Genomic DNA, 72,089 nt, shown 5'->3' on the forward strand with positions numbered 1-72,089 from the left:
GTGGTCGATCGCCAAAGACTTTAGCGATCATAGTAGATCGCCACCCGACAAAAATGGCGGCATTTAAATGGCGAGCAGTTACAACACGTTTTCAGGGAGCGATTGTTGAACACGAATGCCGTTCATTTATCCTCCTTCACCAAGTGCTTGTCCTAGACACCTGTACTTTCAAAAAGGTGTATTACACTGCACAGATATTCCCGCTTTCCGTGATGATGGGCCGCAGACCCAAAAAAAATCTTTCTATTTCAGTATGGAGTGGTAACCACGCCTCCTCAAGCTCAGAGGAATGGGTCTTCCCTGTGTTAAACTGAAAGAGTCCATCTTGTTTGTATGTCTTAACATGTGCACAGGCGCCGTATTTCATTACCTATCGTTTATTTTTCTGTCTCCAACTGGTCAGACAGATTACTCCCAACAATGTTGGGCGTATTAGACCCACATTGTGACACAGCTGAGAATATTTTATAATTGTCAGTTGCTGAAACCCTTGAAAAGACGTACCTCACTACCGGAGACCTATTATCCCGTTGGAGTTAATCATCTTGCCTCTCCCCTGTAGAAATAGCTTCCCCGTCATCATGCTTGTAATCTGTTTGGTTTTGTCTTAGTCTCCGTATATTACCGACGGAGAATGCATCGTCATGGTATAGCGTTATTCATCGTTTCATATCGACTGGTGACCGTCTTTTTCGCATAAGCCTACGCTGCCTAGTTAATACACTCCTGGAAATTGAAATAAGAACACCGTGAATTCTTTGTCCCAGGAAGGGGAAACTTTATTGACACATTCCTGGGGTCAGATACATCACATGATCACACTGACAGAACCACAGGCACATAGACACAGGCAACAGAGCATGCACAATGTCGGCACTAGTACAGTGTATATCCACCTTTCGCAGCAATGCAGGCTGCTATTCTCCCATGGAGACGATCGTAGAGATTCTGGATGTAGTCCTGTGGAACGGCTTGCCATGCCATTTCCACCTGGCGCCTCAGTTGGACCAGCGTTCGTGCTGGACGTGCAGACCGCGTGAGACGACGCTTCATCCAGTCCCAAACATGCTCAATGGGGGACAGATCCGGAGATCTTGCTGGCCAGGGTAGTTGACTTACACCTTCTAGAGCACGTTGGGTGGCACGGGATACATGTGGACGTGCATTGTCCTGTTGCAACAGCAAGTTCCCTTGCCGGTCTAGGAATGGTAGAACGATGGGTTCGATGACGGTTTGGATGTACCGTGCACTATTCAGTGTCCCCTCGACGATCACCAGAGGTGTACGGCCAGTGTAGGAGATCGCTCGCCACACCATGATGCCGGGTGTTGGCCCTGTGTGCCTCGGTCGTATGCAGTCCTGATTGTGGCGCTCACCTGCACGGCGCCAAACACGCATACGACCATCATTGGCACCAAGGCAGAAGCGACTCTCATCACTGAAGACGACACGTCTCCATTTGTCCCTCCCTTCAAGCCTGTCGCGACGCCACTGGAAGCGGGCTGCACGATGTTGGGTCGTGAGCGGAAGACGGCCTAACGGTGTGCGGGACCGTAGCCCAGCTTCATGGAGACGGTTGCGAATGGTCCTCGCCGATACCCCAGAAGCAACAGTGTCCCTAATTTGCTGGGAAGTGGCGGTGCGGTCCCCTACGGCACTGCGTAGGATCCTACGGTCTTGGCGTGCATCCGTGCGTCGCTGCGGTACGGACCCAGGTCGACGGGCACGTGCACCTTCCGCCGACCACTGGCGACAACATCGATGTACTGTGGAGACCTCACACCCCACGTGTTCAGCAATTCGGCGGTACGTCCACCCGGCCTCCCGCATGCCCACTATACGCCCTCGCTCAAAGTCCGTCAACTGCACATACGGTTCACGTCCACGCTGTCGCGGCATGCTACCAGTGTTAAAGACTGCGATGGACCTCCGTATGCCACGGCAAACTGGCTGACACTGACGGCGGCGGTGCACAAATGCTGCGCACCTAGCGCCATTCGACGGCCAACACCGCGGTTCCTGGTGTGTCCGCTGTGCCGTGCGTGTGATCATTGCTTGTACAGCCCTCTCGCAGTGTCCGGAGCAAGTATGGTGGGTCTGACACACCGGTGTCAATGTGTTCTTTTTTCCATTTCCAGGAGTGTATGACGACTTTCGTCAAACTGATACGTTACTTCACAGGCAGCATGTATGTTTGTGGACGGATCATTGGAACTGTGTTTGTCTAAAGTTCGCTTTCTTTAACGACGGCCTGAATCTGATTTTTCAAATGACTTTCTTAGTCCTTCGGACGTACCGTTTTTCCTTCAGAGGGAAACGAATACGATGCATGTCAGTAGATTTTTGAACGAGGGAGAACGACATTGATTCCCGCGTCTCTCATCAGTATCTGGAGACTGTCCTTTGCAAGTGGCTGCAGATCCCACGTTATCAAGCGATTTTTGCAAATATGCTTTTTATTGTTTTTAATCGACAGGAAATTAGTTAAGCTCCCCAGTCTTCTCGGATTCCTCCGAATTTCTGGTAGCCAGTTAAGGGAAGCCGCATTTTGTTCAATTTTCTTCCTTATACACAAACAAATTAAAACTGTTACTCAGAATCCTTTCTCCGGCTTTGTTGTTCAAAATTTTTTCTCAATTTGCAGCTCATATTACGTGATGATTTTGACTACAATCGTCTGAATAACATGACTTCAAATGAATCTGAAACTACAGAAAAGGAGATAAGAAATAAAAAATTAAAAATATCTGTAGCGCACATGCCCTTGAACGACAAAGGTTCCGACTTTGAGTCTCCGTCTCAGCGTGTATAAAACTTTAGCGTCATCCTGTTCAATAAATTTTTGACAAGCATAAATGTAAAATAGCAACAAATATTACTAAAATGTAAAATTCTGGCTACGACAACACTAAACTGGAAATCTACTGAGCACTTTTAACGACGTTCTTATAGAACTTCTCCGCTTCTTTTGGTACAGTACAGTACTTCCTCAATTTAAGACACAATTCTTTTCCTTGTTCCTCACGTTCCTTTTTTCCAAGGTGATTGTATTCCTCACTTTCTGGCTCTGTTTCTTGGATTTCCACCCCTCAGCCTCTACAGGAGTTGGACTACAAGTGCTCGATATTAACAACAATTCATTCTTAATCTATTCATCAGCTATCATTCACTGAGCAGTTATTTTGAAAGTTATCTTAGATCGTAGCATTTTAGAGGATTGTGTTTGAAAACCGTTGCCTGCAAATGTTTAACTACTATATTCACAGTCTTTGTTGTTCCAGCGCTTTTTCAGTATTCAGTCGGTGAAAAAATATCTTTCTTCTCCCTGTAGTTTTCATCAACTCCAAACACTTTGTCACGGTGATACCTATGGCCACGAATCGTAAAGTAATTAATTTTTAGTCATCAGTCTTCTGACTGGTTGGATGTGGCCCGCCACGAATTCCCCTCCTGTGCCAACCTCTTCGTCTCAGAGTAGCACTTGCAACCTGCATCCTCGATTATTTGCTGGATGAATTTCAATCTCTGTCTTCCTCTACAAATCCATCCAGTAACATGGATTTCACTCCCTAGTGTCTTAATAGATGTTTTATTACCCTGTCCCTTCTCTTTGTCAGTGTTTTCCACATTTCCGTTTCTTCTCCGATTCTGCGCTGAACTTCCTCATTTCTCAACTAATCAGTCAATCTAATTTTCAACATTCGCTTGTAGCACCACATCTCAAATTCTTCTATTCTCTTCGGCCACGTTTTTACAAAGTCCATACAATGCTGTACCCCGACGTACTTTCTCAGAAATTTCTTGCTGAAATTCAGACCTATTTTTGATACCAGTAGACTTCTCTTGGAGAGAAATGCTGTTCTTGCTAGTCTAGCCTACTTTTGATATCCTCCTTGCTCCGTCCGTTATTGGTTACTTTGCTGCTTAGCCAGCAGTATTTCTTAACTCCATGTACTTCGTGACCATCAATGCTGATAAGTTTCCGCTGTTCTCATTTATGGTACTTCTCATTACTTGCGTTTTTCTTCCATTTAATCTCAATATATATTCTGAAGTCATTAGAATATTCATTCCATTCAGCATATCCTGTAATTCTTCTTCACTTACACTCAGGATAGCAATGTCATCAGCGAATCGTGTCATTGATATCCTTTCGCCTTGAATTCATTCACCCTCCTGGACCTTCCTTTTATTTCTATCATTGCTTCTACGATGTACCGATTGAATAGTAAGGGCGAAAGACTACAAATCTGTCTTAAAACATTTTTAATCCGAACACTTCGTTCTTGACCGTTCAGTCTTATTAGTCCCTCTTGAATTTTGTACATGCTATGCATTACCCGTATCTCCCTATAGCTTGGCACTAATTTTCTCAGAATTTCGATCATCATCTTGCACCATTTTACGCTGTCGAACGCCTTTAGTCGGTCGACAGATCCTAAGAACGTGACTTGGTATTTCTTTAGTCTTGCTTCGATTGTCAACCGCAACGTGACAATTGCCTCTCTGGTGCCTTTAACTTTCCTAAAGCCAAACTGATGATCATATAACACATACACCATTTTCTTTTCCATCTTCTGTATATTATTCTTGTCAGTAACATGGATACATAAGCTGTGAAGCTGGTAGTAAGACAATTCTCGCAGTTGTCAGTTCTTGCTGCCTTCGAAATTTCGTGGATGATATTTTTTTTGAAAGTTAGATAGTATACCGCCAGATTTATACATTCTCCACACGTACGTGAAGAGTCATTTTGTTGCCACTTCCCCCAATGATATTAAAAATTCTAATGGTATGTTATCTTTCCCTTCTACCTTATTTGATCTTAAGTCCTCCAAGGCTCTCGTAAATTTTGATTCTAGTACTGGATGTCCTAATTCTTCTAAATCGACTCCTGTTTCTACTTTTATCACATCAGACAAATGTTCCTCGTCTTATAGGCCTTCTGTGTACACTTTTCATCTGTCCGCTCTCTCCTCCGCAATTAGCAGTGGAACCCCCGTACCACTATTGCTTTTAATTTCTCCGACGATTGTTTTTACTTCCGTATATGTTGAGTCAGTCTTCCCTGGAATCATTTATTTTTCCATTTCTTCAATTTTTTTCATGTATCAATTTCGTCTTAGCTTCCCTGCACTTCCTACTTATTTCCTTCCTGAGCGATTTGTATTTCTGTATTCCTTACTTTCGCGGAACTATTTTGTACTACCTTCTTCGAACGATCTACTTAACTTTTTGTCTGTTGCCTGCGGCTTCTTCGCTGATACCTTTTTTGTACCTATGTTTCTCTTTCCAGCTTCTGTGATAACACTTTTTGTAGATGTCCATTCCTCTTCAACTTTACTGCCTACTGAGCTATTCCTTATTGCTCTATCTATAGCTTTAGAGAACTTCAGGCGTATCTCGTGATTCCTTGGTACTTACGTATCCTAATTCTTTGCGTATTGAATTTTCCTGACTAAGCTCTTAAATTTAAGCTTACTCTTCATCACTACCGCGTTGTCATCTGAGCTATATCTGCTCCTGTGTACGCCTTACAATCGAGTATCTGAATTCTGAATTCCTGTCTGGCCAAGGTGTAATCCAACTGAAAACTTCCCGTATCGCCGGTCCTTTTTTATGTATACCTCCTCCTCTTGTGGTTCTCGAACAGAGTATTCGCTAATACCGACTCGAATGTATTACAGAATTCAATTAGACATTCCCCTTTCTCATTTCTTGTCCCAATCCCATATTCTGTCACCATTTCTTGTGTTCCTTCGGCTACAACCTCATTCCAGCCGCCAGACTATTAGATTATCATCTCACTTTACGTGCTGCATTAACCTTTCAATATCATCATATATTTTCTCTCTCTCTTCATTCAAAGCTTGCGACGTCGGCGTGTATATCTGAAGTACAGTTGTCGGTGTTGGTTTACTATCGATTCTGATAAGAACATCACTATCACTGAGCTTCCTACAGTAACACATTCTCTTTCCGACCTTCCTATTCATAACAAATCCAACTCCCGTAATACCATTTGCTGCCACCGTTGATGTTTCCCCATACTCACCTGACCAGAAATTCTACGCTCTTTTCCATTTCACTTCACTGATCCGTAGTATATCTTGATTGAAGCTTTGCGTTTCTCTTTTCAGATTTTCCACCTTCCCTGAAACGTTCAAGCTTCTGACATTATACTGCCCCATTCGTAGAACGTTATCGTTTCGTCGGTTATTCTTGGTCATATATAAAGACTTATTAAAGTCTCTGCTCCCTTCCATGATGGTCATTAGCGTGAACTTAACGACTGTAGTTTTATGTTGACTAGTAGATGAGTCAGAAAAGAAATGAACTGCATCAGGACCGTCTTCTGGCTGTGACGCGTAAAGGCTTCTGAGAAAATTCGATAGAGGAGATGTTACTTGGATGTATTGTTTCGGTCTTGCTGTTTCAAGTCTAACATAAAAAGCAATCTCTTCTGTTTTCTGTGCTCGAGAATAAATCGTAATGCACAAACTGTATAGCCAAAACTGTCTTTCAATAGAATACTTTAACTCCGAAGAGCTTCTGTATTCGCTAATTCTGTTGTATGTGTAAAAGAACCTTGATCACACTTGGATTTTCCTCCTCCATTATTAAAGAGAACTGTTTTGGGTGAATTTTATTCAACTTGTGGTTTTTCATTAATTGATACTTTTTCTCCAGCACTTCTGCTTCTTGAGATTTTGTCTTTGGACATTCCTGATATGCTTTAAATATTGCGGCACATATAAACACTGTGCGACCATCTGTTTTTCTTAGGCTACATTTTGCCGAAACAGTATTCTTCCTAATTGCTTCTTGGTTTTCCTGGCATGGAGGGAGTAATAATCAGGAGTTCGTGTTGCATAAATCACTAATTTGTTTCTATGGTTCATGCTCGAGCGGATTTCTTTCTTTTTTTGGAGAGAACGCTTTCGCACGATCGCTAACAATGACATTGTGTTGTTGTGGTCTTCAGTCCAGAAACGTGTATGCTGCAGCTCTCCATGCTACTCTATCATGTGCATGTTTTTTCATCTCCGAGTAACTACTGCAACCTACATCCTTCTGAGTCTGCTTAGTGCAGTCATCTCTTGGTCTCCCTCTACGATTTTTACCCTCCACGCTGCCCTCTAATACTAAATTGGTGATCCCTTGATGTCCTACCAACCGATCCCTTCTTCTAGTCAAGTTGTGTCACAAATTGCTCCTTTCTCCAAGTCTATTCAGTAGCTCCTCGTTATTTATGTGATCTACCCACCTAATCTTGAACACTCTTCTGTAGCCCTGCATTTCGAAAGCTTCCGTTCTCTTCTTGTCTAAACTATTTATGGTCCACGTTTTACTTCCATAAATGGATGCACTCCCTAAAAATACTTCAGTAAATACTTCCTGAGAAAGACATTCTGCATTGTTATTCTCACTTAAGGACTCTTAAAATTAAAGCATAGTTTTCGTTTATTGACTTTTGTTTTAACTGGCTGAGAGCTGAAACCGATTTTTGCTAAAACTCGTAGTTTCCAACACCCTGTAGCAGTGAATAACGTTTCCAAAGGTCAGGTGCGGCAACAATCTAAAAATGGAACAACTAAACATCCATCAATTTTTGGAAAAAAAAATCTCCTCAATTACCTGTTCACTGAGGTCGTCCTTCAAATGGCATACTTTACATTAAGACTGAATGGTGTAATGATACGTCGGCGCATCCATCAGACAGTATTAATTTGTTGTGACCTTCCTTCAGATGTGTTGGTCTTCCCGCCGCGCGGTCTAAGGCGTCTTGTCACGGTCTGCGCGGCTCCCCCCTCCCTTCGGAGGTTCGAGTCCTCTCTGGGGCGTGGGTGTGGGTGTTTTCCGTAGCGTAAGTTAGTTTATGTTAGATTAAGTAGTGTGTAAGCGTAGGGACCGATGACCTAAGCAGTTTGGTCCCATGAGATTTCACCACAAAAAATTTTTTGGTGCTCTTTCCTTTTCCTAAACACATGTTACTTGATAGTGGAGTGAAAGTAGTGTTGAGACGACTTTGCAGTATAGCCTAGCAACGCGGTCATCAGAATTGTTTTCTGGACGTAACTCAAATAGAGCACTGGCTCTCATTGAAGTGCATTGAGGGTTTCACCGTGCAGCGACGGTCATGGATGACTCAGTTACCTGCATTATTTTCGTACGGAGGACCTTCCCAAAAATTTAGTAAAATATTCTTATGACGTCGTAAATTGCTTTGTGTGTGTTTTCTTTTTTATCTTATGATTATAAATCACTTTTCGAAGTGACTACCTTATTCACAAGGTAGCTAAATACAGGCGATCGTATAATCACTTAATATGTACCAGCGCTAGTGTACAACTGATCACTGAAGCGGTATCTGCAGGAGGTGCAGTGGTTACTTGTTTGTACTCAGGTACGTATGTGAATAAAGAGTAACTCAACTGAAAATCCATCGTATTGTTACGGGCGCTAGAACTATCACGGCTTCTGCTGATACGTAGCAGCTTTTTGCTGACTTGGGCGAGCAAAGTTCACTGCAGTGATGCCAAGTGTTCCCTAAGTGGTAGACAGTATACGTGTCTGTTGCATGACTTCGAGTCTTTTGGCGTTCAGAGCGTAATTACACAATTTATCTACATTGTGCAGCAAGCTGAGGATACGAGAAACCAATGACGTGTCTGACATATTGAGATACTTAATGTATCTACACATACAGGATGAAAATGACGCTATGCTTGTGAAACCTTCCCGTCTCCCCTATATCTCTTTTGTTACTCAACCTTCCCTTTTACAGTAACCTACGAAACCTTCCCTTAGGATTTCTATCTCTTGCTTAATAATAACACGTGGAATATTCCCTTTTAAATTAATTCTCTTTGTAAGTAATAATTAGTACAGTCTTCGCATGCAAATTTAAATGTCCTTATTGAAAGTGATTTGCTGATTATTTCGACGAAACATAGAATGCGTCGTCGTCGTGGCCCTCTCTCGTTCCCTGCAATAACCCAAAACTGTTCCTAACCTTTTTTACTGTTACTGGATCGCCATCTGACTTCTACATCGAACTGCGACATGAATATACTTACTCTGTTTTACTATACTCTATTAGCTGCTGGTGGGCTGTCATAATAAGTGTCTGTATTTATTACCAAAGCTGACATAATTCTTTAATTAATTTGCCTGAAGTTGCATAATTCATAGTTAAGCTTTTTGCTGACAACAATAAAATTTTGCAAAATTTAACGTTAATAATTCTTGGGATGGATTATAATCAGTAATACAATATTCCTGGCAAAAATTAATTATATTCTGAAAACAATTCTTCAAATATTTTCTGATGGTAATGTAATGATTTTACAAACGTTCAAATGGTACTTAGTTTTTACAATAATATTACATCTAGCATTGCGCAAACATACCTTCAGCAATCTTAAGTTTCCCAGAAAATAAATAAATAAAAAATGAAATAAATAAATAAATAAAAAATCAATAATACTAGTTCCTCTTATGATAATAGTTAGCTGATGTTTCTGTAGTCCCTTTTATAATCTCTTGTAAATCATAGCTGGTGGCTGGCAGGCACAATGCTCCTCTCAACCTCTCGCTTCAGACTTTATACCGACTCCCTTCACATCTCGCTTACTACTGACTTCCTGCGAAGGGTAAAGTGCGGTCTATCCCACAACAATGCTTTCTGGTGCACACAATCCCTACTACCATTACAAAATGTAACAATGTGCGGGTTTTTCCCGCTCTTTCCTTAAAATGTATCCATACGCGGTATCTCCCGCCTTTTTTAAAATTATATCAATGTGTGGTCTCTCCTGCTAACAATACTTTGGTGCAGACATTCCCTGCCACTAGAATTATTTCTAAAATGACAAATATTAATTATTCCTACTTGATCCTATTAATAAAATATAAACATGTTTCATAAATTGTGGTTTGACAATAGACAATAGATATATACACGTCTTACACCTGTTTTAGGCCAGAGTATTTCAGGTGTTCTTTTAATCGCGCAGGGAGACAAAATTGTTATAAGTAAGGGACAGCTCATCCAGGAAGGCAACATGTCACAAGACTAAGTAGAGTAAATCCAAACTTAAGTCATGGTATCTGAAACTGACACTGTTATTAGGTGCCTGCTGTTTCTGAAATACACTGCCAGAAAAAAAAAATGGTTGTCGTTTTAGATTTCTCCGATTAACTCAAGAATTATAGCTGCAACAGTGCATAAGCAGTATATGAAACGATTACATTTACAGATTAATAGCAGAAGCGGTTCTGACGTACCAGGTAACGACCCTTACTGAAACACCGATATTAGTATCACGTGTAGCCTCCGTGGGCAGGCGCTGACTTTGACACCCAGTCGATCGTACAGATGGCTAATACAGTCTTGTGATACATTATGCCACGTCTACTTGACCTGTTTCCGTAGTTGTGTAGGAGGTGTTCGATGACGAGTCTTGCAGAGCACGTTGACTGCTATGGACAGTGTGTGGGGGAGTGTTATCCTGTTGGACGAACATATCACCTTCCCGTTGAAATAACGGCAAAGGAACGGGTCTTACAACGTTTTGCTCTTACCGAGCGCTGGTTAGTCCCCTCCAGAAACATCTAAGGAGATCGAGGGCTGTAACCTATCACACCTCATGTCGTAAGGTTTAGGTGGGGCCAGTGTGCATCGGACGAATAAACTCTACGAGACAGCACTCACCAGCTCTACGTCGCCCGCACAAAACGACCGTCACTTGTGTGCAAACACGATCTGGTTCTGGCTGAAGACCACGGCGTGCCATTCCATCGTCAAAGAGATCCTCTAACGGCTTAAGTCAGGCAGAGCACGTTGATGCTGTAGCGTGAGTTGATGATAGGCTAGAGGTGTTCGTGCCTGTAGACTCACTGCTAATGACCAGTGTACAGCCGTTCGTGTAGACACCACTGGCGTCACAAACTCCGTATCTGTGCTGTGGTAGCTTAACGATCGGCTACTGCTGCCCTTACAATACGACGATCATGGGGGGCGTCTCTGCTCCATGGACTTCCAGAAACTCGTCTATGGGTGTGGAAATTCTGACACGTCTACTGATAATGGCATCGCTGCACAACTGACGCAACACGTGAAACCTCTGTGACAGTTCCACGAAAAGACCATTCCGCCATTAAAAAAGCCACAATTTGGCTCGTTCCATACTCGCTCGTTTTGTGTGTCTACGTGGCATGGTGGCCTATTGCTTCACACCGAGCGTTCTGACTCTGAGGATCCCTCAGAAAGGGCAGACGCAGCTGACCCGCGGCTAACTATGCCACTATGGTATCTGTCTCCAGCTGACAATGAAACCATTATCAGTACATCTATTATGCTCCAGGTGGCATATGCCATAATCATATCAAATATCGCCTTCGTGCTTCCAGGTGTACTAGTTTCTTCCGGCGGTGTAGTGTATTAGAAGAAAAGTAGTTTTTCAAGTGACATTGCTCTTAAATATTTAACACAATTACTCGCGTGGTAATGATTACAGGCAGCTGAATGCAGAAATTGGTGTTCCCTTGGAATCATTTCGGGAACCAGATGCAAGCAGTATGGGTATCGTGGTCTGTTCCTTATCACCCACAATGGCACTCTGCACTTCTGCAGATGGTGCGCGGTCATGACCGCATTTGCCAGATGAGTAGAAAATATAGGGGCAAGCATGTGATACGTTGTCGAGAGGTAATCTGTTGAGTTATTCCTTTCACTACTATTACGTAATGAAGAAAATGCAGTCTTCCCGTGATAGAGAAAGAGGGTAGAGAATAGGGTACACATGACAATACTCCAGTAGCGAAGTAGTAGGTAACAGTTTTTTCTAGGACATGTTTCAACGCGCAAGTTTTATAAGTTTGGGGCACAGTGTTATAACGTTGGTCGTGCATGTGGTGGGACGCACGATAACATGACGCTCGTAATGATGCGCTAGGTAGCCGACCCCTTGTGGCCGAGTGGTTCTAGGCGCTTCAGTCCGAAACAGCGCTGCTGCTACGGTCGCAGGGTCGAATCCTGCCTCGGGCATGGATGTGTGTGATGTCCTTATGTTAGTTAGGTTTAAGGAGTTCTATGGGACTGATCACCTCAGATGTTCAGATCCGTAGTGCTTGGAGAGATTTGAACCATTTGGGGCACTAAGTAGACGTTACAGGAAAAAATATGCGGCGCCGAAGACTATCTGACCGTGTCCAGCTGCGACAAGCTCTCGGCCTGAACCCAGTGTCGAAGTATACCTCATTTCCAGAGAGTGAGAATTTGGTGAGTAGTTATCAGTACATGCACAATCAGCATGACTTCATAGCGGTCGCTCTATCACTTAGTAATAGTATATTAAAGAAACCACAGATCAAATCAAAAATGTTAAAGTGTGTGTGAAATCTTATGGGACTTAACCGCTAAGGTCATCAGTCCCTAAGCTTACACAGTACCGAACCTAAATTACCCTAAGGACAAACACACACACTCATGAACGTGGGAGGACTCGAACCTCCGTCGGGACCAGCCGCACAGTCCATGACTGCAGCGCCTTAAACCGCTCGGCTAATCCCGCGCGGCCCACAGGCCAAACTGGGTAAGAAATGTTTCTTGTGGTCTTCAGTGCAGACTGATTTAATGCAGCTCTCCATGTTACTCTACCCAGCACAAGCCTCTTCATCTTCAAATACGTACTGAAGCTTACATCCTTCTGAATCTGGTTAGTATATTCTTCTGTTGGTCTCTCTCTACAATTTCTGCCCTTCCTCGTTACCCCTACGTCTCTCCAATAGTAAACTGGTGATCCTGTGATGTGTCACAAAGTATCCTATAAATCGATCCCATTTTCTTTCCTCCCCAATTCTGGTCAGCACCTTCTTATTTGTTACATGTTCTACCCACCTAATCTTCAACATTCATCTACAGCACCATATTTCAAGTTTCTATTCTCTTCTTATTTTAACTGTATATTGTCCATACTTGACTTCCATACATGGCTACACTCCATACACACACTTTCAGAAAAGAAATCGTGCCGCTTAAGTCCATATTCCTTGCCATAGCCAGTCTGTACTTTACGTCCTCTCCACTTTAGTAGTAATTAGTTATTTTCTGCCCAAAATAACAAAACTTAACTGCTACTTAAATTGTATCATTTCCTAAGCTAAATCCCTCAGTATCGGCTGATTTAGCTCTACTAGAGTCCATTTTTTTCGTTTTGGTTTTGTTCATATTTATCTTATATTCCACTTTCAAAACACTGACCATTCCGTTCAACTGCTATTACAAGTCCTTTGTTGTCTCTGACAGAATTACAATGTCATCAGCAAACATCAAACTTTTTATTTCTTCTCCCTGAACTTTAATTCCTGCTCCAAATTCTTCTTTTGTTTCCTTTTCTGCTCGCTCAATGTACAGACTGAATAATATCGGCAATATGCTACAACTTGGCTCGCTCCTTTCTATGACGAAATAGTATGCAACCAGACGTATGAAAGAAATTTAATTTCCTTACCGATTCCGGGAAATTAGTGCCTATCTTCACAAGGTTATACCTGTTGCATTATTGGCAAGTGTCAACAGTAAGATGCAAAATGCTCTTCTAATCCAATGCTTCCCTTTCATGCCCACTGGCTCTTATTACTTTTACACGTAGAATCCTTAAGTATGCTATCTAAAGTCTCAGCTATACTTAGGCATGGAAATGTGGCACTGGAGTATATACTTTACAATTCTAGGCACATCTGGTGAATATGTGTATAAGTGTGAATTGACTGGCACTTTTTTTACGTTATAGATGTATTTCTGAAATTTTGAGAAATTGCATTACTTGATGAGTGTTACACTGTCATTTCACGCACTTAACCTCAACTAGGCTCTCGATAAACGGTGTAAGCAACGAATATTTTTGCTGTCTCTGTATCTTGCGTACATTTTACAATTTTCCAACAAGTTAGGTGTTGAAAACAAAAGATTTACTACACTACTGCTTTTTGTAACATTATAACCATCTATTGATAACAGGGAGAACTACACATAGTTCTAAGAACGAGCTGCCTAAGTTTCTTCAGAGCAACTATCCGTTGGCGGTAATAATAGCGTCACACAAATCGTTGTACAAAGATCGAACTGGGCTCATTTCCTACAATGCAGTAATTTACTGGTGACAAGAGCACCCGTTTTCTACAGTGGAGGCATCTGCTGGTTACAGGAGCAACTAGGATGTGAAACAGGTCGTGATTTTCTTTTGAATCATCAGATTTTGTGGGACAGTATTTAAGGTAGAACTCATTTTCAATAGATATGAATTCCTAGTTCATTATTTAAGTTTTATGAACAAATCGTGGTTTTTAATTATATACAGAGAAGTATCGTATCTATTCGATCCACTGTTCCATGGCAAATTATTGTTACATCCTCACATGAAGCTTACCACTGTGGCTGCTGAGCTAGTCCTTAAACGAAGTTGTGGAAGTCAGTAATGCAAATACGGTTGACATAATTTTCGACCGTTCAGATACTTGCTTGGCCGCCAAGCAGGGGTATGTGGGGAGAGGGGCATGATGTATGCATTGTAACATTATGTTATTCGTAGAACTTTAGTAATATGGGATCGGCTTTTTCTCATATGAATCGTAAAGCAATAAGAAACCGGGGCTTCAAATTTATACAGTGAGACAGGTACAACTGCAGACAACAGTAGAAACTGACAAACCGTCACCTTCAAGTTGTGAGTAAATGGTGGTTTGAGGATAACGTGTAATCCGTATCGAGGGCACTGCAGAGATGTCACCAGCTATGTAGAACCAAAAAGGTGGATGAAGTCGAATGCGACAGGAGAAACATACCAAACAAAACCAACCCCTAAGGCCTAACAGATTCACTGGTTACCCATTGTCTGTAGGTTCCTTTGTCCGAAATGTTGCGTCATCATATCCGTCATTAGCACAGTGACAAAAAATTTGCAATTAAAAAGTCCATGTTCACTGCTTAACGTAGTAATACCTGCACACATAACACAATATGCTCAGGTAGTTCTTTACAGATCTATTTGTTCGTTGTTTTTACCTCACAGGACACAACATTAGTCTTTCACCTAAAAGATAACTGTGAATTATGCAGAACTGCTCTCAGGCATTTATGTGATCCTAAATCTCTCAAGAAATCCGTGGCAGTGTACTGTGTGTATGTGCCATGTTGAATCAATGCAGTAAGTTGGTTTGGACAATGCGTGGCAAAAACGCAGAAAGGAACATTCATGTTTCCCCATTGCCACAATGTGACCTAACCTGCTGTATATGTTGGCGTACAAATGCAGACTGTCCAACGTGCATATAAGGAATGCTGGACCACTCAAAGTCTGACCGACAAGTACCAGCGACGACCGTCACTCTTCGTTAATGGCAATCACTTAAAAACAAGACACGAATTCCGTAGTGAACTACATGCACTTGATATCTGGACTCAGTTACCTCGCAAAGAGCCACTGCTCACAGGGAGACCAAGATATACAGAAACTGAACAGGTTGGACGTATGTGACGTGATCCGACAGTCAGCTATTTTGTCTCTTCTCAAATCACGCAAGGCGTCGAACGCACTGACGGCCCAGATGCATGGAGGATAAAGCTCAAGCCGGAAGTTAGTGCTTTTTCGGGCAAGTGCTTCGACTTTGGCCCACTTATTCAGACTGCCACGAATGTAAACCACAAGATTTGCTTCAGCACCATGGATGATCAAGTGTTGTCCCAGTCACCATTTCTTCATGATCAATACCTGCCTCTGTAGCGGAAGCTCTTAACGCCCTCTAGTGCTGTGGCTCTCAAGCGGACCACTTAGAATCCTGGTGCTGGATGAAATTTACACTGCCAGTGACCGGCTGGCAAAGACAGGACACGCAATGTCATAAGGTTCCTGATCGCCAGTTTTTGCACCAGTGCCACGAATTTATTCCGAACCCCTCCGCAATCATGAAAGGAGACCATGTGGCACAATGGATAATGGTCCATCCTTCGGATAGAGACGTTAATATCGGCGGGTCCCTTATCGATAATCGATATCTGTAGGCTACATGCCTGCACCGAGTCTCGCCTTCTGTCTTCTCTCGCAATTGCATGTAGACAGATCCAGTACAGTCACGTAAACGCAACAGATGCGGTTCGACTCAACCTTCACGTACCGCGAAGAAATGGGTAAATGGCAATGGACTCTTCCAGTGGCTGAGTTCAGGAAGTAGCCAGTGGTCTTGAAGTTTCTGTGTATTTTGGAGATGGCCAGTCGTCCATATGAAGATGATAACATGGATGGAACTGTCTAGACATCAAGTACAAACAACGCTGTATACATCATTTTAAAAGACCAAATGACCAAAGAATCGCAAATAATGTCATTGTAATTATTCTTCAGTTTGGAAACTCACTACGATCTTACTCAGGGTTTTCAACCAGCGTATTCACAAAACACAATTGCTAATATTGTCACAACTTCAACGTCACCACATATGAATGATGCCACAACCATGCATCTCTGCGTAACTAATCACACACAAATTCGTAGAAAATTAATTTTCGGTTCTCTTGAAATAGTTTTTAAAGTATCACGGGTAAACAAAATGTCAAAAACTGATGTAACTATCAAAAAATTATAGGTTTTCTGACATTAAATATTACGGTTAATTTTTTAGGTGTTGCTAGGTACATGTAACTCTTAAACAAACCATTCCTGAGATCCTTTTTCACCATATTTACGACGTAGTTAAACTGGAGATATTTAACGTGAATCAGACACGGAATGTTTGCCTTCTTTCAGTAAATAACGATTGGTAAGTGACAAGGAAACCTTCGTCAAACTGTGTCCTGAATATGTAACGTCTTTCTGCTTTTCCATTATGTAACTGTAGGAATAGGATGTCTTCTTATTGGGACAACAATAAAACGCCGTCACTCATTTTGACAAATGTTCATCTACAAGTAATATTTTCGCATTTCTCTGTGACAGGCGGAACAACCATCAGAGAGAATAAGCGTTATTTTTATTTCATGTAGTTACCAGACTAGTAATAATGGACGCGAACGGCTCCACATAATGAGTGATCACTGTCAAGGACGCGCCACGTGATCGACTGAGACAGCACTATGAGCATCTGACGGAGTTTGGAAGGGTCCTCTCGTAGGTCTCCATTTTGTTCGCTGGTTGAATCATGCAACATTAAGATGTGTGGATCATTTAGCTGGGACAGTGGCCTGGCGTTGGACTGCATTCGAACGTGAGGGCAGGCACATATCTCGTCATGATTTCGGTAGACCGCACTTGTCCATGAAGTGAGGATCGGCGTATTGCTCGTCAAGCATATAGTACCTTCTTCACATTTGCGCCTTCAATCCGAGAACGAGTAACTATCTCCCAGAAAAATTCTGTGTCCTGTCGTACAAGGTGGAGGCTGTGCGACAACAGGTCTAGAGAAATAACGACCCACGCGTAGGCTGACTTTAACAATACAGTCTGTGCAAATGGTGCCTTTTGGAGCGGTGTCGTGACAGGGAGAGGCGGACTCCTGACGGATTGCTTGACGTTGTGTTCAGCGATGAGTCGCGAATTCCTCTACTCCGGGTGACAACCGTCGGCGATTGTGTATCCTACCTGGGGATAGGTCTCATTCATTGAAAGACTTGCAGAGGCACAGCGACGTTACTCTTCGCGTTATGGTATGGGGAGCCATCTGGTATGGCTTCAGTTCAGGGCTGGTAGTGGTTGAAGGAACTGTGACGTCACAACACAATGTCACGGACATCCTACGCCCTCCTGTGTTAACTCTCACGCGACAGTGGCGTGGTACAGTTTTTCAATTGGACAACGCTCGCCCACAGACGGCCTGTGTGTCTGTGGACGACCATGTAATGCTGAGGTCCTCCCAGGGACAGGAAGATCCCCTGCCTGTCAGCAACAGAACGTGAGTGCAACTATCTCGGACTTGAACTCCGCCATTATCGAGGATACAAGCACCTATCACAAGACTTGTCTGCCAGTTTGCCTCAGGAGAGGTTACAAACACTTCCTGACACCTAACCCATTCACTGCATGCACGCAGACCAGACCCAGAGCAATGTCATATTGCCAACTTGATTGTAAATTACATACGGTAAACACTTAAATAACACATCCTCGTAACCCCTGCAATATTAACTTCAACATCACGCAGTCATATGAAATTGTAAGCCGTAGAAAAATCAATTTCATGTGCCATTTAGTGTCTTAGAAATCGAACGAAAAGTATTACGTGGAAAAGAAACGCACGGATCGGATAGGCGCTTCTTTCTAATTTCTTTTAAGTGGCAAGAGAACCTCCACCGCATTACTAAATACACTTGATAGAATTTTGCTTCACTTACCGCATTCTTTATAGCAAGAAAATCGGAAAACTCGCGTGTTGCGAATTTCGGGTTGCCTTGATGGCCACTCACACTGTAATGGCCACAGCCGCGTGTTGCGTCAGTAAAACGTGCTCAAGCGGTGCTATTACTAACGACCTCTGGCGCCATGTAGCGTACTAGTTTTTGCAAGGTCAGAACCGGCAGTCTCTTTCCGACGGTCCTGGAGAAAGGTCTGGCTCTGCTACTGGATACGATTTGTGCGGTGAGTCTAACGCTTTAAGCAGTGTTTTGTTTTCAACCTCGACGTGTTACTACCGCTGTTAGAAATGCAGTGATCATAAGCTCGAATAACTTGGTATTATATGATCTTTAGGCTAGACGCGACTGAATCGTACAGTTACAGTCCATTGATTGACTATGATTCTACGTTTAGCGAGGCTGTGTTCAAAGTAGTCACTAAGTATATCGAGCCCTCCACGCGATAGTGAATCCTATGATGTTATAAGCATCACCTAAATATCAGATCACTCTCAGTTATTTGCGGTTCAGTAGCCTAAAATTTATTTAACGGCAAAAATAAGTGGCAGTAGTAAAAGGCATTCCTGTTGCGGATGTATTGCTGTTAGAGGAAACGTATAAAACGTTGGGACATGTAAGGCACCACAAGAGATAACCGCCTCATATCCGGAGAAACACGAACGTGCAGTTGGTTACAACTACTAAAATTACTGCCTGCTGATGTTACAAACCAAGGCGATTTGCCGTTACGTAATCTAAAGTGTATTTTACGCATATCTAAGCAGTTAGTTATTAATAAAATGTGGCTGAGTATGCATCAGTGTTACTTATAATCCGTCTTGATTGCTAAATTTTTACTCATTTGACCGATTTCTGTTCGTCCAAAACCATCTTCAGATCTGTAACGATAATGGTACTAATTTACTATTTCACGATTACAAAACCTTTTCATCCTATCTAATCAACATCAAATGTACCAGAACGTATCTGATATTTCGGTGACAGGAGTCAGCAACTTTCAAATGCTGTGTCACATAAAATTTGTTGGCATAATGCACGTCATTTATATTTATTATACCAGTATTACCGACAGATGATATGCGGCAAATCTACGTACTCATAATTTTCTTCTTTAAATTAATTCCTACGTTTCATACAAGAAGACTTCTTCAAGCAGGGATGCCCTTCCCTCTGCTACTCTACTTTTTTAGGTCTTCCTGTATTCATCGTCATGTATTATTTGTCTTCTATGCCAGCAGCATCCGTTCACTTCGTGTACTTCTTGGTCCCATAAGTTTTGTTGTTCAGTTTAACGTTAATCTCATTTGTTCAACACTACTTTTTTGGGTTTACTCTCAATATCTGGTCATATGTCTCCAGATTCTTCATCCAAAGTTCTGTTTGATATCGACTCCTCTGTCTTCCATGTTGTCTCCGATTTATTCTTCTACCATGACTCCATACAGCTCCACCCTCGTAGAGGCCTCCAATGCACTCATTCCGCCTACGCGCCCTCTTTCCTGTGTTTAACAATGAGCATTCTCAATGTTGAGGCACTCGCTTTCAATTTTCCGAGGTTTGTTTCCCTGAATCTGTCCTTATGACGACCATTTCTCTCTTGATTTATTGGCATTTTTCCTGTAACCATTTCGTCTTCACTTTTCTGCACTTTTTATTTATCTTACGCCTTAGCGACTTTGACTGCTGTACTTCTGTCGTAATCTGGGATTTCTGAACCTCCTCCCTTGGTAGATCACCTAAATTACATCTGTTGTTACCCAAGGCACAGTTACATTCCGTTTACTTACATCTGGATGATCGGTTACTGTGATTGCATTTTTGAGATGTGTAAATTCCTCTTCGACTGAACAACCTGCTGTGGTATTCATTAGCGCTATATTACACACTTAGAGAAATTATCTCATCATTCCTCAGTAGTTCAGTAGCCTGCTTCTATTCTCGTTGATTCTTTTGGATAATTCTCTTTAGTTTTCTCCCCATTATTGGCTTTAGTTTCATGTGGATTCTGACGTGGAAAGTCCTATCATTAACCATTCAGGGCAACATCTCTGCCCTACCTTCCTATTCATGACGAATCCTACTCCCGTACCGAACGAGGAAGCGGAGTGGTTAGCTCACTGGACTCGTATTCTGTAGGACGACGGTTGAAGCCAGCGTTCGGCCATCCGGATTTAGGTTTTCAATGATTTTACTAATTCTCTTCTGGCAAATTCCTTGATGGTTCCTTTAAAAGAGCACTGCCGACATCCTTCCCCGTCATTCTCTAATCCGATAGGACCGTTGACGTCGCTGTTTGGTCTCTTCCCCCGAAATTAGCCAACCAAGTTACTCCCGTTATACTATTTTCTGCTGCTGTGGGTATTACCTAATATTCTCAGGCTAGATTTCTTTTAATTTCCATCTTCAGGACAATATACAGAAACTGACTGCTGCTCTCGTCCCGTCCAGAACATTGTATATCGTCTCTGACTGAGAAGTACGAGTGCTTGCTTATTTTCAACCTGTTACGTTTCCTGAATGCAATCTTTGTCCAAGAAAATGTCTACTGGAACTAAAGCCATGTTGATTTGTAAAGTTCACTAGGCATGCAGCGCCTGCATCTCAAGACGCATACTCAACAATGTGACATATAGATAATAATACAGTAGTGTGATCCATTCAAAAAGTACGTAAAGCAGTCCGGCCACTCATATTTAGGTTTTCTGTGATTTTAGTAAACCACTCCAGGCCAGTGCTGTTGAAAGGGATCCACCGATTTCCCCTCCGATCCTTCAAACGATCCATCCTTGTTGACGTGACTTTATAAACTATACTCTTCCTTCTTCGATTTCTTTTAAGCAGTCAGTGGTTGTAAGTCAAAAACGCCTTCATGCATTACTATAAGCGATTGTGTCTATTTTCTGCTTCAGAGCAATGACAGACAACGGTAAATACTTGGTGATCACACCTGAGGAGGTGGCGTATGTCAGAGAGCAGGTGGGCACCAACGAGGAGGACATCAAGACGTCTGTGACGTCACTCCGAGAATGGCTCAGGATGCAGCCACACTTACCCGACGCCGTAGGTCTGTACATTTGTCACACTAGTGGCCATATATTACACCTAGGAAATGCACACACTTTATTCATGAATGGTGTAACTACTTAGAGATATTACCTTGTACATCTAAATATTATTTATCTTTTTCAAAAGCAGATTTAGAACAGCATTGTCGTACCATTGTTGTATCTGAAACTCACTCCAATTTATTACACATATAACAAGTCAGATATAACTCAACTATATCTCGTTACTGATGATCAGTTTTTTTTGTTGATCACTGGGAAACATATAGTTTTGTATACTAAATTGTGATTGCAACTTAAGGAGGAAGTAATCATTACCAATTTTCGTTTTAAATCTACCCCCTTATTACAACTTCACTGCCTGCATCTCAGCTTACGGAAAACACTGAATTACTATGATTAGCTCTACATCTTATTTTTGAATTTTATGTATCTCTTCCAGCTGGTTATCTTGGTTATCTGTTCAGTGATTAGGAATGTTTCGATATGCTACTACACTGTTTTATATTATGCATACTACATTTAGCAGTAATGTGAACGCAGATGCGTATGTGCAGTATAATATGATTGTGGGATCATACGACCGTTGTAAAGGAACAAATATAGGACAAAACTGAAAAAGTTTATCTTATAACAATGCTATCATACGAAATATTTTACTAGAAAACTGCTTTCCATATGAGTTTTTTGTGTCCTTAATATACTTATAAAAATCTACCTTCATAATCACTACTTTAAATCTGTGTTCCAGACGACTCCGTCATTGAGCGAATGTATATCAACTGCAAGTGCAGCATAGAGAAGGTGAAACTGGGATTAGACGCATACTTCTCCCTCAAACACAAATTTCCCGAGTTACTTATGAACAGAGATGCAGAACGAAGCGAATTCCAGTTTGCAATGGAGCACTTGTGAGTTCCGACCTGTCTTAAGCTTTTTAAATTCATAGAGAGTTGTTATTTTTCCAATGGCTTTTCATGCCCTGTTGTAATGGATGTATAACTCCGCAGAGCTCTGGATCAAATGTTTGGACTCCAGGTATAGACGTACGTTACTTTGTCACTTCTTCGTGAAATGATAATATTAGATGTTTTGGGAAAACAGCGGAGTCTTTTGTGTTACCAAAATAGTATTTAAGTATTTGCATTTACGATCAAGTGAAAAATCATTTATGAATCCTCTGGGACTGCTGCGTAATGAATGGCTTTCATGGACATAATGAATTTGTATAACCAGTTACGCTGCTATGAGTATGACTTTTTGTTTGAACTATGGGCCTATTTCAGCTACACAGAGATCACCAGGTTAGCTGTAATTGAACATTTTATAAATTTTTCTACATTTCTTGTTTTACATTAGTATTATGAATAATATGATTTTATAAACGTTTGAAGTCCTGACTTCCATGCAGTGTCGTTGTTACTGTTGCTATATATATGTTACAGATTATATTCTGGGTTAACGTAACAACAATAATTAGTTTTCAGTGTGTTCTGACTTTTCCTTTAGTAGTGCTCAGAAATAAATTGCAGTCTGTTGTTGAAATATGTCACAAAATGTGAGATTTTCTTCTGACCACTAATAAACGCAGAGTCACACCAAACTACGAAAATGATTATTAGTGTTACACTAACGTAAAATATAATCAGTTACAAATAGACAACAACAGAAACGATGTTGCATGTATGTCAGGACTTGAAAACGCATGTAAAATCTTATTATTCGTCACTCACATGTTATTCAACAAATTTACCAAAATTTATAAAATTAAATGTTTCAGATATGATGATGGTTGTATGGCTGGAATAGGAATGTAGTTAAAATAAAAGAAAAATACTACTCATAGCAGCCTAACTGGTTAAGCACATTTATTATGTCCTGGAAAAATCAGTAATGTGTTTTGTCAGTCGTTCTGCCTTATAATTCGACAGTTGTTTTAATGAGAGTTTCTATATCACAGCGTTCGACTGTTTCGTCAGGCTGCTTGAAATGGTATGCCTCTTCAAAAACTCGTTAAGTCAAATGTGCCTTCATAAACGTGCAGTCGTGACACTATTTCAACGCAGAAGACTTTCTTCCTGTGCTCTAGATTTTCAACAGTTCTGCCGGCACAAAATATCTTAACAACATTTCATGCACCTCCGTTTTTTGTATATTTATTCTTCAACATTTGTGACAACCCGCAAAGTGACACAGCCCCCTCTTTTTAGCTCATTTGAGTGTCTATCTCGTCATTATTGTGTAAAACGCTCTGACCGCTAAGGATCTGTCAGCATCAACTCGCAATCCCAAAAGATATATACGCCCACTGCATCCTCAGATACACTTTTTCTGTGTAAACCAAATGTGTTGTGTGTGGTGAAAAACAGATAGTGCATTCTCTGCTATAAAATTTAAAAGAAGGGAACACTTATTTGTCAACTCTAATGTACATTGAAATCCTATCCATAGTTTCAGTGTCAGTTGCATGTGTTGCATTATACTTACAATTTATAGTAATGTGTTAGGTTAAAAATGTCGTTCTGTGTAAATATTTTTTTATAACAGTGTTCCGATTAGAGGTTATGTTTTTAAATTTTTTGTACCTCAAATGTTCGTTATTTTTTCGGAAGATGTTTCACCACTCTTAATTTTCTCACCGTACTTTCGTATTCGATCTTCGGCGTTACCATCCAATTGTTATCGTCGGCTAGAGTACTGAAGAAACACTTTGGCGTTAGACCAGTAACAGGAAAAAGCCGCACTGTACACTCCACGTTAAGTGTATTGAGACGCTAACAGTACTATATGTATACTGCTGTCTCCAAATGCAAGTTTTCCACTGTGTTCGTACTAACACAGCACAAGCTAATACAATGTTTGGAGAGAACTAGACACCCCTGTTTTTTTCTCTACGCCCCTGTTTTGTTTCCTACGCAAAAAGAAGTACCGGTTAACCATTTAACCAGACAAACAAACTTTCCTGTTGTGAACGTTATTGTCGCTTTAAGCCACGTGGTTGGAAGAACGCAATACGATTTATCTTTCGATGTTTCCAGTTTCTCTTCCATATATCATCTACTAACCTATGACTCAAAAAATCGAATGTAATATGCCCTGAAAAATACGTGCTAATCTAGTGCGAAGAAAGAGTGGCAGAAAATCTAATCCAATGCATTCTAAGTCAGGTTCTTGGAATTCTAAAATCAAACTTCAAAGTGATGCAGAGCTCATTTCTCATAGTTTTCATCGATCACCTTCAAAATGTCTCCTACAAAACAATCTCGCGGCAATATTGTCCTATTTGGCTCCGCTGATTCTCATCTTTTTCAGAGAGTTCAAAGATGTAATACACCATAAGTTTCTTCACATTTTTCATGGTGGATCTTCACTTACTTGAAACATAGCAGTAGCCCATATTGCCCTCTATAGGATTAACGTTAAGCCTTATGGGATGTTGCAAGATAATAATAAGACTAAGGTGTATTTGAAACAACGTAACATATACAAAATTTACCGCCACAGAAAGGCGTCCCACCACAAATTTCTCTCCTAAGCGGAACTCATCTCAGAATGGCACTTGCTACCGATATCCTCAATTATTTTCTGAATGTATCCCAATTTCTGTCTTCTTCCTCAGTTTTTCCCTTGCAACGCCCTCTGGTCTGTGCTACCATACTGTCCATTCTTCTTGTCAGTGTTCGCCATATATTCATTTCCTCGCTGATTCTGCAGAGAATCTCCACATTCATTACTTTCTCAGTCCACCTAATTTTCAACATTCTTTTGTAGCACCACTCTTCAAATGCTTCGATTCTCTTCTGTTCTGGTTTTACCACAGTCCATGTTTCACCAGCACACGATTTTTTGGTCCAAACGTACATCCTTAGAAATTTTTTCTCAACTTAAGGCCCTTTTTTAACACTAGTAGACTATTCTTTGCGAGGAACGCCATTTTTGCCAGTGCTAGACTCTTTGTTAGGCCGTCATTGCTCCCTTCGCACGTGTTATTTTGCTGCTTACGTAGCCGCTTTCCTTAACTTCCTCTACTTGTTGATCACCAATACTGATATTAAGATCCTCACTGTTATCATTTTTGGTACTTCTCATTACTTTCGTCTTTCTTGGATTTACTCTCAGTGCATATTCTGTACTCATTAGAGCGTACATTCCATTCAACACATCCTGTAATTCTTCTTCTCTTTTTCTGGCGAAAGCAGTGTCAACAGCGAATCTTATGACATATCCTTTCAACCTGAATTTTTACCTCATTTTTGAACCCCTCATTTTTCCAATGCTTCTTCCATGTATAGACTGAACAGTTGGGGTGAAGGACTAGGTCCCTGTCTTACACCCTTTTTTATCCAGTCTTATTTTTTCCCCTTGGTTCTTTTACATCCTGTATTTTACCACTTTCTCCCTATCGATTACATCTACTTTTCTCGGAATTTGAAATTTCTTGCTCCATTTAATATTGTCGAACTCTTTTCTCGGTCGACAAATCCGGTGAACGTGTCTTGCTTTATTCTTCCTTCCGTTATCAACTACAATGTCAGGACCGCCTCTCTGGTGTCTTTACGTTTCCTGAAACCCAACTGATGGTCTTCTAAAACGATTTCAATTTTCTTTAAACTTACCACCACACTTCACCACTGCTAAACCTTGATCTGAGGGTACACCTTACATTCCTGTATCTGATTTCGGAATCTCTCCCTGACCACGATATAATTGAACTGAAATCTCCATGTGACCTCTAATTCATCTTGTCGTGTCACTTCGAGAGGCGTTGACGGGAGGAAGCAGTTTCTTGACTCCTGGTGGAACGTACGCTTTCGCATTAGAAGTAGAACGCATCTCTTTTAGCGTCTGGCAATGGCTAGTCATGAGCATCACCGTAACATTCTGGCGTTCGCTAATCGAATCTCTGAGAAGCTATGAGCTGTGAGGTTGATCGTTTCAGTTTCTTCTACTGTTTCGAAGTGGTGACGGTCCCAAACGGACGAATGGTACTCAGGAATTGGCCAGAGGAGTGACTGATAAGCTTCTTTAGTGGAGGAATTACTGTTACTTATGGTTCTTCCAATTAGTTCTGCTTGTTGCCTCCATTTCCTGCTACAACATTCATGTAGTTTTTCCACATTACATTTGAATAGACGCATGAGGTAAAGTGTTGTACCTGGAGGATAGTATATCTACGAGGAACACATGATGTTTCTTGGTCAGTGCTTCATTTTAGTGACAGATTTTGGAATCACATGAAGGACCGTGCCGAAAGGAATTTTGGTCATTTTCTAATGCTTTGTGTTGTTCTGAGACTTCTGTGTTTTGCCCAACTTTTGTAAATATTAAGATTTCTATATATGTAAACGTCGTATAATATGTGAAAGTTATTTTGAAGAAAGTATAAATTCCTCAGTTCATGATTTTTACAATGAGTAAGATACTTAATATTTTTAATGATAATTACATAACGTGTGAACTGTTAAATAATAGGTCTTAAGACATGCACCATTTTGTACGTTGAGACTAAAAGTCATTTCACAGTGAAATACGTGATATTTGCAAATTAACTGCGTTTCTGTAATGTGTCAAGAACATTCCATGTCTAGAAAATGGAAATTGTTATTAGATTTCAACGGCGTCTATTTGAAAAATTTTTAACTGCGACTGGTGTTCGATAATAGTTCTGCTTACTTTGATTTAAGTTACTAATTATGGCCGTCTAGTAGAGTAATATTGTAGCACGAGGACTAGCAAATACAGTATTGGGAAGGTTCCCTCGAATTCGAAGATTCTCTTAATTACACTAGAATGTTAATTCCCTGGAACAGTTTTTCCCATTTGGAATGAACCCAACTGCTGCAGAGTAATATTTGCAATTTCAGAAAACTACTGCCGAGTGCAACCCACATTAAGTGTATGCCATCATTTCAAAATGGAATCAGTGAGTTCTACTCACGGGTATTTAACAGCTGTTGATTCACAGAAGCTCTCCTCCATGCTTTTCGTGTCTGCTACTCCAGAAGTAATTTCTAGACTCGGGAGCAGAGGCAGTAGAAGATGTGAGGGCGGGTAATGATTGGTACATAGATACTTTAGGAGAGAGCCGCCAGCTAAGTTCGGAGTTTGTATCACGATCCGAGTCAAAGATTTAACCTACCAGAATTTTTCCAAAGAGTGCACACACCGCATTGGGTTGAAGGATTCATTCTGGATGCATACATTATTGTTTCTTCTTGTGATTCGTAAATTGTGACTCCATGTTGACCGACCGCATATATTATCCTCTGTCTCAAAAGCATGTATTGACAAGAGTATAATGTCTCCTACAGCAAAATGATGATTATGCCACGACTCACAAAGGATGCATATCGCGTGCACGTCTGGACCGCAGTGGACGAAGACTCGACCAATGTAATTTGGCCCCTGTATGGTAAGATAGTGACCGGTGCACTGGAAGTTATGTTGGCCGAAGACTACTCTCTTGGAGATGTCATCATCTTCGACTTGGCCAACGTGAATGCCGGACACATCGTGCGTGCAGATATCAACCTCATCCGCAATCTTGAACTCTGCTACAAGGTAAGTTAGCGAAACTATGCCATTCTGGTCCAATCGATGGCCATGAAAACTATTTACCAGAGTGGGAATCAAACATGAATAGAAAGTGACCTGATGTTTTTTCCAAAAGGTACAGGAATCAACACCCTGCCACAGATATCAGTTGCTGTATTGAGATGGCGTTCTTGGAGCCTGTAACTGTCTGATCACAGGGCAATACATTACAAAAATTTAAAAAATGTGGGCAGCATGATGAACAACAAATAACAAGGTGGCGCACGAATATATTATCATTTGGTTTTTGAATATAAACTTAGTTTTCAATAGAATCTGGAGATGATCGACATTTAATTTCTGTGTGCATCGACTGCGCCACAATCTCTGCCGTCTGAGAGACAGATATTCTGAATGTGGTATTGTCAAAGAAAACCGTTGACCACAGTTCAGTGTCAGTTGGAGCAGCTGTGAGACCGAGGGAGATGTACACACTATCAAGCCGACACGTCGAATGGCAAGTAACGTAGGTAAAATCAACTTAGACCACCATGCACACCTCCCCACGTGTCTACTGCTACATCAGCAGTACTAGTTCCTGGCATGTGTTACGATGAGAGAAATGATTCTTCTGTGATTTCATACAGTTGAAGCTCCCATTAAGATTAAAATGTTCGTAGCGGTCAGCAAACAAAGGCGCGACTTCTTCCGAATAAAAAACTAACCGTTCTGCCGCTTTCCCGGGCCAGAGGGAGCGTAAACATTGATCATCCGAATACCATGGAAGGTCACCGCAAGATCTCTACCCGACAGCAGATAAAAAAAAGTAACATCTTCAACCACGATACCTTTTTCATGTTATTTTTCGTTCATCGTGGGTCGCACAGTAGGAACGAGTAAGTGGTATGTAAAATTTATCGTTTCATAATGGCATATAATCAGTTATGGTACTTGGAAACGCTCTTCAAAATAAATTATCACAAAAGCATCTTCCCTTTATTTGTGTATGCTTTTGCTAATGGTGGATCAGTACTCTTTTTAACTCGCTGTTAATCTAGACATATAAATCAAGACTTATCAGGCGTATCAGTCATAATTTCCGTCTTACTCATCACAAACAAGAACATAAGAAGGTAGGCAACGACGTACACACTATCTTATCTCTGGCTAACATTATCTCAAGCCGTGGTTAATGACCGAATTATTATTTTACATTTTATTATAATTTGACGAATGTAGCTCCTAACCGCAATGGAAGGTGGGACAAAATACACTCCTGGAAATTGAAATAAGAACACCGTGAATTCATTGTCCCAGGAAGGGGAACTTTATTGACACATTCCTGGGGTCAGATACATCACATGATCACACTGACAGAACCACAGGCACATAGACACAGGCAACAGAGCATGCACAATGTCGGCACTAGTACAGTGTATATCCACCTTTCGCAGCAATGCAGGCTTCTATTCTCCCATGGAGACGATCGTAAAGATGCTGGATGTAGTTCTGTGGAACGGCTTGCTATGCCATTTCCACCTGGCGCCTCAGCTGGACCAGCGTTCGTGCTGGACGTGCAGACCGCGTGAGACGACGCTTCATCCAGTCCCAAACATGCTCAATGGGGGACAGATCCGGAGATCTTGCTGGCCAGGGTAGTTAACTTACACCTTCTAGAGCACGTTGGGTGGCACGGGATACATGCGGACGTGCATTGTCCTGTTGGAACAGCAAGTTCCCTTGCCGGTCTAGGAATGGTAGGACGATGGGTTCGATGACGGTTTGGATGTACCGTGCACTATTCAGTGTCCCCTCGACGATCACCAGAGGTGTACGGCCAGTGTAGGAGAACGCTCCTCACACCACGATGCCGGGTGTTGGCCCTGTGTGCCTCGGTCGTATGCAGTCCTGACTATGGCGCTCACCTGCACGGCGTCAAACACGCATACGACCATCATTGGCACCAAGGCAGAAGCGACTCTCATCGCTGAAGACGACACGTCTCCATTCGTCCCTCCATTCACGCCTGTCGCGACACCATTGGAGGCGGGCTGCACGATGTTGGGGCGTGAGCGGAAGACGGCCTAACGGTGTGCGGGACCGTAGCCCAGCTTCATGGAGACGGTTGCGAATGGTCCTCGCCGATACCCCAGGAGCAACAGTGTCCCTAATTTGCTGGGAAGTGGCGGTGCGGTCCCCTACGGCACTGCGTAGGATCCTACGGTCTTGGCGTGCATCCGTGCGTCGCTGCGGTCCGGTCCCAGGTCGACGGGCACGTGCACTTTCCGCCGACCACTGGCGACAACATCGATGTACTGTGGAGACCGCACGCCCCACGTGTTGAGCAATTCGGCGGTACGTCCACCCGGCCTCCCGCATGCCCACTATACGCCCTCGCTCAAAGTCCGTCAACTGCACTTACGGTTCACGTCCACGCTGTCGCGGCATGCTACCAGTGTTAAAGACTGCGATGGAGCTCCGTATGCCACGGCAAACTGGCTGACACTGACGGCGGCGGTGCACAAATGCTGCGCAGCTAGCGCCATTCGAAGGCCAACACCGCGGCTCCTGGTGTGTCCGCTGTGCCGTGCGTGTGATCATTGCTTGTACAGCATTCTCGCAGTGTCCGGAGCAAGTATGGTGGGTCTGACACACCGGTTTCAATGTGTTCTTTTTTTCCATTTCCAGGAGTGTATGATATGTCACAGTGGCACCCGTGCAACGAGCACAGTGTAAGATCCCAACACTGGCACCACACCCACAGTCACCCTATCGTTAGACCACTTTACACTACTCCTAAAGAGGTCTCTTGTGACCACGAAGCAGCTTGGGGCGTAGATAAAGTGGGGTACATACGAGGGTTAATCATAAAGTTTTAATTGGAACTTCGTAAAAATAAAGTTACGTAATTAATTTCGTGTTTGTTTACAGTTACATGTCTGCCGTTCGAGTAAACAGTGCAATTCCCTCTTCAGAGTACCGCTGCACTCCACTAGAGGCGAAAAAGAGAATGGCCGAGGTTGCCTTCTCCATGGGTGTGCTACGGAGGTGTGGAGCGGGGTTTCAATTGGAACCACGTCATGTGCCTGCAATAAACAAAAAATTAATTACATAAATTTATTTTTTTCTAGGTGACAAACAAAACAGCGTGGCTAACGCACATTCCTCAAGGAAAAACTATAACGTAAACTGTTCATTTGTCTCTCTGTTATTGCGAATTTATATTTAATGTCACAGCTGAAGAAGTTAGTGTCTTCCTAAGTTCCAAGTAATTTGGGGTACTGTGTTTTGTTACTACATGTTTCCGAATTTATTTCTCATAAAAATATTCATTTTAAGTGTGCTCCCTCTTCATGGTTCTTTCCTTTACCAATCCTCATTATATACACGCCTAGCACACATGACAGTTAATGTTCTTCGGACTACTAACTCGCTATAGCTGCGCAAATCATTGCTTAGTCTATACTTATCTTGCACTGCTCGTATCCATCTTGAGCTATCCGTTCCCATTCCTCTCCAATCTTTCACTACCCTATCGATTGTATTGTTTTGGAGATTTTCGTGAGAATCTCAGTTGATTCCCATTATTACTCCTGTCCTCTCTTCTCTCACATTCTTGTTGTAAGCCACTAGCCATCTTGTTGTGTGCCACTAGCCATTTCACCTACCTTCATATTCTCACTTATCCACCTCTCTCGTAGCTATGCTCTGTTACCCATGTATATAGTGTTACAAGCTCTTAAATTTAAATCAGTAGAGCTTGTTCCCGACGTAAATGTACCTTGAAACTTCTTAAATAAATGAATGTATGGGTCTTGTGCAGTTTCGCCAACACATTTTCAATTCTTCTACTGCCTTTCTCCGAAATGTAATACTAATATTTAAAACTAATATTCGGACCAGCCAATATTGCACTCCGCGTTACCTCCCTCACCATTTCTTCTACATCGCCTTTGTGCGCAGCAGTCAGTAATATCATTCATTGTTTCCATTTAATAGCAATCCCCGAAATTATTTTTGCTTGTCAGCATCCGTAATAATATCTTTCACAACTAGCTTAAAATTATATGTGGATACATAACTTGCCTACCCCCATGAACCATGCACCTTGCCGTTGGTGGGGAGACTTGCGTGCCTCAGCGATACAGATGGCCGTAGCAAAGGTGTAACCTCAACGGGTGGGTATCTGTTGAGAGGCCAGGCAAACGTGTGGTTCCTGAAGAGAGGCAGCAGCCTTTTCAGTAGTGGCAGGGCAACAGTCTGGATGATTGACTGATCTGTCCTTGTAACACTAACCAAATCAGCCTTGCTGTGATGGTACTGCGAACAGCAGAAAGCAAGGGGAAACTACAGCCGTAATTTTTTCCGAGGGCATGCAGCTTTACTGTATGGTTAAAGGTGATGGCATCCTCTTGGGTAAAACATTCCGGAGGTAAAATAGACCCCCATTCGGATCTCCGGGCGGGGACTACTCAAGAGGACGTCGTTATCAGGAGAAAGAAAACTGGCGTTCTACGGAAGGGAGTGGGGAATGTCATATCCTTTATTCGGGCAGGTAGGAAAAAAAATTAAAAAGGGAAATAGATAGGTTAAAGTGAGATATAACGGCAATTAGTGAAGTTCGGTGGCAGGAGGAACAAGACTTTAGGTCAGGTGAATACAGGGTTATAAATACAAAAGCAAATAGGGGTAATGCAGTAGTAGGTTTAACAATGAAAAAAATAGGAGTGCTGGTAAGCTACTACAAACAACATAGGGAACGCATTATTGTGGCCAAGATAGACACGAAGCCCATGCTTACTACAGCAGTATAAGTTTATGTACCAAATAGCTCTGCAGATGATGAAGAAATTGATGAAATGTATGATGAGACAAAAGTAATTATTCAGATAGTGATGGGAGACGAAAATTTAATAGTCATGGGTGACTGGAATTCGAGAGTAGGAAAAGGGAGAGAAGTAAACATAGTGGATGAAGCTGGATTGGGGGAGAGAAATAAAAGAGGAAGACGTCCGGTAGAATTTTGCACAGAGCATAACTTAATCATAGCTAACACTTGGTTCAAGAATCATAGAAGAAGGTTGTATAAATGGAAGAATACTGGAGATACCAAAAGGTATCACATAGATTATATAATGGTAAGACAGAGATTTAGAAACCAGGTTTTAAATTGTAAGACATTTCCAGGGGCAGTTATGGACTGTGACCACAATCTATTGGTTATGAAAGGTAGATAAAAACTGAAGAAACTGCAAAAAGGTGGGAATTTAAGGAGGTGGGACCTGGATAAACTGAAAGAACCAGATGTCGTACAGAGTTTCAGGGAGAGCATAAGGGAACAATTGACAGGAATGGGGGAAAGAAATACAGTAGAAGAAGATGAGGGTTGAATTAGTGAATGTAGCAGACGATCAAGCAGGTAAAACGACAAGGGCTAGTAGAAATCCTTGAGTAACAGGAGAAATATTGAATTTAATTGATGAAAGGAGAAAAGACAGAAACCCAGTAAAAGAAGCAGGCAAAAAGGAATAGAATCGTCTCAAAAATGCGATCGACAGGCTAGAGGACAAACGTAAGGATGTAGAGGCTTATCTCACTACAGGAAAGATAGATACAGCCTACACGATAATTAAAGAGACCTTTGAACAAGAGAGAGGAATATCAAGAGCTCAGATGGAAACCCAGTTCTAAGCAAAGAAGGGAAAGCAGAAAGGAGGAAGGAGTATATAGAGGGTTTATACAAGGGCGATGTATTTGAGGACAATATTATGGAAACGGAAGAGGATGTAGATGAAGATGATATGGGAGATACGATACTGCGTGAAGAGTTTCACAGAGCACTGAAAGACCCGAGTCGAATCAAGGCCCTGGAAGTAGACAAAGTTCCATTGGAACTACTGACGGCCTTGGGAGAGCCAGTCCTGACAAAACTCCACCATCTAGTGAGCAAGATGTATCAGACAGGCGAAATACTCTCAGACTTCAAGAAGAATATAATAATTCCAATCCCAAAGAAAGCAGGTGTCGACAGATCTGAAAATTACTTAACTATCAGTTAAATAAGACACAGCTGCTAAATACTAACGCGAATTCTTTACAGACGAATGGAAAACTGGTGGAAGTGGACCTCGGGAAAGATCAGTTCGGATTCCGCAGAAGTTTTGGAACACGTGAGGCAATACTGACCCTACGAGTTATCTTAGAAAATAGATTAAGGAAAGGCAAAACCTAAATTTTTAGCATTTGTAGACTTAGAGAAAGCATTCGACAATGTTGACTGGAATACTCTCTTTCAAATTTTAAAAGCGACAGGGGTTAAATACAGAGAGCGAAAGGCTATTTTCAATTTGTACAGAAACCAGAGGGCAGTTACAAGTGTCGAGGGGCATGTAAGGGAAGCAGCGGTTGGAAAGGGAGTGAGGCAATGTTGTAGCCTGTCCCCGATGTTATTCAACCTGTATATTGAGGAAGCGGTAAAGGAAAGAAATTAAAAATTCGGAGTAGGTATTAAAATACATGGAGAAGAAATAAAAACGATGAGATTTTCAGATGACTCTGTAATTCTGTCAGAGACAGGAAAGGACTTGGAAGAGCAGTTGAACGAAATGGACAGTGTCTTGAAAGGAGGATATCAGATGAACGTCAACAAAAGCAAAACTTAGGTAATGGAATGTAGTCGAATTAAGTCGGATGACGCTGAGGGAATTAGATTAGGATATGAACACTTAAAGTAGTGAAGGAGTTTTGCTATTTGGGGAGCAAAATAACTGATGATGGTCGAAGTAGATAGGATATAAAATGTGGACTGGCAATGGCAAGGAAAGCGTTTCTGAAGAAGAGAAATTTGTTAACATCGAGTATAGATTTAAGTGTCAGGAAGTCGTTTCTGAAAGTATTTGTATGGGGTATAGCCATGAATGGAAGTGAAACGTGAACCATAAATACTTTGGACAAGAAGAGAATAGAAGCTTTCGAAACGTGGTGTTACAGAAGAATGATGAAGATCAGATGGGTAGATCACATAACTAATGAGGAGGTATTGGAATGAATTGGGAAGAACAGGAGCGTGTTGCACAACTTGACAAGAAGAAGGGACCGGTTGGCAGGACATTTTCTGAGGCATCAAGGGATCACAAATATAACATTGGAGGGCAGCGTGGAGGGTAAAAATCGTAGAGGGCGACCAAGAGATGAATACACTTAGCAGATTCAGAAGGACGCAGGTTGCAGTAAGTACTGGGAGATGAAGAAGCTTGCAGAGCATAGAGTAATATGGAAAGCTGCATCAAACCAGTCTCAGGACTGAAGACAACAATACAATACAATACAAGCTGCCTGGCTCTCGTTTTACCTTCAATGAATGTGATATCACTACTTTTAGTCTATATATCCACATCGACTTGCTGCTACCTTCGTTTCATGCAGTATAGTGCATACAGTTTGTCGTTGAAAGCTGTCATGAATTCTGAAGAAGTCTCCATCATCGTATTTGGATTTTTGTTAGTAGTTTACTTATTAAAACATAAAGGAATTAGAAATTTCAATTTTTGTTTCACTTATGTTAACTTTTAAACCCAGTTTAGTTGTTTGCAATTGAAGAAAATTCTTTCATATCATATTACACTTAAGTATTCAGCCTTCAAAAGGACTTAACGTTCATCGAATTAATAAATTTTATATGTATAGACTGCTTACCGCCGGAGGTTGAAAGGACTTCACTTGGTGAATGCATCGAAGATTCTACATTCAGCCATGAAAATAGTGAAGCTGGCGCTATCTGAAAAATTGCAAAAGAGGGTAAGTTATGCATACCTTTCACTGTTTTTTCTCCTTCTTATCTATCAAATCTGCTTGTACGTAAATCCATACGCACTATACCTTTTACACATCGGACAATGTACAGCCTCTCGCTATATTTAGCCCCTTCACTTATATTCTGCACTGCACGGTACAAACTATCACGATTTACTTGTGTTAACGTATACTTTCCGTATAATGTCAGATAAGTGTGCCGATTTGGCACACGGTTTGGGACTGTAAAAGATTTTTCTTATCCAACAACATTTCTGATATACACTTGCCATAAAAGAACCTTGACATCGTGTTGGAGCCGTTCGGCCCTCTGGACGTCTTCACCTGACCAGCCAGGACTCTGTCTTATTTGTATGTGCAGTGATCGTATCAGACATGCTTCCCGAGTGTACATGAGATCTGTTCTACACGTCACTATTGTCGGGTAGACTCCAGTAAGCATCAGCTTTAATTATGAAGCGGACATCTGTTGGGTCTGCTGCTTCCGATGTGATAGTGAAGTGGAAACGTGAAGGGACACGTACAGTAGGAAAGCGTACAGGCCGACTGACAGAGACCACCAACGGTTTAAGAAGATCGTAATTTGTAACAGGCAGACATCTACTGAGACTATCACATAGGAATTCCAAGCTGCATTAGGATCCACTGCAAGTACTATGAGAGTTTGGGGGGAGGTGAGAAAACTTGGATTTCATGGTCGAACGTCTGCTCATAAGCCACACATCACGCCGGTAAATGTCAAATGACGGCTCGCATGGTGTAAGGAGCGTAAATATTGGGCGATTGAACACTGGAAAGTCGTGGTATGAAGTGACGAAGCACGGTACACAATGTGGCGATCCGATGGCAGGGTATGACGAATGCCTGGTAAACGTCATCTGCCAGCGGGTGTTATGCCAACAGTAAAATTCGGAGGCGGTGATGCAATGGCGTGGTCGCGTTTTTCATAGAGGGGCTTGCACCCCTGGTTGTTTGGCGTGGCACTATCATAGCACAGGCCTACATTGATGTTTTAAGGAACTTCTTGCTTCCGCTGTTGAAGAGCAATTCGGGGATGGCGATTGCACCTTTCAACACGATCGAGCACCTATTCATAATGCACGGCCTGTGGCGGAGTGGTTACACGACAATAACACTCCTGCAGTGGACTGGCCTGCACAAAGTCCTGACCTGAATCCTACAGAACACCTTTGGGAGGTTTTGGAAAGCCGACTAAGTGCCAGGCCTCTCCTACTGATATGGATACCGGTCCTCAGTGCAGCACTTCGGAAGAATGGTCTGTCATTCCCCAAGAAACCTTCCAGCTCCTCATTGAACGTATGCCTGCGAAAGTGGAAGCTGTCATCAAGGTTAAGGGTGGGCCAATATCATGCTGAATTCCAGAATTACCGATGAAGGCGACCGCGAACTTGTAAGTAATTTTTAGCCGTGCGTCCGGATACTTTTGATCATATTTGCCAGATGTGGTGTCGCCGCAATAGCTTGTGATAGTGGCCGTTCACCTCTACATGGATGGCTTTTGGTTTATGGAACCCTTCATCGTCACATCTCATTACTTTTATGAGAGAGACCATTTTTTTGCGGATAATCTATTCCATGGTAGTGACTATCAACAGTGGTTCTTGTAATAATGTGTTATTATGTTGTTATATCATGACTTGACTCCCATTCTCACCTGAAGATGCAGCCGTGAGTGCTGTGAAACTGGTAGTGCCTAAGAATAAAAAGATTTTACGAACGAAGTAGTTTCATTTCTTAATATGATTTGTTGTGGCTGTGACTGCTGGAACTCATCTTTTTATTTTCTTTTTTTTTCCAATGTATGTAGAAGAGTGATATCGGTTGTAGAATGCTGTGACATTCTAGGATGGTGCCAGATGCACTAGTGAAAAAGCATACCTCACAGTTCAGGAAAGTAAGGGCATTGAACCAAAAATTAGCCTTTCTTGAACCATGACAGAGACCTCTGGCTTTTGTGGACTGTGTTAGTGTGATGTTTCTTGAGATGACCAATTCTTTGTCCTGATGCTTGGCTTATTGCGTTTTCGATAACAGATGCACTTGATTAAAACTTCGCATTCGTGACTGACAATGACATCTTGTCATATAACAGGTTACTTTCAGGTCGAATTATTTGGGCACGTCACTATTGCCCTCTGATCGCTTCATAGCACTGTAAATGCCGTAGAACTGATACGTGGCGGTCGTCGGAACCTTCGATGCCGTCTTGTGACATGGCAGTTGAGTGCTATATGTGCCAGTGGTTGTATCAAATCGGCAGCGTGACGGACTGACACAAACGAGCTGCTGCCCCTGGCCGGCCGGAGTGGCCGGGCGGTTCTAGGCGTTACAGTCTGGAACCGCGCGACCGCTAGGGTCGCAGGTTCCAATCCTGCCTCGGGCATGGATGTGTGTGATGTCCTTAGGTTAGTTAGGTTTAAGTAGTTCTAAGTTATAGGGGACTGATGACTTCAGTTATTAAGTCCCATTGTGCTCAGACCCATTTATTTTTTGCTGAGCTTGGACGTGCACGTGACCACACTAGGAATAAATTTTGGTCTAGCAATCCAGGTAGGCCAGAGTGTCGACAAGTAATGTTGTTCGCTCTCCGCAACGTAAAACAGCGCAAGAGCAGTAGCTGTAAAAAGAATCTAACCGTTAGCGACCAGAGACAACTGCTACACCTGTCAATTAAATTTCTAAATCGAAGGGGATTACTGCTGTCAGCTGCAGACATCTTCAGTTTACATACAATTTTTAACAATTGTGCAAAGGTCCCGCACGCAACACACAGTTCTAATCTGCCAGCAAGTTTCATACCCGCGCACACTCCGCTACAGAGTGGTAATTTCATTTTGGACATTAGTTTTCAAGACGCTTATGTTATAGTCTAATGAGCTGATGTTTTCTTCTTCTCAATTGATGCACTGCGTAGAGCACACCTTCAGCCCACTGTGTGTGGAGGTAGTATTTCAGGGTGGAAGGTGTTTTGTGATGTTTTCAGGGTGTTGTCTCTGCATGGGCCCACTCATTCAGTTTATCGTGAATATGGCCAGGATGGTCACTTCATCATTCTCCTTAACCAAGAGGGGCCCTTTATTCTGTGTCACTGTAATTATTGCTCTTTACATACCCATCTTCCTGTTAGCAGAGTACACGCTCACGTTGTAGGTTTGACGAACACTCAAGCACCTTATCGCTCACTGACTGCGGAACTGTATCATCCGACCTCATTCACATTATAATTTCCGGGTTATTTAGAATAGCTCATGAAATGAAGCAAATTCATACCCACAATTTGGCTGCTCACAGGGACGTGACCATCAATGAGCAGCTGGGAAAGCATACGTGAAGAAACTAGTGGACTCTCTTACTTATCGAACTGCAATCATGACAGAGACCACTGGCTGTGGTGGACTGTGTTAGTGTGATGTTTAGTGGGATGACTAATTATTGGCCCGCATTCTTAGCTTAGTGCGTTTTCGATAACACAAGCACTTGAATAAATTTAAGCATTCGTGACTGCTAATGACATCCTTTCACATAACAGGGCATGTTACGAGTGCAGCGAATAGGAAAATGGTGTTTTTCTAACGAACAACTGGACTTGTTAACTGATGTTGACATATAACATCAGGCTCTCCAGGTGTTTCGAGGTTAATGCCAGGCACTTTTCTGCTGTGTTCGGACTGTTTCGTGTCATACCGCCTATTTGTTGCAGGTGTTCGCGCACCTTCCAGGATCGACAACTCTGTTCGACTACGTGGAGCGTGACTGCATACCAGACGAGCTGGGAGGCACTGCCGGACCTGTTGATAACTTTTCCTGTAAGTAGCTCCTATAAATGTTCACCGAGGAAATTTATCAGCGACAGCCTAGCACCTGTATTTTAAAGACCATCCCCCTGCTTACCCTAATTATTCCAGTTGGCCTGAAGTTGTTTCAGTGCGCGAAACAGATTACGTACAGGTTTCTAATTCCTTATGCAACAAAATCCATGCCACCGCTGCTTTCATATACTTAGCAAAATGTATCACTTTGAAATACACAAAGCAATGTGTTTAAATGTACAGAAGGCATCATTTTTACTTCCTTGCATTGTATAAACATGTTTTTACGGTTGTTCGTCTCATGGAATGTCTACATTAGGGCAGCGAGGAATTCACCTAGCAAGCCACGCCTTGGCGCGCAATCTATAGAGCTCAGCGCGAACCAACACTTTCCACAGATCCACGACACCATAACTGACTGTGACGAAGGGGAAGAAGGGTAAACAACGAACGTCCGTATTTAGATAACAATGCAGTCGCACTGCATATGGCTTGGATTCAAATTACACTCCTGGAAATTGAAATAAGAACACCGTGAATTCATTGTTCCAGGAAGGAGAAACTTTATTGACACATTCCTGGGGTCAGGTACATCACATGATCACACTGACAGAACCACAGGCACATAGACACAGGCAACAGAGCATGCACAATGTCGGCACTAGTACAGTGTATATCCACCTTTCGCAGCAATGCAGGCTGCTATTCTCCCATGGAGACGATCGTAGAGATGCTGGATGTAGTCCTGTGGAACGGCTTGCCATGCTATTTCCACCTGGCGCCTCAGTTGGACCAGCGTTCGTGCTGGACGTGCAGACCGCGTGAGACGACGCTTCATCCAGTCCCAAACATGCTCAATGGGGGACAGATCCGGAGATCTTGCTGGCCAGGGTAGTTGACTTACACCTTCTAGAGCACGTTGGGTGGCGCGGGATACATGCGGACGTGCATTGTCCTGTTGGAACAGCAAGTTCCCTTGCCGGTCTAGGAATGGTAGAACGATGGGTTCGATGACGGTATGGATGTACCGTGCACTATTCAGTGTCCCCTCGACGATCACCATAGGTGTAAGGCCAGTGTAGGACATCGCTCCCCAAACCATGATGCCGTGTGTTGGCCCTGTGTGCCTCGGTCGTATGCAGTCCTGATTGTGGCGCTCACCTGCACGGCGCCAAACACGCATACGACCATCATTGGCACCAAGGCAGAAGCGACTCTCATCGCTGAAGACGACACGTCTCCATTTGTCCCTCCATTCACGTCTGTCGCGACACCACTGGAGGCGGGCTGCACGATGTTGGGGCGTGAGCGGAAGACGGCCTAACGGTGTGCGGGACCGTAGCCCAGCTTCATGGAGACGGTTGCGAATGGTCCTCGCCGATACCCCAGGAGCAACAGTGTCCCTAATTTGCTGGGAAGTGGCGGTGCGGTCCCCTACGGCACTGCGTAGGATCCTACGGTCTTGGCGTGCATTCGTGCGTCGCTGCGGTGCGGTCCCAGGTCGACGGGCACGTGCACCTTCCGCCGGCCACTGGCGACAACATCGATGTACTGTGGAGACCTCACGCCCCACGTGTTTAGCAATTCGGCGGTACGTCCACCTGGCCTCCCGCATGCCCACTATACGCCCTCGCTCAAAGTCCGTCAACTACACATACGGTTCACGTCCACGCTGTCGCGGCATGCTACCAGTGTTAAAGACTGCGATGGAGCTCCGTATGCCACGGCAAACTGGCTGACACTGACGGCGGCGGTGCACATATGCTGCGCAGCTAGCGCCATTCGACGGCCAACACCGCGGTTCCTGGTGTGTCCGCTGTGCCGTGCGTGTGATCATTGCTTGTACAGCCCTCTCGCAGTGTCCGGAGCAAGTATGGTGGGTCTGACAAACCGGTGTCAATGTGTTCTTTTTTCCATTTCCTGGAGTGTATATACTTCTCAACAGCAAAGATAAAAAAGGAAACCGATATCCAGTATTATTTAATTACTTTCGACGCAATAAAGATGTAATACAATGTTTTTCTTACACAAACTGCAGTCATACAAACAGATGAGGACAATTTTACTGATTTTCGCACTCAGGTTTCCACGTAATCGTGAACGTTTTGGTATCGTAATTGAAGAAATGTGATTCACACACATATGCTGATCGAAATACACACATCAAAAACAGTTTTTCATCAGGTCGGTTCCCAGAACTCCTGAAGTTGCTGTGTATATTGTATCACAGATACAGTCCCTTTCACTGTTAATAGATGCAACTGACCCCGCCCAAAGATATAAACAACCTTGCATGAGCAGCGCCTATTAGACGCCGGGGGTCCAAAGGCTGATCATCTCTTGTCGTTCCACCAGGAAGGACATACACGGCTAGTGTTACCTATAGTTCAACCACATACTTAGACAGTCAGTACCGCGGTTCGATTGCTTCCCCATGTTACTTTGAGCCAGAATGGGCTCTCAACAAGGGAAGTGTCCAGTCGTCTCGGGGTGAACCAATGCGATGTTGTTTGGACATTGAGGAGATTCAGAGAGACAGGAACTGGCGATGACGTGCCTCGCTCTGGCCGCCCAAGGGCTAGTACTATGGTGGATGACCGCTACCTACACATTATAGCTCGGAGGAACCTTCACAGCAACGTCACCATGTTGTATAATGCGTTTCGTGCAGCTACAGGGCGCCGTGTTACGACTCAAACTGTCCGCAATAGGCTACGTGATGCGCTACTTCACTCCCGATGTCCATGCCTTCAACCAGATTATCGTCGGAGACGTGTTTGGAGGCAACCCTGTCAGGCTGAACGCCTTAGACACGCTGTCCAGCGAGTGCAGCAGTGTGGAGGTTTCGTGCTATTTTGCGGTGGCATTATGGGGGGGGGGGGGGGGGCGATGTATGGCGCTGGTGGTCATGGAAGGCGCCGTAACGACTGTACGATACGTGAATGCCATTCTCCGACCGATAGTTCAACCATATCCGCAGCATATTGGCGAGGCATTCAATTCGTCTTCATGGACGACAGTTCGTGCCCCCATCGTGAACATCTTGTGAATGACTTCCTCCAGGATAACGACATCGCTCGACTACAGTGGCCAGCATGTTCTCCAGACATGAACCTTATCGAACATGCCTGAGATAGATAGAAAAGGGCTGTTAGTATGGACAGCGTGACCCACCAACCACTCTGAGGAATCTACGCTGAATCGCCGTTGAGGAGTGGGACAATGTGAATCAATGACTAATATAGGCATGCATCAATGCAAGAGGACGTGCTACTGGGTATTAGAGGTACCGGTGTGTATAGCAGTCTGCACACCTCTGAAGGTCTCACTGTATGATTGTACAATGTGTGGTTTTCAAGAGCAATAAAAAGGGCGGAAATGATGTTTATGTTGATCTCTATTCCAGTTTTCTGTACAGGTTCCAGAACTCTCGGAACCGAGATGATGAAAAACATTTCTTGATTTGTATATTATAACACTTTTGCAGACTCATTGTGGAAACGTGGAACCATACCTAAGGAAAAGAATGTAGGCGCCCTGGGCAGTTTTAACGTAAACCGATTTGTCTTTAAATCGGGAATCGGTTTGAAGATTAATGATCTACATCTGCAGATGCACATGGGCACTTTCGACTGAAATGTCAAACGGTCTCTAAAACAGATGTAAGGTTAGCAGTGTCCTCAAAACGTTTAGGAAACTGCACTGGTAATTATTACAAGGCCGTAATACATTCTTCAGTCCTCAAGTTAGTAAAATTAGGGAAGTGGTCTTTGTTACTCTCAATTTGTCCTTTGATTTTCCTTTTAAATGCATCCCCTTATAATGAGGCTCAAAATCGTGGCAGTGCATTAACAAAAAAAAAAAAACATTATGACTCAACTTCACATGGTGAATTAATAACCACACCCTACACATAGATACCAAAGTTAAAGACTGACACTCTCAAACGTATTTTATCACTGAATTAAAATCCAAATCTTTTCTTAAAATAATATTACCGGCGCTGCACTTCTTAGAAATAGTTGATTAACTGTCTTTAAAACATATTAATGATAACTGCAACCGCCCGGACTCTATTAGGGATCAGTCCATTCAGAATGAATACAATTCAAGGACTAACCGGTGGGATGTCCATTTTTCTTCCCTTTTTTTCACAACGGCGGGCATGCACGAAGTGCTTTTCCAATGCGATAATATCACTGGCGGCTCAGGCACAAAATGATTTTTTAAAATTATTATGAAAATGAATTTTTCCCACTTGTCTCCATAAATCCATCCCTCACAACTCTTGAATATTCATCGTTCTAGTTTTAATTTGAAAGTAGTATTTTTTAATTTGAAATTAATATTTTAATGGGTAATATAAAAACTTACGTAGATAGACCATTAAAATGGTGTTAGATTTGTTGGAACACTTCCAAAACTATGTAACACATAGCTGTTGCACTTGATTTCACAATTTACTCGAAGACTGCAAAATGCAAAATGAATTAACTTTTGAAGTACAATTACTGTGACTCACTGTTAGAGAGTCTTTTCTTCTAAAATTGTATTCTTCGGTATTTGTCGTTCTTCCCATATCACAGAGAAGGTCTAGAATAGGAATTATTGAGCCACTCTACTGGCAACAGATACTTGATTACTGAATGAGAACTGACAAGCACTGCTCCAAACAGTTGTAAAGGTTATCTTCATGGTAACTCTCGTGAAAATGTAGCCCTTATGACACGTTTGAGCACAACGATTTTGTGAATCAGTGTGTTCTGAATTGTTAGGTCAGACACTTCTAAGAAATAGATTACGGTGCTAGTTAGATTTACAAAATTAATTTCGAACTGATATCCGGAGCAAAAAGCGCTCTGCATTGATTACCCAGCATTAGTAACAACTACGGAAGAAAATTAACACTTGTCTCCTCAAGAAAATACAAACAGTGCTACATAACGACTTTGATAATAACTATGTCTCAGTTACTCCATACGTACATACAGGAAAGCTACTCAAAACCAGAGTGCTTGCGTAAATTAGGCAGCTAAATTGTTCTTTGTGTTTCAGACAAACTTTTGGATATGGTCAACCGTGAGTGGCTTCTGGAAAAGGACAAATACATGTCAGACGAGAGCAAACGCCCCCCTGAGAACCGCTATGGCGACACCTACGGAATCGCAGGCTCGTTTAAAAAATTGTCCGTAGACTGAAACACAACTCTTCTTTTCAAGATAGAGAGACTACATTTATGTACACGTGTATCTACCGTACAGGATTACCTGTAGCCAATCATCTGAAATAAACCGTTCTCTACTAAATCTCTTAATACTAGTTTCATTTTACTATTTTTTTAGTTTACTCTTTTTTTAACATATTGTTTGTATCAATACAACGGCTTGTCACTAAGTAAATCATCTTCTTCGAGTCTACGACGAACTCTTCTACAGGTGTTCAGCACAACTGCCTTTCTAGAGTTACCGACAGTTCGAAGGATACAGTTTTAGTTTCTGTAGACCTTCACATTGCGTTTTGGCGTAATGCTAACGTTCGATATTGCCTGAAGGACTGTGTGTACAGACTTGTGTATACATATACTTGTATCATTCTTATTTTTTTCATGTTCAACTGTACATTAAAATAGTGTGAAATAGTGTCTGATTTATCAGATACGAAGCAACAGTATTTTCACTTTGAGATTGTCAAGAATTTCGTGCTTCTCTCTTTTCCAGTATCACGTTTTTCTGTATGAACTACTGTAGGGTGGACCAAACTTTGGAAACACCGAACACTCACCGCCTTACCGCGACTATTACGATGTGGGAAACCTATTGGCCTTCAAAACAACTTCCAGTCGTCTTGGGAAGGATAGAATCAGCTTCTCTATAGTTTTCAAGAGAATCCTGTACTATTCTTCCTGTAAATTATTGACCAATTCGGGTAACTATGATAGAGGTGGAGATTGACCACGCACACTTCTCACTGCCGAACACAAACGCGTAATAATGTAGAGATCTGGTGGCTATGGTACATCTACATCTACATTTACATCCACACTCCGCGAGCCACCTGACGGTGTGTGCCGGAGTAGCCCGGGCAGAAGCAATAACTCATCCTCATATTCACTAACCCAGTCGTGGACACTGTAAGCTGTATGCACAGGTGCACAGTCGTCTTGGAATGCAGCATCGCCATTGAGAAGCCAACATTGTGGCATGGGGTTGGAGTGATCAGCAAAACTGGCCAAATAATCCTTGGGAATTGTGTACCCTTGTTGAGTAACCTAAGTGGCTCATGGAATACCGCTATTTGGCCGGCCACATCATCACCGAACCTGCACTATGTTTCATAGTTAGGGCGTAAACTTGCGGAGAATTTGAAAACATATGAAATAAGAACCATCCCAACAAATGACTTTCTTCCACTGCTCCATATTCGAAGTTTTATGTTGCACTTCCAAACACACAGACTTGGAACTGGCCTTAAACACACACACACACACACACACACACACACACACACAGACACACACACACACACACACACACACACACACACACACACACACACACACACACACACACACACACAACTTCCACAAACTTCGAAGGAGACATGGTAAAGACCTTCATGATACCTTGTAGTTGCTGACAACTGCAAATCGATCCCTGCTCTTTGAAAGGCAATGTTAACACTACCTGAGTCGTTATAACGATATTTCTTTGATCATCAAAATGAAATTAAATCCTCTTAATTTATGTATATATTAGACATGCGGCATATCATAATACTGTGGAAGAATCAAATAAAACATGCACACAGCATGCGGATTGCCGTTACGATGTCATAAGGTCGTTCAGTATCATATTAGTTGATAATTAAAAAGTAACAGCATTGTAACGCTTTTAAAAATCTGTGCACTGAAAGTGTACAACTGTACGTTGGTTGTTTACAAGGTAACACTCTTGGATCTTAAGCAATAAAAAAATAAAGACGCTTTAACTCTGAAGCTGTAAGAAAACACGCTTGCTTTCATGGACTCTGCTCCCACTCCTTCAGATAAATCACACTCAGATGAAGACAGAACTCCATCGGGCAAGAGAGATTTAATATCAGTCTGAAATCAAGAGAATGATCATAGACATTAATACCTACGGTCCCTGTGTACAGGGATGTTCATTAAATCTAATTATTTAGAGAAGTACTCTTGCTGAACCACAACAAAAATTCTGAATGTTTATTAAGAAAGGTCTGCAAGCATAGTGAAACTAAATGATAGGGACAATGAACTATGTGGAGTCCGACGTGGCAGACAATCTTGTATTAAAATGCAACTTTTGATTCTGCAACAGTTTTCAGAGACAATACAGCACATGTAGGCCAACTGCAAAGGAACGTCAGGAGCATTGTGGGGTAGAAAAATACGAACTGTGGAAAAATTGGAATAGAAAAATTACTGAAGCATTTGAGATGTGGTGCAAAACTAGTGCACAAGGAACTTCCACTAAAACAAGACTAATTTTCTGACGATAAGCAACCTTATTACAGACATGTACTTGGAAGCGTGCTGGAGAATGAGCAGTGACGAATGTATTGGGTCCAAACAACATTAACGGATCATGCTTCAGTAAACCTTATAGTGGTTAAAGGAGGTGACTATCGGTGCAGCACAATATTGCAATATTTAATTAGGAGACACCCACAAGGCCAGAATAATTTGAGAGAACTTAATGCTGCCGAAATATTTCTTTTTATCTTTATCCTTATTGCACATATCCTGAAGGGAATTAAGAAGCAGTTGCACAGGTATTCCCCAAATGCAATGCTGTCACCTTGAACTTATACCTCTGTTTTCAAAACGGAGCACCATTAGTATGCAGATAATCTGTGTGAAAATATAACGTGTGAAATAGTCTTTGTGGAAACTCGACAGCTGACGCCCTGTTGAGAGAAATACATTTTCACATTTGCAGTAGGTGTCTCCATGACAATAAATTATAACATTAGTTCATGTAGGTAGTGCTTCATTTTAGCTACAAGTATCAAAAATGTATCTCACTGTCGCTTGAGAAGTAGACGGCGTTGCACATTTTAGTACATTTTTTAATTTCACTGAGTAATTCCTCAACAGCAGTGGAGCCGGCGCTGAAGATTAACAGAGCGGCTGGAAGAGGCAGGCCTTTGTATGAAAGCACACGACGGTAGCGTCTGCTCACACTGCGGGCGGCTACAAAAGGCGTCTGTCCCACGTGTTAGTAGCGGCCTCTCATTATTCTAAGGTAAATGCTTGAATCTTTATCACGGAAAGGTTCACCTACCTTTCTCCAAACTAAACCTTAACCTAAGGCATGATGGCAAATTTCAAAAGGAAAGCCACTCCAGGAAGTAGCCAATCTTCTATCACTATTCATGGCTGCGCAACTAAGCCATCGGTTTCTGGACAGGCTAGAACATCATGCAAGGAATAGTCGGAGCTTCCCATAACTTCTTCAAAGATAAGACCCAAGGAAAAACATCAACACATTTATGAAAGTGGGAAAACTAAAACACCTAACGGACACTCTCAATCAACGCAACATACTTACATTAGCACTTCAAGAAACAAGGTATCTGGATGAAAACGCAGTCCGGTGGATACAGGATCTACAAAGGAAAATTCCCATAATACGACTGTATTAGGGACAGAATTTATGGTCAAACAGCAAATTACGGATTCAATAACTAATTTTAGCTTCCCACCAGAAAGAATTTCATATTTGGCGTTCAAGTCTGGCAAGAAACAACACACTATTATAAATGTACATGCATATATCAATCAACATAAAGTATGTTGAAAAAGTGGAAGATTTTTGTGAGATGCTAGAATACGAAACATCCAACCTAGCAAAAGAACGTTTCAAAATTTTAGTGGATGACTTTAATGCACAAGTTGGCCAAGAAATAAAATTTAAATCAGTAGTTGGATATTATCCAGCAAATGGAAGAACCAACAGAAATGGGGAAGACTCATAGACTTTTGTAAACAATTTAACCCAAACTAATGTCGACACTTTTCAGGATACTTGCAAAAAAGAAAAAAAGGTGGTACCATCTAAACCAAATCAAGATGAATATCACCTAGACCATGTGGCGATAACGAGTCGGAACTATAAGGAAGTCTTGGATGTCAGAGTGAGGAAGGCTCTAAAAATAGACTTAGAACATTATGTGACTGAAATACAGATCACGTTTCAACGGAACAAACCTAAACTAAAACCAAAAATATTTCCATGATTAAACACTAAATTTATCACGCAAAATCAGAACAAATTCTGTGATATATTAAACACAAGAGAAATGGAAGATTGATAAGAAATTAAAGAAACAATGCTGGAGTCAGTTAAAAAAAATGGGACAGCCATGGAGTATACCAAGACACAGATGGTGGAACGAGCTGTGTGATGAAGGAATTGGCAATCGACTAAAGGATGGAAAAATGGGACAGTAATAAGAAACAGGGAACAGCTTAAAGAAGAAAGGAAAAAGACAGCAAAAATCATCAGATTAGTGAAATGAAAATATGACAGTGACAGATTAGAAGAAATGAATTCAGACTTTAAAACGAGCAACACTAGAGACTTATATAGGATTTAAAAGACTTTTTAACAGGATTCCAGTCACCAAATTTACATTTTAAAGATAAAAAAGGAAAAGTGGTTTTAAGCAATAAAGAGAACTGCCTAATTTTAGTGGAATACTTTGAAAATGTTTAACAATTTGAAGAGACTAATGACAGATTACAATTTCCAAAACCACAACATGAAAATCCACTATAGGAACCACCTACAGTAGAAGACACAGAGAAGATTATCAAAGCATTGAAGAAAAACAAAACACAAGGTGAGGATGGGATATTAGCCGAAATGTGGTACCTAGGGGGCTTATCCACATGTCAGAAAATTCACAAAGTAATTAAAGACATTTGGACAAATGTAATGAAACCCAGTGACTGGAAACAAGCATTGATCCAACCTCTCCATAAAAAAGGAGGTACAACATACACCAACAACTACAGAGATATATCCTTGTTGCCAGTAACATACAAAATACTATCTACAGCCCTTTCAAATCGAATAGAGGAACATGCAGGATCTAATATGGGAGATTATCAAACAATATTTAGAAAAGGTAGGTCATGTGCGGAACAGATTCTTAATTTAAAATGACAAAATAAAAGTACAGTTGTTACTTTCGTAGATTTCAAGAAGGCCTACGATTCAATTGACAGACAAACACTACTTTAGATACTTCATGAATCAGGGATAGACTAAAACACCAGCAGACGTGTTCAACAAACGCTCACAGATACAACATTAAGTATTAAGTTTCAAGGCGAAATTTCTGAACCTCTCAAAATCAAAACAGGAGTTCGACTAGGAGAAGGACTGTCCCCAATGCTCTTAAACGTGATTTTTTATAAAATAGTAAAAACATGAGAAAGCACATTGAAAACAGTGGCACAAACGCTCACAGATACAACATTAAGTATTAAGTTTCAAGGGGAAATTTCTGAACCTCTCAAAATCAAAACAGGAGTTCGACTAGGAGAAGGACTGTCCCCAACTCTCTTAAACGTGATTTTATATAAAATAGCAAAAACATGAGAAAGCACATTGAGAACAGTGGCACAAACGCTATAAGCACAGGCCAAGGAAAGAACAAATTTGAAGTGAAATGTCTAGCCTTTGCAGATGATATGGCATTGATAACTGGAAACCGAGTATACAAAGCACAAATATATATAATACAGAAAACTATATGAAAACGAAGTATGGAAAAATTAAAAGAGTTGATGAATTCAAATACCTTGGGGAGTGGACCCAAGTCAATAGACTGGATAACACAACAAATAAAGAAAAAATAAAAAAGTTATAATTTGCAAATAAATTAACACAAAACTACTACAATAAGGAATCAATATCCATACAAGCGAAGATTAGACATTATAATTCTGTTATTAGGACACAAGCAACATATGGATCAGAGTGTCCAACATTGAATAAGAAAGATGTATTAAGAGAATTAGAAAAAAAGAGAGGGAAATACTAACAAAAATTCTAGGTCCTGAAAAAACAATGAAAAGTAGGTGGATTAAAGCAGAAATGAAGATTTATACAAAAGTACAGAAAAGGTCAGAGATACAATGAGGATGAGACGGCTAAAACTTTATCGACATTTAAAAAAGAATGGAAGAAACATGGATTACAAAGAAAATTTTTAATTACGTTAATAAACTGAAGAAAACTGTAGGATCGATAGAATCAGTAAAGAAAGATGCCAACAAAAGAGGTACTACAGAAGAAATAGTGAGTGACAGGAATATCTTCAGGCTACTGATAGAAAACGCAAACTATGAAGAAGATGAGCCAAAACCTCGACCCAAGAGAGTGTGAGCAGTTGAGCAGAGACGAGCAGTTGGAAAGAAAATGAAGTACTGGGAAGAAAGGAAGAAAAGGAAACGCCATAAGTCTTAAGTTTTATTCAGTTCATAGCTGGTCAAACTCATAAATAAATAAAAAAGAGTAACTACTTGTTTCAAACGTCATTTTTGTCATCAGTTGTGGCGTCTCGTTCAAACAACGTCAACTTAATTCAAGACGAATCCGCATTATTTATGGCTCTGGAATATCAAACAATTAAATGTTTTTGATAGTGGTGTATTCACGAAATTCACTTGGCGTAAAACGTTTAAATATGGCACTAAGAGAACTTCCTGGCACTGCTACTATAATTACTGTTAGTTGCAAGCAGCAACTATGCTGATAGTTAAGGCACCAATACCTAAGGCAAAATCATTTGGCACCAAAAGATTTGCAACAACTTACAGTGATTTATTAACAGAAGTTTTGTAATACTTAGCTGCTCTCTTAGGACTGTGATGTTAACTGTATTGGTTTGTCATTAACCACTGGTATAGTGAACGATGAATCACATCACTTGTGTTATCCCTAGTTTAGCCCTCTTGGTGGTGTCTGTAGGTGAGTGCTGAGACGCTCACTGAGAACCATTCTGACACTTTTTGACGACTGTCTAGGTACACTAACAGGTAGATGGAAACATGTGTCTGGTTACAATGATGAGCCATAACATTATGGCTTGTTTGCGTCCTTTGAATGAAATAGGTCACTGATGTGTATCAGGGATCCCACAGTCTATTGGTAGATTTGTGAAGGAATATGGCATTAGATACCTACGCACAGGTCATGTAATTCAAGTAAAAAGCGGGCCGTTGATTTACGTACTCACTGGTGGCACCTGTTAGGGACCCAGATGAATTCCCTGGCATTTACATGAGGCGAATGTGGTCCGCAAGACATCAGCGTGAGTTCTCTATAATGCTCCTGAAACAGTTGTAGCACGGTTCTAGCTCCGAGACACGGACAAGTATACTGCTGAAAGATGACATCGCCGTCGGCGAACACATTATGTATGGAGGGAGGCAGGTGTTTAGCAGCTCTTAAGAGTGTTTTCGACTGCTACTGCAGGTCACATGCCAGTGTAGCAGAATGACCCTCACAGCATAATACTGATCCCGCCAGCCTGCGTCCGTGGCGCGCTGCACGTTTCTGGCCTCTGTTCACCACGATGGCGGCGTTTGTGGAGACTACCACAGACCTAGCGTAGCAAAAATGTGATTCACCCGAAGAACCGATAGCTTCTCACTGGTAAACGGTCGAATCCACATGGCCAGTGCAATCGTAACTGATGATTCCGTCTGGTCAACAAGTGAACACACAGGGGTGGTCTGCTGCGGAGCTCCATTTTCAGCCATGTACGATCACAGAAATACTTGTGCGTGCACAAGCGTTGTGCTCTTTCGGTAGAGACGCCACATATCACCATCTATCCTACTTTACAGAGCGGACATGCCTCCGAACCTCTTGTTCTCCGAAGAGTCTTGAACGTCCAACCATTTAGCGCCTAGTGGTGGTTTCGTTGTCCTTGTACCTGTTTCCGTAGTTGCTCACGATAGTAGCACTTGAACATTCGACCAGTTTCGCCATTTTAGATGTACTCGTTCACAGCATCTGCTTAAAAAGAGATCTGTCCATTATCAATGTCGCTTAGCTCAATTGTTTTCCCCACTTGCAGCCCATATCTTCGCTAGAGTGACTCCCATTCATGTCTGTCCCAATTACATACTTTTGTTAGTGCCAAACTTGCTTGCAACGCCACTAGGCGGCATCTACCGCAGCGACGGGCTGCGATCATAATATTTTGGCTTATTTGTCTGTATTTACATTTAACATATTTATGTCTACTTGAGAACCATTTGTGTGAGTAAGAAGGATATGTAACGTAATTAGTGTCGTGTGTGCCCTCCCTGGAGTCCAACTACGCAACGCCTGAGTAGTCGGCTATCGGCTACTCTGTGCTCGTCTATGTAGGCTGCATCCCGCATCCTCTCGAGAGCGCAGCAGATAATGTTGTCTTACAGCGTCCAGAACAGAGTTCTGAAATGAAAAGGAGAAATGTCATTGGTTCTTATACTGGCTTGAAACGTTTCCGTTCCTCACGTGATTGAATATTGGGTAATAACTTTCTTTTCGGTCCTAACCACACTTATTGAGTGTAGTGCTCAAGTTACGTAAGAAATGAGGTACAAGTATCTTGGGCCGGCACGCACAGACAGCAGCAGTTCAGCATTCTGTTTATATTAAGGTCACGGGTGTCACTTTTTAGCATCAAGGACAAATGTGTTGGCTGCTCCGAGCTCACACAAAGACCAGTCTGTTTCGGAATATGATTTACACCAGCTCTACCTAGTACACAGTGGATCTCTTCATCACAGATTAACATTTCCATCCAACTTCTGCATTATCTGAATCTGTACCTTTTCCAATGACTGTCTTACTCTCTTGCCTTCCTGTACTACCTCGTAGAGTACTGCCCATCCTCTGCAGGTAAGTGTCTTTCACGTATTGTTTTCATCGCTTGTTCTTTCAAGAAACTCTACACTTATTTTATCAATGCATTCCTTCTGAAAACAGGTAAAAGCTTCAATTTTCTTCTCTTTGGGATTTCCAACTACACGTCATTCTTATGTCTAGCCAAACATTTTCAGAAACCAATTCTTAAAATCATGGCCTATGTATGACAATCTCTGTTGGTTAACAATTTTGATTCCACTTCTTCTGGTGTGTTTCTCATATACTCCTTGCTTTATCCGCCAAGTGTAATTGTGCTTTAGGTATGGTTGAAGCCCTTCACTTTCTCAATTATGGTGTCCACCGTTTTTATGCTAATTGTGTCACTAAATTTTTGGATCAGCTCAGTAGTTTCCTCATTGGAGATGTGTATATATTGGTTGTCAATCCTTACATCGTGTTCGTTAGAGATTTCATACTACTGCTGCATTCTTGTGATATTTCTTCCCCATATTATGTGAAGCAAGAGAATGGAACAAAGAAGGATAACGAAGTTTTTACGGCGATATTCTCGTATGTTTGATTCTTAGTTTACTTACTACGTGTCAGATATGTTTGTAAATTCAAGCCCTCCATGCCTTACTCCTTTGTCATCATCATCGGTTAACTGTGGTACTAACAGGTTTTGTCGTACTCCCATACGTCTGAATGGCCGCATTTTGTCATGGAGAGATGACTTATGCGTAGAGATTATGATGTCTGTAATGGGGACCTATTCGTAGCGATGGATACCAAGTACCTTAGCTTTCTTTGTAATCGTTTAGCATCGAGTTCCCATTTCCATACGCCACCATCAGTACAGCTGCTGTCCCCGTTAAAGCTACTATTGCGAGCAGTGATCACAACATCATTTTGGTAAGAGGATTTCAGTATGTGTACTCATGGGATATGATTTTAAAGGCACCGTGGCTGTTAAATTTTACTTCTTCATCGTTATGGGAGAACTGTCAAGAAAGAAAGTATAAACATAGGTTATCCTGGTAACAAGCAGGCAGAAGTGTAAAAAGCATACTGAAAAAAGTCTATTTTCATTCTCGTATGCACTTGGCGATTATTGTGAGGGAGGAGAAACTTCTTGGTTTGCAGTGTAAGGTGTCAAACGAACAACACACCTTTCACTGAATTCCTGAAACAACTCTGGTTAACTCGATATCTCACACACCATACTTTTGTGAAACTGAACGAATCTTATTATTGTGTAGATGTATTAAGTAAGCCAGCATTTCGCGAATATAAACCACTAACATTCACACTAGTAACTGCATGCTGCTGCTTGCAGTTCTGAGGAAAAGGAGAATTTTACGACGGCACGCAATCCCACATGTCTAAAAAATTCTCGCAACGGGGTAGCTAGCGAACGCAATGAGATGCAGTCACCACTGTGTAGGCCATCAGCAAATGCAGCTCTTGTCCCTGCTTTTAACGACGACCTTTTGGGAAACCTTTCTACAGGAACATGGCGGCAGATCCCAGATAAGTCGGTAGAAACCCAACTCAAAACATTGGTGACTCATTGTAGCCACCTGTGTTAAAACTCGCATTAAAGAAAAAGTTGTTTATCTCCGTATTACATAACGGAGGTTAATCTCTGCCCTATGAAACAAACGAAGCCAGTGATTGGCTACAAAAACTGTAGTTGTAACAAATGCAAAGGCCCTGATTGGCCAGAAAGAAAACGCGGGGCTACTAGCTTTAATTTAGGCATATTTCAGACAGAGTAATTGGCTCTTCTCTTGCAGAAAATCGACAAGTGTTTCAGAAAGGGTACTCACCCTGTGTTGAGAAGATTGTGAGAGTCATTGAGTGAACACTTGTTGACAGGCACGTCTTCACTTGTAAGGAGTTAAACTGCAAAGGCTTCTAGTATGGAGAATCGCACCGAGCACGGACAGTTAACTTTTGTGAGCGATTTGAGGGCAATGACATACGCGCTGTTCCAACCAAACAGAGTGTACCATACAAATTAACTTAGCTATGGAATCACTAGGTGTCTCGGCTTCAGTGAAGACGTAAGAAATGCATCCGACTGGTGTTTAACAGTCGAGAGAGATTTAGAAAAGATTCTCAGGATCAAAGCTCGTTCTGACAGCCGCCACTGTTGCCGCTGACGCAAGGTAAACAAAGGCACCGTCGTGCCACGCCAGCAAGTGATATTCATTTGACACTCAGAAGTGCAGTCGTGTCTGACTCGCCTACTTTTTTTTGTGCATTCAACTATTACATGTAGTTCAACATATTCACAATGGTTGGGCTTAATTGAAGCAGAAATGAGAGATGTCCAATGTAACGAATAGGATTGATCAGCAACTGTAGAATTATAAATGGTTTTAATTATATACTTCGTTTTGATTGCTTGTTACTGACCATCATTAAATTTTGTGTATTTCCATTGTGCATTTTAGCGTAATTGATACCTTTGGCCCCAGTTGTATTTAGTTTGTATGTATTTTTATCGACTATAGACAAGGTCATCAACCATCTTACCAGTAAAAAACTTTATGATAGTTGGGAATTTCGCATTACAGTTGTGAATTTGCTGCCATTGCTACGTCATGAAGTCATACTCAGAGTAAAAATAAACCTTAATAACCAAAATCTCAGACTGTAATTTTTACCTAACATGTAGTTATGCCTGATCCCATACCCTACATTCCATTACAGGGAATGTCGTGGAATTGACATTGAGATCATCGTCTGATTACATCTCTGTCGTTACTGCTGCACTCTCCTGAACTCTGCACGTGTGAGATGGTATCCTCCTACCATGCAGGCTGTAGGTTCAACACAAGATTCCTAAAATATTCACAGAGTGTCCTTGCACACCTGTGACAATAAGATAGATCTGAACCAGTCTCACACGTTTTAGATAATGGCGACCCTGGCAGGATAATAAATTACCATGGTAATGTGGTCAACCATACGTATTTATTACAACTAATGAAAATAAAAACTCTCATACATTTTTTTATATTAAATTTTTGTGTTGTATCAATCAATGGTAAGAATTAGTGGCTACTGACAAGTCAGTAGGGAGACTGAGACCTTTAATACACTGAGAGACACATGCAGTATCACCATAGTATAGTTGTAAAGTGATTGTTTGTTAGTGTTGTGGTTTTCAGTCCAGCGACTGGTTCGATGCAGCACTCCATGTTACGCCATCCTGTGCAAGCTTCCTCATCTCCGAGTACCTACTGCAACCTGCATCCTTCTGAATCTGCTTAGTGTATTCATCTCTTGGTTTCCCTCTACGAATTTTACACTACACTCTGCCCTCCAATATTAAATTGGTGATATATTGATGCCTCAGAGAATGTCCTACCAACCGATCGCTTCTTCTAGACAAGTTGTGACACATATTTCTCTTCTCCCCAATTCTACTCTATACCTCCTCATTAATTATGTGGTCTACCCACCTAATCTTGAGGATTCTTCTGTAGCACCACATTTATAAAGTTTCTGTTCTATTCTTATCTAAACTATTTATCGTCCATGTTTCACTTCCATACATGGCTACACTCCACACAAATACTTTCAGAAACGACTTCCTAACATTTAAATCTATATTCGAAGTTAACAAATTTCTCTTCTTCAGAAACGCTTTCCTTGCCATTGCCACTTTACGTCTTTATCCTCTCTACTTCGACCATCTTCAGTTATTTAGCTCACAAATAGCAAAACTCATTTACTACTTTAGTGTCTCATTTCCTAATATAATTCCTTCAGCATCATCCGATTTAATTCGACTATATTCCATTATCCTCATTTTGCTTTTGTTGATGTTCAACTTATATCCTCCTTTCAAGGCACTCTCCATTCCATTCAACAGGTCTTCCAGGTTCTTTGCTGTCTCTGACAGAATTACAATGTCACTGGCGATCCTCAATGTTTTTATTTCTTCTCCATGGCATGTAACTCCTACTCCGAATTTTTCTTTTGTTTCCTTTACTGCTTGCTCAATATACAGTTTCAATAACATCAGGGATAGGCTACACCCCTGTGTGACTCGCTTCCGAACCACTGCTTCCCATTCATGCCCCTCGACTCTTATATCTGTCATCTGGTTTTTCTACAAGACTGATGTTGAAGAGAGTCGATGGGCGAAAATATTTTGATATAACTTTCCAAATTGCCGTTCTACTGCAAACTAGTTGCCTTCGAAGAGTTAGAAAAATATAAATACCTTTACCAATGTGTTGAGGAGAAACGTATACGTTTTTAAAGACAGTCATATACGAGACTCCGCACTAAAACGTCTAATTATGCTGAGGGACACACCAAACTACGGCAACATCCTGTTGCTAAATTTGACGAAGAATAACGCTGCCCACCCAAAGGTTTGCTGACAGGCAAATAGCACAGTTCCTGCAGCTTCGTGAAATGACATTCGTCACCAAACTTATGCAAGAACATTCGTAAACATTGTATGAGAATAGTGGCCAAAATTAGGAAAAGTTCAGTGTCAGACAGTGATAAAGCTGGAAAAAGCACAACAGTTAACAAAGGACTTCGATGTTTTCATATAGATAAAGTTAACATCATTCTATGCAATATGGATAAGTGTCAGAATAAGAATTCTATAACTATCTTTTCACAAACTTTGTGCCATTAGGAATGCAGGAGAATTTTTTTTGGAAATAAATGTTTTATGTGCTCATAACGTAATCTGAATAAGGTGTTAAGAGGAAAACCTGTTCATGAATATTAATTTACTGCCTATGAGTGTAATATTTTAAAATTATATCCACATGTAATTATTAATGCATTTCTCTGTTAGAGCAATAATATTTTTAGAATTATATGTGTGTATGAAAATTGTTTGTGACTATACTATTTTTGAATTTGCATAAATCAGTAATAGGAATTTTCAAATTGTTGACAAGATTAGGATCGCTGAACAATTATTATGCTACTTACACGTAAGAATCATAATTTTGTAAAACAAACAGCAGAATGGTAACACTGCAGTTTTGGATTATATATAAAACATGTAAATTTTGAAGTTGATTTAAATGGTGAGTGGTTGAGAAAACAGTATTAAAAGACCGATGTGAGAGACTCCTCATCTTAGATAAAGAAAAATCTAAAAGAGACACAACTCGTTTGAATAAACGAGGAAAAGTAGTTGACATTAGTATAAAAATTTATAGTTTTTACGTAAGGGAGCTATTAAATTAATAACAAAGTTAACCATGTCAAAAATTAAAGTATACACGCCAATCGGATTAAAAAGGATAAGAAGTAGACCAAGTAGCTGACCAATATTCAATGCTTCAGAAAAAGTATAATTTTTGACTGACGTAGGCTACATCTCAACCACGGCCTAAATTCAGTGCAAAAATTACAGCAGAAGGGTGGTAATATTAAAGGTGTCAGACAAATGACACACGTTACATTGAATTCCTGAAACAATTCTGACTCCATATGTCTCACAACACAGTTACGTGAAGTTGAACAAATTTTATTACTATGTAGATGTAATAAATAAGCCAGTATTTCGTGAATGTAAACCACAAACATTTAAACCAGTAATTGAACAAAAGTAATTTCTCAAACCCGAGATACGAGACGCAGTTCTGAGAGAAAGGATAATTTTACGATGGCTCGCCGTCCTGTGTGGCTATAAAAAATTCTCACAATTGGATCAGCAAGTGATATTCAATTGACATTCAAAACTGCAGTAGTCTCCGTTTCTCCTATTTTCTATTTTTCCTTTTTTGTTTGTATATTCAACCATGACCTGTAGTTAAACATGTTCACTATTTTAGGGCCTAAATGAAACAGAAACGCGAGATGTCCGATCTAAAAAAAGGACTGATCAGTCACTGTAGAATAATGAATTGTTTTAACTGTGGAGTTGTGTTTGATTGATCTTTACTGACATCCATTCAATTTCGGGAATTTTCAATTTCGGGGATTTCCATTGTGCATTTTAGCGTAATCTATGTCTATGGCACCAATTGTATTTAATTTGTTTGTATTTTTATCGACCCCCAGACATGGTCATCAACCAATTTGCCATTAAAGAACCTTGTAATAGTTAGAAATTTCGTGTCACAGTTGTGAAAACCCAGTATCAATATTTTTCTATTCTGTACCTAATTTTGCTAACATTGCTATGTCATGAAATGATACTTACAGTAAAAATAAACCTTGATAATGAAAATCTAAGATTTACATTTTTTGCTAACGTGTAGTTACGCCCGATCCAACACCCTGCTTTCCTTTACAGGGAGTGTAGTGGAACCGACATTGAGATCACTGTCTAATCAGACAAAAACTACCACTGTCCATACTGCTGCACTCTTCTGAATTCTGCATGTGTGAGATGGTATCGTCGTACTTTGCAGGCCGTAGGTTCAACACCAAATTCCTAAAATACTCACAGAGTGTCGCCTCACACCTTTAATAGGAAGATAGATAAGAACCAGTCTCATGTTAGAGCACAACAAACTATTTACTGCGGTTTTCCCCGGGCAGTTCTTGCATCGTGTTACTGCATAACACTGTAGTGCTGCCACACTCACTTATCGTTTCAATCGTTTTTCATCAGTGTATCATTCCGCTCCCCCCCCCCCCTCCCCCACCGCCCCCCTCCCCACAACTGACTGCCTGCTTGTCGAGTCGGAAAATTTCTCCGCTCGTGAACTGTGTGTTGTGTTGTCCTCATCAACGGCCCGCATGTCGCTCAATGTGAAGCTGATGGAAAGAAGACTTGCACCTGGCGGCAGAACCCAAATGGTACCTACCGGCCAACTATGCCATACGATCACTTCATTTCATTGTCCCCCATGACTCGTATACATGTTAGTGGCACATATTCTAAAGCAAAAGAATAAGCTTTGTCTGACGTACTTGGGAAAAGATAGGACTCAACAGCTGGTCTTTCTTTCTGGACGTCCTGCTATATCTCCCAAATCGCAGTTACCTGCAAGACAATGATTACCATGAAACGTCCCCTTAGAAAAATTTTACAAGACTGTACTTAAACTGACACACAATATTTTTAGCGCAACGCAATCTGACTTTCAAAAATCCTTACAAAAGAATACCTATACGTTTCACATATCAGTTACCTCACAAAAATCTTGGTTACCCGAACTACTGCAATATAGCGAGCACCACTACTGCCAGCTAAATAAAAGATTCAAACTACGGAAGACACTAACTACTGATAGGTATAGTTAGCAAATGAAAGATTTTAATAGAGAACAAACAATGTATTTACCTTATATATATATATATATATATATATATATATATATATATATATATATATATATATATATATATCAGTTCATGACATTCATTCTTACAAATTTCAAAACTCCATCTCTCTCTCCACATACACAACTGCTGGCGGCTCACCTCCAACTGCGCAACGCTACGCGCTGTTAGCATCCAGCTGCCGCTGCTCAACACTACAATGGCAGACAACAATGCAAACCAGCCACAGACTGCACACAGCACAGCCAGTGATTTTCATACAGAGCGCTATGTGGTGTTACTAATAAAAAAAACCTTAACAGCCTATTTACATAGCCCCCATGCTCTCCACAAAAAAATTTACAAATTGTTTTGGGCAGTGGCCAATATAGATTTGAAAAAATTTTTCATAATTACAATAACAAAGAAATCAATAGCACACACTTATTGGTACAATGTTGGTCAAAAGCTAAAATTTTCTCACAGTCCATAAAGACAGTCCTGATCGTTCATCACAGTAAAATAGCTGTGTTTTTGCTCAATGTCTGAGCAGTAAAAGAAAATGCACACGGAAGTAGTGGATTTTCATGCAGTATTGAAGAAGTGGTGTTGTCCTTCCAACGGAATGACAGTGCTGACTCTTGACATGCTGACTGGTAATGGGCCACAACTGAGCAAACCTACCGCAGAGTCAGTCGAAGTCAACACAGAGCAGACCCACTGCAGTCCTGGTAGAGATTATGGGATTGGTGGGCCACCAGAGGTGCACACCCACTGTAGTCCTTGTAGAAATAATGGTATTCGTGGGCCATCAAAGGTGTAAACCCACTGTAGTCCATGTAGAGACGGCCAGCAGCCATCTGTTGCGACTGTGCAGGTGCACAATCACCATTGAAGGGTCTTGCGGAGAATATAGCAAGCCCATAAGCCAGCACTTGTCCAGTCCCAAAGAATTTGTTTGAAATGTCCTTAGAACCAGCAATGCTGCTATCCAGTCCCTTGCTGAATTATTAACACACTTGCAAACACTACCAGTCCCTAATTCACACATATTGTCCATATACTATGACCAACAGAAACGTATGCAGTGAAATGTAATTTACAAGTTACTTAATTTGATGAACTGGTGTCAATTACAATTTTATAACATGAGAATACAATAACAAAGGTACAAAATATATCATTAAAGAACATAATAGTACAGATAACATTTGCAATAATACAGGCTTTACAAAAGAATCGACATAACAAATACATCAGTGTTACAAAAATTACGACCTAAGTACATACATAAAAGATCAGAATAACTTTTGAAACATCAATTTCACACATGAGCTTTAAAAGAAAACAGGAGAAATGATGTCTAAGCATCTTTACAAAGAAAATAACACATTACTAGAAGAATTCCAAAACGTAACTCATGTCAGCTAAACACATAAAGACAGGAAAAACACAAATAAACAAGGGTACACAAACACATAGCAGAATAACACAAGAGGAAAGTGCAGGGTTGCTTTTCAGTGTAGCATTTGGTACTGCAGTCCAACCCAAAACTTCATTTCATAGATATAAGAACGTAGGCTTCCGCGGCCGGTGTCATAGTGATTAAAATTCTTCTGGGTAATACGCCGCTGAGAGCCACCACCACCCAGCTCAAAAGTATTCTGTTCTGCATACGTTAACTGCCCGAGCCTACCGGATAAGCGATCAAAATAATATCAAAGAAGAATTAAAGGAGCTACAAAACACGTTTCGTGCCAACGGCTATGATGACAACATCATAAGAAAGGTAGCTAAAACTAAAGGGAGCAGAACACGAGAAGAAGGCAAAGAAGAGAAGCTTCCAATGGTACACTTACCATATGTAAAAGGCGTCAGTGAACGGCTAGGCAACATCTTCCGCCGACGAGGTTTCAGACCGATTTTTCGAAGCAGTCACAGGATCCACGAAATGATAGGTTCCACCAAGGATGCAGTCAACCATCTGAACACTGCAGGTGTTTACGAACTACGGTGTGAATGCGGAGCTGCCTACATAGGAGAAACAGGAAGACCTATCAGCTTACGAGTAGCAGAACACGAACGCTACGTACGACTACAACAACACAATAAATCGGCGATAGCGGAACACCACCGTGACTGTGGACAACCTATCAGGTTCCAGGAAGCACGAGTACTGGCGAAAGAATCGTGGATGCGAGAACGCAAAATTCGGGAGGCGATCGAAATTATTAAGCAGCCTGACAACATCAACAGAGAAGACGGCTACAAACTCCCAGCGTCCTGGCTGCCGGCCATCCCAGTCCAACGGGCCGCGAGCGGCCGCGGGGCAGAAGCTACACGGAACACGGACGTATCTACATAAACAGCTGTAGAGCAACTGTCTGTCCACTTCCGCGCACAACAGGAGGAAAACTTGCCGACCAGAAGCGGAACGCTGATTGGCGGTCAGCTACCAATCGTTGACGACATGGATATCCACGAATAGCCCCTTTCCTTCCATCTTCCCTTACGTCATGACTAGCCAATCATTTTAGAGGGCCAATTAAAATTCTACAACCGTGACGTCAGACATCGATAGTCTGTAATAAATAGTAGCACCTACCCCATGCAAAACCAGTCGTGCCCTGAGGAAGGCCGTTGCAATTCGGCCGAAACGTCGGTTTTAATTTATTATTGTTGTTAGTTTTTTAGAAATGACGCGGCATATTACCCAGAAGAATTTTAATTCATTTCATAGATTTTTCGTCTTATTTCAACATTTGTTTCCACAAAAAAATCTTACCAAAGCATGCTTTCTGTATTTATATGTTCACATATTTCTTACCTCATTATTTATTTTCCATTATTTTACCTCGTCATATATTACTAAGAAAATCCTACCTAAACCTGTTGTCCCGAAACCCTAATTTTTGTTCATATCCTATTTCAAAATCCTTTTCTTTGGCCAAACCATTCTCTTATAGCTTCTCAATGCATTTCATCCAATTGATCACAACTCGTTCTCATATATAGTCTACCCCAGCTTAAGCTAACTTATATCTACTGAGCTCAGATGCTAAACTAAGGGACGAGGCAATGCAGCAGCACAAAACAATTAATACAAACAGCAATGAAAAAATATGGAAGTTGTCAAAGCAAGCAGCAATATTACAACTTATATAAGTCAATGCGCAGCAAACAAGAAAAATAAATCCGTAGTAAAATTGGCTTAACAGAGTAATACAAAGTCAAATTCAGTAACATTATGCCTGGCAAACAGCAGCAGCAAATGCAATAACTTATATCTAAACATGACAAAGCTGAAGCAGAAAAAATATTACAGTAAAAATGTTTAACACCTATGTCACATCTTAACACTAGAGTGATGCATCACGAGAACATACTCTAGCAGATAAGTTACCAAATCGTAAAAAAAATTATTTTTGCAATTCCTGTGAAGGGAAATGTCTATTTGTGCTCTCCTTTCAAAGAAAGTACATCATAAAATGATTCTTTACTGGGTCTGTAGACAGAAAATAAAGATATTAGTACATCTATTAAATTTAATTTTAACCAATGCTGGAGTGCAGATAGAAACTGGATATTAAACAAAATAAGCAATATCTCAGCTAGAAAGACAATAGATATAAAATGTTTCTCATCATTTCATTTCAGTAATTATCATAAATTAAGAGCTTCACAGTGTAATCATATGTTTTCAAGTTTGGGCGTGTCGTATTTCCGATGCTTTCTACAAACGAATGTCAATAGCGAGGTTAATGGCCTCTTTCTTTCTCCACCTGTGCATATGAAAGGCACACACTAATGACTTTTTCTCAAGGCGGCTGGCACACCTGGACGCTCACAACGCATTACGTCACGGTCACTTACCTTTCATACAGAAATATTTACGACAGCAGTTTCCGCTACAGTGACAGTCTCATGTAAAAATTTCACAGGTCAAGAATTTGCGTTATTCATCTGTAGAAACAAAATCCTATTGATATATTAGTGCCCAAAAAATTTTCGTCGGCATTGTAATACATTTACTCATTTTCGTATGTTTCATAACTCTGAAAGTACGATTCTAGGTTTCCAATATCCTTTTCCACAAATCAGAGTCCCTAACCACTACTCATTATTCCTTACCTTATTATACATATACATATTCGTAGACACTTCTTCATCATTTCATCGTAACAGATAGGTAGCATAATGAAATAATTAACATACCATCAGCTTACTGACCATAAACATAGCGCAACAGCGTAATACACATAGTCATCGTAATAATTACATCATAACACCTCAGTCAACTCTCAAAATCGTCGTAGCTTCCTCCAAAAATTCTCTGCTCATGTCCAAAGTGTCATCTACCTCAAATGTACTTTAAAAATCATGATCTCATACCAAATACGACATTCCAAGCTCTTCTCATATTATCACAATGGTTCTGAAAAAATATGAACAGTTCACACAGTACAGACAACATTCAGTTTCATAAGTGTCAAGTTATCCAACTGTGTAATTGTGTAAATATGTGTCACTGATGTAGTAAAAAAAAAAAATTGTTTCTCTGTTAAATAATCAGATAGCTGTGTAATTCTGTGTTAGAGAAATATGGTACCGATGCGTAAAATTGTATAAGCAAATACCATATTAGCTAGGGCTCCTTGTGCTTGCCACACACATGGTACACAAAGTAAGCGTGTACCCCCTTGAGGATTAATGTACTTATATTCTCAGGTGTTACAGATTATAGCAATGGAATGAAATGTTGTGGAACCGGTATTCTTTAGATTTTTCTGATATTAAAGAATATGTGTGCCCCATTTTTGTGAAAATGTCTCCAGTTCCTAGTTAGCTCTACGAAAGTCATTAAACAACACTTCGGTTCATGTGTCACAAGGCGATAATATTCCATCATCCACTGAATCTGACGGCAGGATCCACGAGTTGACTTTTCAGTTTCTCCAATGAGGGAAAAAAATTAAGAACGATGTTTGTTACTTTTTACAAGTGTTGTTTACGATAAGTGGATGAACAGCGGAAGAAATAAACAGAAGGTGTGTGCATGAACACGTTTACAGTGAGTTAATATTACCAGTTTTAATTACGACAGGGAGACAGTGAGACGTGGAATCTAACCGCACAAATACTCCGACATAGAGATAAGTTCGTTGTCAGCTGGCAATGGAGTCGTCGTCGTCGTTGTTGTTCTTATTGTTATAGCCTTCAGTCAAAACAACAGAGCGAGATGGCACAATGGTCAGCACACTGGACTCGGATTCCAGAGTACGACGTTTCCAGTCCAGATCCAGACATCGTGATTTGGGTTTTCCGTGATTTCGCTAAATCGATTCATACAAATTCCGGGTGGTTTCTTTAAAGGGTCACAGCCCATTTCCAACCCCGTCCTTTTCCCATAGAACGTGTGCCCGTCTCTAAGGATCTCGTTGTCGACAGGACATTAAACCCTAATCATCTCCTCCTCCAGTTCAAGGAATGGTTTAACGCAGTTCTCGATGTTAGTCAATCCTAAATCTTAAGGGTGTTGTAACGTCATTATATAAAAAACTTGAAACCAACGTTTCAACAGTAAGGCAATGGCCCTTCGTAAGCCAGGACTTGTGTTGGTGGAGGAAAGATTGATTTATTTCTTGCTGACCATCGCTGCCAATATGTAGGATTACAGAATCATTATTGGCTTAGGCTACAACAGGCTACACACGACGGAAAGGAGAGGGTAGAAAAAATTGCTACTTTTAAGATAACCAGCTTGTCAGTAATTGGTAAGAGTCTACATGTGAGTGCTTGGCAAATTAGACCGCTGGTGGGCACGTTTGCTTTCCGGTTTGCGTGTCAGAGTAATGACAACTTCTCTGTCGCTGTCTGTTTAGACTGTCGCGTCCGTGCCGCTGGTTAATGGTTTCCATAGCTTCTCAAATTTTGCGTTGTCGCGTCCATAACATTTTCGCCAGTACACGGGCCTTCTGGAACAAGACAGGCTGTTGACAGATACAGTGGTGTTCCGCTATCACCGATATATTGAGCTGTACTAATCGCATGTAACATCGTGTTCTGATATTTTGGAGCTGGATTTTCTCCCTATCTTCCTTACGTAGGCAACTCCACACTCACAACTTAGTTCATATACTCATGCAGTATTTAGACGGTGGGCTGCATCGTTTGTGGAACCTACAATACTTGCCATTAAAATTGCTACACCAAGAAGAAATGCAGATGATAAACGGGCATTCATTGGACAAATATATTATACTAGAACTGATATGTGATTACATCTGCACGCAGTTTGGGTGCATAGCTCCTGAGAAACCAGTACCCAGAACAACAACCTCTGGCCGTAATAACGGCCTGGATACGCCTGGGCATTGAGTCAAACAGAGCTTGGAAGGGCGTGTACAGGCACAGCTGCCCATGCAGCTTCAACACGATACCACAGTTCATCAAGAGAAGTGACTGGCTTATTGTGACGAGCCAGTTGCTCGGCTACCATTGACCAGACTTTTTCAATTGGTGAGAGATATGGAGAATGTGCTGGCCAGGGCAGCAGTCGAACATTGTCTGTATCCAGAAAGACCCGTGCAGGACCTGCAGCATGCGGTAGTGCATTATCCTGCTGAAATGTGGGGTTTCAAAGGGATCGAATGAAGGTAGAGCCACGGGTCGTAACACATCTGAATTGTAACGTCCACTCTTCAATCTGCCGTCATTGCGAACAAGAGGGGACCGAGACGTGTAACCAATGGCACCCCATACCATCACGCTGGGTGATACGACACTATGGCGATGACGAATACACGTTTTCAATGTGTGTTTACCGCGATGTCTCCCAACACGGATGCGACCATCACGATGCTGTACACAGGATCTGGATTCACCCGAAAAAATTACGTTTTGCAATTCGTGCACCCAGGTTCGTCGTTGAGTATACTATAGCATGCGCACCTGTCTGTGAATCCGTGGCAAGGGTATCCGTAGCCATGGTATCCGAGCTGATAGTCCATGCTCTGCAAACGTCATCGAACTGTTCGTGCAGATGGTTGTCTTACAAATGTCCCCATCTGTTGACTAAGGGTTCGAGACGTGGCTGCACGATCCGTTACAGCCATGCTGATAAGTTGCCTGTCGTCTCGACTGCTAGTGATACGAGGCCGTTGAGATCGAGTACGGCGTTCCGTATTACCCTCCTGAACCCACCGATTCCATATTCTGCTAACAGTCATTGGATCACGACCACCGTGAGCAGCAATGTCGCGATACGATAAACCGCAATCGCGATAGGCTACAATCCGACCTTTATCAAAGTCGGAAACGTGATGGTACGCATTTCTCTTCCTCACTCGAGGCAGCACAACAACGTTTCATCAGGCAACGCCGGTCAATTGATGTTCGTGTACGAAAAATTGGAAACTTCCCTCACGTCAGCACGTTTTAAGTGTCACCACCGTCGCCAAGCTTGTGTGAATGCTCTGAAAAGCTAATCATTTGCATATCACAGCATCTTCTTCTCGTCGGTTAAATTTCGCGTCTGTAGCCCGTCATCTTGGTGGTGCAGCAATTTTAATGCCAGTAGTGTATTATTTTGCCCATTATGTGGCTGCTGCGGAATTCGGTTTTGAAGCCTAGCCATTCACTGACACCATTCACATATGGTAAGTACACTAGAGGAGTCTTCTCTTCATTGCTCTCTTGTTTAATTTCGGCCGGCGTCTCTTTCCTTTGACATAACGTTGTTGTCATAATAACTGCCGCGAAACGAGTGGTGCAGCTCCCTCTTCTTTGATGTAGTTAGTGTCACTGATCCCGGAGGCACGGGCAGACAGTGTGTGCAGAACTGCATACTTCTGAGCTGCCTGATGATGGCTGTCCTCGTGCAGGTATCAATTTATGTGAATTGGCTTCCGGAAGAGTCTGTGTTCCAGAGTACCATCCTCAGCTGTGTGTCTGCCCAGAGATGATAATAAATCTTTGTTTTCCCTTTCGTTGTTGAAATGTTTATTCATATTCAGGCTGTTTTTATGCCGAAGGAAGCTTTCCATCTCCACCTCACAGTACAGCTAGATAACGAATGTTTACTCTGCATACCGTAGGCAGCGACGTGGGCGTAACGGTGCAGAGCTCAGCGCCGTTTGTTCAAAAGCTTCCATAAGGGTGTCCGAAGGGCTGCGAACAGGGAGAAGGACACTGCCGCTCCATGTAAGTGCTCGTAATATTTTCCCCGCTTCGTGAAGTGCGTTGATTAACAAACATAAGCCCACTTAATACACAACTGGCCATTAAAATTGCTACACCACGAATATGACGTGCTACAGACGCAAAATTTAACCGACAGGAAGAGGATGCTGTAATATGGAAAAGATTAGCTTTCCAGAGCATTCACATAAGGTTGGCGCCGGTGGCGTAACCTATTACGTGCTGACATGAGGAAAGTTTCCAACCGATTTCTCATACAAAAACAGTAGCTGAGGGGCGTTGCCTGGTGAAACATTGTTGTGATGCACCGTTTAAGGAGGAGAAATGGGTATCATCACGTTTCCAACTTTGATGAGGGTTGGATTGTAGCCTATCGCGATTGCGTTTTATCGTATCTTGACAATGCTGCTCGCGTTGGTCGAGATCCAACGACTGTTAGCAGAATGTGGAATCGGTGGGTTCAGAAGAGAAATACGGAACGCCGTACTAAATCCCAAAGGCCTCGTATCATTAGCAATCGAGATGACAGGAAACGTATCTGCATGGCTGTAACGGATCGTGCAGCCACGTCTCGAACCCTGAGTCAACAGATGCGGACGTTCGAAAACCACAACCATCTGCACGAACAGTTCGACGACGGTTGCAACAGCATGGATTACCAGCTCGGAGACCACGGCTGCTGTTACCCTTGGCGCTGCATCACAGTCAGGAGCGCCTACGATGGTCTACGACGAACCTGCGTGCATGAATGGCAAAACGTAATTTTTTCTGATGAATCCAGGTTCTGTTTACAGAATCATGATGGTCGCATCCGTGTTTGTCGACATCGCGGTGAACGCACATTGTAAGCGTGTATTCGTCATCGCCATACTGGCGTATCACCCGGTGTGATGGTATGGGGAGCCATTTGTTACATGTGTCGGTCACCTCTTGTTCGCATTGACGGCACTTTTAATAGCGGACGTTACATTTCAGATGTGTTACGAGCCGTGGCTCTACCCTCCATTCGATACCTGGGAAACCCTACATTTCAACAGGATAATGCACGACCGCATGTTGCAGGTCCTGTATGGGCCTTTCCGGATACAGAAAATGTTCTACTGCTGCCCTAACCATTACATGCTCCATATCTCTCACCAACTGAAAGCATCTGGTCAATGGTGGCCGAGCAACTGGCTCGTCACAATACGCCAGTCACTACTCTTGATGAACTGTGGTATTGTGTTGAAGCTGCATGGGCAGCTGTACCTGTAGACGCCATCCAAGCTCTGTTTGACTCAATGCCCAGGCGTATCAAGGCCGTTATTACGGCCAGAGGTTGTTGTTCTGGGTACTGGTTTCTCAGGAGCTATGCACCCAAACTGCGTGCAGATGTAATCACATATCAGTTCTTGTATAATATATTTGTCCAATGAATGCCCGTTTTTCATCTGCATTTTTCATTGGTGTAGCAATTTTAATAGCCAGTAGTGTAGTAGATAACTAACAGAGCTACCTTTCTTCCACAAAAACGAGTCTTCCCCTGAGGTAAGCAGTTGTGAGACTGTCTACATATTTATTTTAAGTTTATAATTGAAATATTTTATATAATGACATGGTGGAATACCCAGAAGAATTTTAATCATGATGAGAACGGTAGCGGAATCTTATGTAGCTATGGTCGTACAAAAACCGCTTCATCTCTGCAGAACCACCGCAAACTACATCCGTTTTCACCTGCCTACTGTATTAAGCCGTCCTTTACAGTTTTTACGAGTTTACACCTCCTGCCATTACCCAGTTGACAATTCTTTTTTGTCTTAGAATGTGATCTGTCAACAGAGCCTTCCTTTTAGTCAAGTTGTGGCACAAATTCCTTTCTTCCACAATTCGTTTCAGTATCTCATTTGTTATTCTATTCTCATTTGTTTCACCTCGCTTGTTCCTACGTTTCTCCACAACCCAGGCTGACATTCCGCTATTACTCTAACAGTTCTTCCAGTATTCAGTAAGTAATTCGTCCAAAATTATGGAAACGACAAATTAAACTGACGGATCAGTAGTAGTCACACTTGTCTCTAGCTCCCTTATTTGGAATATGTGGTGGAAATTGCTGGACAGGCAGAGCAACACACAAACACATCAGTAAACAGGCTGGAGCTAAAGTTGTAATTATGATGTGGTTGGGATGTATAGTCAGGTGAATAAATGATAAATGGATAAGAATATTTATTGGCTTCAAGAGGGAGCAAAGAAAGTAGACTTCTGTGCTGCAGAAGAAGGATGGGCAACACTGTAAATATGGACAAGTAGCGTGGAAGAGATCCGCCGAAGACCGAAATGATTACAAAAGTCTTGATGAGATTTTTATCTACTTTGGATGCCGGAAGGAAGCTGCTAATGGTGTCTTATAAGTAATGGAATACAAAGCAATAACGCCAAATAAATTATTTTTACAAAAACGGTATGGGATCGGAGCTAATGCATACTCGAACACCTTTTTCTTTACGTCTCACACAATTTCGCTTTACTCCCTGGGTAATAATTAAGCCCAGGTTGGGCTTGTATAACAGCAGGAATTTGAAATAATTGAAACAGGTCTTCTTAAGAAAAAAAAGAATCGTCATATAGTAATTGTAATTGAATTACACAGCACCTTTGAAGAAACGAATGTGTACGTCGATACGTCGTATTAAAATACACTACTGGAAATGGAAAAAAGAACACACTGACACCGGTGTGTCAGACCCACCACACTTGCTCCGGACACTGCGAGAGGGCTGTACAAGCAATGATCACACGCACGGCACAGCGGACACACCAGGAACCGCGGTGTTGGCCGTCGAATGGCGCTAGCTGCGCAGCATTTGTGCACCGCCGCCGTCAGTGTCAGCCAGTTTGCCGTGGCATACGGAGCTCCATCGCAGTCTCTAACACTGGTAGCATGCCGCGACAGCGTGGACGTGAACCGTATGTGCAGTTGACGGACTTTGAGCGAGGGCGTATAGTGGGCATGCGGGAGGCCGGGTGGACGTACCGCCGAATTGCTCAACACGTGGGGCGTGAGGTCTCCACGGTACATCGATGTTGTCGCCAGTGGTCG

General features: G+C 41.7%; 1 protein-coding gene across 1 annotated transcript; it reads left to right on the forward strand.

The window, feature by feature from the left end:
• Positions 1-18,573: 18,573 nt before the first annotated feature.
• LOC126266761 (clavesin-1-like) lies at positions 18,574-44,964 on the forward strand. Its single transcript, XM_049971281.1, has 7 exons — positions 18,574-18,632; positions 21,319-21,473; positions 22,226-22,385; positions 27,786-28,035; positions 35,695-35,805; positions 39,542-39,647; positions 44,706-44,964. Exons 2-7 carry the CDS (start codon positions 21,323-21,325, stop codon positions 44,846-44,848), a joined length of 921 nt encoding a protein of 306 aa, XP_049827238.1. The 5' UTR covers positions 18,574-18,632; positions 21,319-21,322; the 3' UTR covers positions 44,849-44,964.
• The last annotated feature ends 27,125 nt before the right edge of the window (positions 44,965-72,089 follow it).

This window comes from Schistocerca gregaria, chromosome 4 (genome assembly GCF_023897955.1).
Source record: "Schistocerca gregaria isolate iqSchGreg1 chromosome 4, iqSchGreg1.2, whole genome shotgun sequence".
Taxonomy (NCBI): domain Eukaryota; kingdom Metazoa; phylum Arthropoda; class Insecta; order Orthoptera; family Acrididae; genus Schistocerca; species Schistocerca gregaria.

Excerpts from the sequence above, each read along its gene's own strand:
- LOC126266761 (XM_049971281.1), top strand. The coding sequence starts at position 21,323 with ATGACAGACAACGGTAAATACTTGGTGATCACACCTGAGGAGGTGGCG. Across the intron at positions 35,806-39,541 it reads CTGAAAAATTGCAAAAGAGG|GTGTTCGCGCACCTTCCAGG; the intron begins GTAAGTTATGCA and ends TATTTGTTGCAG. Across the intron at positions 39,648-44,705 it reads ACCTGTTGATAACTTTTCCT|ACAAACTTTTGGATATGGTC; the intron begins GTAAGTAGCTCC and ends TTTGTGTTTCAG.